General features: G+C 45.0%; 1 protein-coding gene across 1 annotated transcript; it reads right to left on the reverse strand.

The window, feature by feature from the left end:
• Positions 1–27145: 27145 nt before the first annotated feature.
• IRX1 (iroquois homeobox 1) lies at positions 27146–33524 on the reverse strand. The gene is made up of 4 exons (XM_083623569.1): positions 32752–33524; positions 28898–29903; positions 27919–27991; positions 27146–27578 (listed from the first exon to the last, which is right to left on the reverse strand). Exons 1-4 carry the CDS (start codon positions 33034–33036, stop codon positions 27548–27550), a joined length of 1395 nt encoding a protein of 464 aa, XP_083479695.1. The 5' UTR covers positions 33037–33524; the 3' UTR covers positions 27146–27547.
• Positions 33525–72089: the final 38565 nt, after the last annotated feature.

Below are 72089 nucleotides of genomic sequence, written 5' to 3' on the forward strand. Positions count from 1 at the left end.
TGAGCCCTTCTGCATGCAAAGCAGATGCTGTTCCCCTGAGCTAGGGCTCTTCGGGTTATTAAAGGCCACCTGGCAAGTTCATGACGGAAGCAAAATTTGAACCTGGGTCCTCCTCAGTTTTTTTACATTGATGATGGTCCCTCTGGATGGAGATTCTGCAGGATCAGAGGCACAAAGCTGCTTAGCGCAAACAAAATGGCAAGAAATACAAAGAAAAGTTGGGAAAATAGCAAATCACTATAAGGAACTATAGAAGAGAAAACTGGGAAGGGGAGGTGAATAATAATAACGCTCTTCAGATATCTCAGATGTTGCTGTAAAAAAGGACAGAGGACATTTGTTTTCTCTTAGCTCTGCGGATAGGAAATTGGATGCTGAAGTTGCAGTATGGAAAATATTAGGTGGGGGGGGAATTTGGCCAAAGTTAAATAATTTCAAGTCTTACTGATTTCAGTGGCAAAGTTAAGCATGTGTTGCAATCCCTTCCATTGAAATCAAAAGGATTAGGAATGGATTGACATTCAATGGGTCTATAAAACCCTGGCCAATTGGCCAATCAAACAGTGGTCAAATATGAAATCATAACCCATTATTGAAAGCATTTGTTTATCTAAAGCTGGAAAAAAATATTGCTAAAGCAGCATTCTAAAAGATTCCAAAGGGTTTGTCCCAGCCTCTCTCCACCTAGTGCCCTTCCAGAGCATAGAATTGTAGAGTTGTAAGGGACCCTGATGGTCATCTAGTCCAACCCCAAATGTTATGCAGGACTCCAGCATCCATCAGGCCCAGCTTGCCTGGCCAATGGTCAGGGATGATGGGACATGTAGTCCAGCAACATCTGCAGGGCACTGGGTTGGGAAATGCTGGTCTATTATCTTGTGGGGGGGATACACAGTGCTGTGCCCAGTTGCACAGACCCCTCTTCTCCCTCCAGGAATGTCGTGGGCTTGGCAGTAGCCTTCTACTGTGTTCTTTTTATGATAGCTTGTGGGTATTTTTTTTGCTTGCCTCCTGTGCCACTTGCTAGATGCCTGATATTACAGCACATGTCCAGCAGGAGACATTTTCAGGGCTTCTCCATATTAGAACTTAATTCCAGTTAATTGGAATTTCATCCATCTGATAAGGGAAGAAAATCTAGTATAAAACTAAATTAGGAATATAGTGGTACCTCAGGTTAAGAACTTAATTCGTTCTGGAGGTCTGTTCTTAACCTGAAACTGTTCTTAACCTGAGGTACCACTTTAGCTAATGGGGCCTCCCGCTGCCGCCATGCGATTTCTGTTCTCATCCTGAAGCAAAGTTCTTAACCTGAGTTACTATTTCTGGGTTAGTGGAGTCTGTAACCTGAAGCGTCTGTAACCCGAGGTACCACTGTAGTCCATTTTGCGTAGTAAAGAGTTGTGTCAGTTGGTCCTCAAGTTCCCTTTGGGCTCTTTTGCTTCTCTTGTGATTTCTTTATATGCTACATTTTCACCAACAGCAATACAAACAACAGCAACAAATTCAACCATCTAAGTTCCCCAGACCTACCAGGACATTTTTCAAAGGCCCATTAGTTTCCCAGCTTCAGTTTCCCAGGATATCGTTCATCTGGAAGCTTCCAGGTAGCCTTTCCACTATCTTCTGAGTCTTAAAAACGGGACAAGGCTCCGTTGAGGGATAACGGTCTCCGACTCCACCAGCCAATCTCTCAAGGAAGAACTTGGGTGTATCCTCTCTCTCTCTCTCTCTCTCTCTCTCTCTCTCTCTCTCTCTCTCTCTGTGTGTGTGTGTGTGTGTGTGTGTGTGTAGAGAAGTAACAAAGAAGTTGTTCTGATTCTGTAGTGACCTGAGTTTAGCACCCGACATTAAAACAGAGACATGGAAATTTTAGCTGAGAGATAAAAAGCCAACCCAGAGAAAACCGGACCACATGCCGAATGATATTAGTGGCAGATGGGATCGTCAGAAGTGTGATGGCATTTCCTCTGAATGTGCGAGTGTGTGCCTCAACTTTGATGTGAGCTTGATTAGCAAGGAAAGTATGCTTTGTTCCCTTGCCTTCACATGGTCTCAATATCGGCAGTTATCGCTAACTTGTATTTTCAAAAAATAAAATATTGTTCTCTTTCCAGCTCATGTGTAGATTCATCGCACAATGGGGCTTGTTCGTGTCGAATCTTTCTGTCCCCCCCCTCCTTTTTTCACAACTCAAAATAGTCAACCAATGGGCTGAATGTAGAGCTTGGAGTGCTAAAAATAATTGGCCCTTCCTCCTGCTCTCCTCCTTTCTTCTTCTTAATCCAGACCTTTACATTTTCTCTGGTTTTCTTCTGTAAATCTTAATACCACTGTTTCTCATAAGTTACTTAACATCAGTCCTGTTACTGCCCCCAGACACCCATGAAATGACTGCAAATGCCACTTTATTGCAAAATGACTGCAGCTTTATTAAGCAGCGGGATTTACAGGCAATAACATAATCAATATAACATTAATATATCACATTATTACATAAAGCTCCTAAAAGGCCTGCCTGTGGCCTGAAATACACACAGAATCATTGTTTCCACTGACAGAATTTACGCAGAAATGAATGTAAATGGCTCAAAACATTTTTCTCCTCTCTCCCTGTCAAAATCCTTCCAGGTGTTCCCCCCACTCCATGAATTTTGAAGGCAGGGCCCCCTCCCCATATTGCATACATTGGCTGTCCTCCCACTCTCAGCAACTGATTTTGTGTTTTGTTATTTTTCAGTGATAAGGGATTTTGCAGTGAAATGAAGTTACTGGAAGTGATTGGCTGAGCTGCCCTAATGTCACAGAGAGGAGGAGCAGAAAAAAGTTTCCTTGTGGTTTTGGTCCGATGGCTCAGATCCTAAAAGCGTAGGGCAGACAGGAGGCCTAATGTTGGTGAGAAAGGTCTAGAATAGTGGTTCTTCAAGGATATACAATCAGAAACAATATCCACACTATACTTCTGCAGTTCCCCATGACATATTGCTGTGAGCAGGGATTTTAAACTCTGACAAATGTGAGAGTCCAGAAAAGAGAAAGGCTTCTATGTGCTGATGAGGAGATGAGAGTTTGTTTGTCTCAAATTAGACCTAATATAAATTATATCCCCTGGCCAAACCAGGCTCACACCTCTCATAGAGTTTGTATACATACCTAAACTACATATGTAAGAGGCTCATTTATAATTACAGTGGTACCTCAGGTTACATATGCTTCAGGTTACATATGCTTCAGATTACAGACTCCGCTAACCCAGAAATAGTACCTCGGGTTAAGAACTTTGCTTCAGGATGAGAACAGAAGTCGTGCAGTGGTGGCGCAGCGGCAGCAGGAGGCCCCATTAGCTAAAGTGGTCTTCAGGTTAAGAACAGTTTCAGGTTAAGAATGGACCTCCGGAACAAATTAAGTTCCTACGTAAGGATTTGCGTTCTTACGTAGTTGGATGGTTTTATACTTTCTCAATGTCCCGTGATCGTATTATAGTTGTGTTCTATGTTATTAATCAAGCATGCTAGGAGTTGCTACTTTTTGCTTTCCGATGTATTTCTTATCAATAGAACATATCAGTGTGGAGCAAGCACATTTTCATTCTGAAAGTATGGCCCAGAGAGAAAAGTTTGAGAACCATTGGTTTATAAAAAGGAACTGCCCTGTCACCTAGGAAGACAGCAGTTCCAGGAAAGCAGGAAAGCCAAGAAGGGTAAGTGGGAAGAGGAAGAAAACCAGAAGATAGAAAAGGGAGGGCAGAGACAAGGGAGAGATGCACAGGTTAGGGAGCTGTGGAGGTAAAGAAGATTGGCGATTGCATGTGAACTTGAGCTAGTCATATTTTGTAGGGCAAGGGTGGCCAGCACAATGCCATGCACATTTGTTGGGTTCCAGCTCCCATCATTCTTTGCTTATACAAGCTGAAGCTAATGGAATCTGGTGTTTAAATCAATTGAAAGGTCCTATGTTGACCTTCCACCAACATAGGAGAATGGCCTGTATAATGTGACCCTCTGTCTCTGGGACCATTCAACTAGTTATGTAGTTATTGGTCTCAGTCCACTTCTCAGTTTTTGCATTTTAAGTAAAGCCAGCCAACCTAGCTTTTGTGTCAATGACTTTTGTATCATAGCCCTGCCTCCCTTCGTCCAGACAACCAAGGTTGTATATCTGTCTGTCTGACCTGAGGGGCTTATAGTGCACATTTCAAGACTATTACCAGGGCAGCTTACACAAATTAAAAGCATAATAAAACAAAGGTAAAGTACACAGATTTAGTATGCAAAAGAAAATACAAGTTCAGCATACAGAAATATGATGTAGGATCTTTCCTATGCACATTCTTGGAAGTGCGGCTGGGCCAAGCAGGCTTCTGAGAGACACACGCTGTTCAGTGGCGTAGCGTGGGGGGTGCAGGGGTGGCCGACCGCACCAGGCGCAACATCTGGGTTAGGGGTTAGGGTTAGGGGGCGCAAATCCATGGGCTAGGGGGCACAAATTACTTGCCTTGCCCCGGGTGCTGACAACCCACGCTACGCCACTGACGCTGTTGCAATACTCTCTCTCTTATTTTCCTTAAGTTTAAAGGGGCAAGAAAAAATGCCCCTTGACTATCTTGTAAAGTTATGATAGGGAAGGGGGTAAGGTTCTCCCACCTCTGATCTTTAGGCCATCTTCATTTCACCCCCTCTCCCAAATGAATGGCCCAAACAAGCGGGGGGGGGGGGAGTTAATCCCAGCCTTTGTTTAACAGCCTTGGAATAACAGGCTCAACCCACCTGGAAATTCCTATTTATAAGCTCCAGTGAATCCTCCACAGGGCTTTCTCAGGATGAGTTTCCAGTGGATTGTGCCTGGTCTAAGTAAGCCATCAGAACCACCCAGCCACCACCTCGTTCTGCATTTCATTCGCATGGTAATTGTGCAGTGCAATTTTTAACAATCAATTATTAATAGTGATGTCATTAGATTAATGAGTTTGCATTAAGTTGATTTGCCTGGAGTCAAAGCTGGTGTATAGAAAAAGGAAGATGAATGGCAATTTAATAAGGAAGCAGAGGATGGTTAGGTTTCTTGGGCACTGTGAAGAGAGGTTTTACTAACCTTGGGACTTTTCCAAATGGAATCAATGGAGGTGGGCCAGTGACATAGGATGGGTTGCCAGTGCCCGGGGCAAGGCAGATGACGTGCAAACCCCAGCACCCCTAACCTATCATAACCTAAGTTCCTGAATCCTTGCCTTGCTCTGAGCATGTGAAGAACACCTTCCCCACCAGAGGCTGGAGGTTCTAGGACCAATTCTTTCCCCACCCCCTGACTGTTTACAGTGCAACCCTAACCCAGGCCGGGCCCACTTCCTCAGGAGCAAGCTCTGCAGCACTGCCTATTGCGTGCCAGGCACACCCTGGGACCAGCAACTGGGAAGTGGGTGCAGATCTGTCATAGCTCTGTCATGGAACAACCCCACTGAAGAAGATAACAGTGGTTACCAGCAGCGTAGCTAGCTGCTCAGGTGCCCGGGGCGGCGCAAAAGCCCTGCACCCGGGGGCAGGGCAAACTGTACATGGGGCAGGGCAAACTGGGGCAGAGCATGCTATGTAGAACCTCCATGGAGTCTGCAAGCCCCAGGTTGCCATTTCAGGCAGCGTGGAGCCTGCAGGTGCCCGAGCCATCGTGTCACTCCCCGGGAGAGACATGTGGCTCAGGTGCACTGCAGGCCGGGCCCCGTGGTCACCCCCTTCAGGGATTACACCCGGGGCAACCCACACCCACCGCACCCCCCTTCCTACGCCACTGGTGGTTACCCAGACCTCATTGCTGATTGAGAAGGGCCCCAGAAGTATAGATAGGAGCCAAACCAATGACTTCTAGTTACAAGAAAGGAGATTCTAACTCAACACCAGGAAGAACTTTCTGACAGTGAGAGATGTTCAACTGTGGAACCTCGGGAGGTTGTGGACTCTCCTTGATTGGAGGTTTTTAAGCAGAGGTTGGACGGCCATCTGTCAGGGATACTTTAATTGAGAGTCCTGCACTGCAGCGGGTTGGATTAGATGATCCTCGGAGTCCTTTCCAAGTCTACAATTCTACGATTTATGTCACCAGTTCAGGCACCATACATTCGTCTGTAATAATTGGGTAAGTACTCAGATAAAAGGAAACTTGGGTGACAGGCACACACATGTGGGTTAGTCACAGCTGATTTTGTGAATTAACTCACTTGAAAAGCATTATGCTTGAAAATCCTTTCTGTGAAGTTCTTTCTATCGGTGCCTGTCGTTCTCTTGTTCAGCTTCCATGGGGCCTGCACACGATCACTTCCAGGTGGGTTGTATCCAGTGCTTTTTTCTCTGGGGGGGACACATACCCCTAAGCATTTTGTGAATCTAAGTTTGGCCTCACTGAGGAGCAGTGTTTCAATATGAATAGGAAAATGAGAGTATCCCTAAATATTATTAATTTTTTGTAGAAAAAAAGCACTGGTTGTATCCTTGGAAATCTTGCTCTTCTAAGGGCATGTTGCTGCTGCAGACTCGTGTCTTTAAATGGGGGTCTGCCCCATTTTTGTGTAAAGGGCGGCTGCAGTTTAAAGCACACCCACAACTTCTGTTTAGCTGCTTTTCTCCAAGAGGGGCCCACTTCTGGGACTGAAGCCAAGCTCAGGAGGAAATTCCCTTGGGTAGAAGGAAGGGCAGCAGTTGTGAAGACATTTTAGAACTCCTTCCTTTTTTAATGCCATTGTTTGTTTGTTTGTTTGTTTGTTTGCTTATATACTGCTTGATGTGGAAACTGGACTCTGAGGGGTTTACAAAGTAAACACACACACAAGCACCACATGGACAAATATGGTTCCAAGAACACTCTTAAGATGCACCGCTGTTCCTTCAGATAAAGTGCAATCCATCTAGAAGGGGCAAAGGCCCCGACTCTTGAACCTGAGAATCACTTGCCCACGGTGTCTGTCCCAGCAAGATGTAGGTTCTGTATACTGGCCTTTATCCAGCCCACCATTGCATCCAGTCACTGGTTCAACTTTTGCACAGCCTCTTCTGACTCAGTACGCAAACGTATTTGTAGCCAGTGCTTTTTTATGGGGTACTCAACGGTAGGCAGTAGCGGCAACTATTTTTGTTGCTGTTAAAAAGTGTGACGCTTGCTGTAACATCTTCATGGTGAGTACTGGCTCCTCTTTTTTGGAGGGGTTAAAAAGTGTGACACTTCCTGTAGCAACTTCATGATGAATACCGACACCTATTTTTCTAGGGGGGAAACACTGTTTTATAGCAGGGGTGGCCAACAGGTAGATCGTGGTCTCCCAGTAGATCACAGGGTGTCCGTGGTAGATCTTGGTAGATCGCGGGACCCCCACCCCACCCCCTTTGATTTCCCTAACTTAGATGTCCCCTGAAAGCTCAACAGCTTTGACTTCCCCCAAAAAAGCTCAGTGACTTTGGTCTAGGCAGTGGGTAGATCACAGCCAGTTTTTTTATAGTGGGAGCAGATCGCAGTCTCTTGGAAGTTGGAAAAGCCTGTTTTATAGCTATACAGATTGTCATTGCTTCTGTTCTTTGCAGCAGCATATAGCTTTGGCTGTTACTTGGACAAGCGGGGTCTTGTTTTCAGTGGCACCCTATAGACTGAAAAGTAATGCTAACATCCTTGTGTTAGCCGTCTCTTCTTCTTTTTTAAGCAAACTGCTGCACTGAAGCAATGTCAGAAAGAACACTACCCCAGAGCAAAACATCTGGAAGAAATCTGCATTAAAGCAGTGCTTTTCCTTGTGGGATGATGATGAGATGGGGTTGTATCAAGTCCCTAAGAGGCAAATACAAAGTCCCAGCCAGCGAAAGACTGTTTGGCTGATAGAGCCAAGGGCTTTTAAGGAGGCTTCCCAATTCAAAATGGCAACCTACAGTTTATAGTCTTTGTAAACCACTTTGAGTTTTGTTTTTATCAAGCAGTGTATAAATTTTATTCAATTTTATTCAATCGTATTCAATGAGAAGCTGCTGCCCATTGCTTACAAAGCAATCAGGAATAATAAAAATCTGCACATTTCCCCTTATGTAACAAAAGGACAACAGTCTTTCCTCCACCCCTTGCCTTCCATTCCTTTAAATGGAAATGGGACATTCAGGGAAAAGGACATGATGAAGTTACCATACTAACCAGTTATATTAGATCAGAGTATAATACCAAACAGGTCTTATTTTCTGCTAGGACTGGCTTATCAGGGTTCACCCCCTGGCACCCATTTTTGATGTGAAGACTCAGCCCTCAAACTTAGGAAGTAAGACCTGGTTCAAGTGCTCCTGAGCAGATGCAGAGTGCATTTCCTCACCACTGGGTAACATCCATGAACTTTCAGGTAACATTTCCAGGTAGACTTGAATCCTGACGTCTCTTTTTCTTAGATGCCAGGTGAGAACAGTAAATATAGAGAGGGAGAAGCAGGCCTGGTGTGGCGATCACTGGAATAAAAACTATAGCGCTGAGTTACAACCTCAATTGGTATTGTTATTATTTGCTAAAACACATAGTTTTGAAAGGATTTGGGGGGTTTTCCATTAAAAAACATGAAATCGGGGAAGAAGAGTCGAATATAGCTGAGAGGAGCCAGGCCTTGCAAACTCCCTCCATCTTTCCACAAGCACCCAGACTCTGAACCCACCCTTGACTTCGTTGAGCACTTGCTAGAGTTGCAACCGAGGTGAGAATCCCAGCAGCTTGGTGATAATTCACCCATCACAGCCTGCCTGGCTTGCTAACATCTGCCAGGGAGGGGGCCAAGAAACTGTCAGAAAGCAAACATCGCCAATCCGAGGAGTTGATTAAGGTGGCTTCTCCCGATTCTTTGCTTACGGTTGCGAAAGCAGGAATCTTTTCAGCGTTACTGTTTCCAAAAGATTAATAAAGATGTTCAGGAGGCTGAAGTGCTGGGAGATTTGTTTAATTATTCCCCACAGTCCTGCCCCAGCAATCTGCTGACATTTCGCCCCGACCTTGCAAATCCTCAGCAAATATTAATATATCAACTCAAACAGGGGCTCTTGTTTTATTGGTTCACGGAGCTCAGGAAGATTCGCCACAGCAGTGAAAAAATAATGTGCTGAACGGAGGGGGAACGGCTCCTTTGATATCACCTTCTGCTGCACACATGTGCTAGGAGCATCAACAAAATGGAAATGCCGCTCTTTTGCCACAGCTGTGGAGTGACACTTCAGATGCCTCGGCTTTCCTTTGTACAACCCGCTGGAACAGGCCCAAAAACCATGGTGGCAAGAGATTAGAAAACATATACACACAGAGAGACAGGAAGAAATTACATTTGATTATCTGACACGGTAGGGAATTTTTTACAATGGGGAAGTTTCTCTCCGTGCAGCTTAAAGGTCCAGAAAAGGTGGAAGAATGAAAAGCAGGAATGTACTGTTACTACTGTTCTTAGTTATTGCATTTATATCCCACCTGTTTCTCCAAGGTTGTGGAGTTCTCCCTCCTCGTTTAATCCCCACAACAATCTTGTGAGGTAAGTTAGGCAGTGACTCAGCAATGGTGGTACCCAACAAACTTCATGGCTGAGTGTGGATCAGAACCGGTGTTTCCAAATCTGACCCTCTAAGCACTAAATTCCTCACTTGTGGAGCACACACTATCAAGGGATGACTTCCAAGTGCGCGTGAGCCACTACAGATTAATTGCCACAGACAGTATTGTTTTCATTTCACACGGCATCAATGCAAATGAATGGCGGATGTCATCTCCTTGTCAGCCCCCATGTTGACTCAAACACAGAGTGTTTCCCGGGGGGCTTTTCACATGTTCATCTGAAATCAAACCACTTGCCACCTGCATGTTCTAACTCATTGGCTGTAACTACAAGAATCGGCTTTTGTGTGCAAATGAGCCAATGCAGATTAAGAAGCAACAATTGCTATCATGGGTCAGAACCAAGCAAGGCTGCTTGTCTCCAGCATCTGGAGCTCATAAAAGCTTAGAGTTGGAAGAATGCTCAAAGTCCATCTAGTCCAGCGGTTCTCAACCCGTGGGTCCCCAGATGTTGTTGGACTACAACTCCCTGAGTGCCAGCACCGTCCGTTAAGAGTTTGGGTGTAATCTTTGACACCTCCCTTTCCATGGAGGCGCAGACTGCAGCTATAACAAAGGTGGCATTTTTTCATCTCCGCCAAGCTAAGCAGTTGGCTCCTTACCTCTCTCGCCCTGATCTAGCCACTGTGATCCATGCGACGGTCACCTCCAGACTGGATTATTGTTACTCACTCTATGTGGGGCTGCCCTTGAGACTGACCCAGAAACTCCAGCGGGTGCAGAATGCCGTGGCAAGACTCCTTACGGGGTCCTTGCTGCGAGATCACATTCACCTGGTGCTATACCAGCTGCACTGGCTCCCGGTGGAGTACAGGATCAGGTTTAAGGTGCTGGTTTTAACCTTTAAAGTCCTATACAGCTTAGGACCCTCGTACCTATGGGACCGCCTCTCCTGGTATGTCCCACGGAGGACCTTACGGTCTTCAAACAAAAACACCTTGGAGGTCCCGAGCCACAGAGAGGTTAGGCTGGCCTCAACTAGAGCCAGGGCTTTTTCGGCTGTGGCTCTGATCTGGTGGAACGCTCTGTCACAAGGGACTAGGGCCCTGCGGGACTTGACATCTTTCCGCAGGGCCTGCAAGACAGAGCTGTTCCACCAGGCCTTTGGCCAGGGCACAGCCTGACTCCCTCCCTTGGCAATCTTCACAGAACTCTAGCCCAATGGTTGCCATCAATTTGATTTGAATTAATTTTATAATGAAATGATTTTAGAATGTTGTACTATTTTATTGTTGTTAGCCGCCCTGAGCCCAGCTTTGGCTGGGGAGGGCGGGATATAAATAAATTTTATTATTATTATTATTATTATTATTATTATTATTATTATTATTAGTTCAATAACATCTGGGGACCCACAGGTTGAGAAAGGCTGATCTAGTCAATACTTGCATTGCAGGGACCAGATGATGCTCAAGGTTCATTCCAACCCCACAATGCTATGATTCTGTAGAACGCTAGGATGGCCATCTCGCTTCTGCTTAAAAATGAAGCTGTCTGTCCCACTGCCAAACATTTTGTATCATCAAGAAGTTGTTCCTTGGGTTTATGCCAAATCCCCTTTCCTGTAGTTTGAACCCATCGGTTTGGATCCTAAATACAGAAAACAAATTTGCTCTATGATCTGTGTGACTATTCCAAAATACACTGCCTCTGGTAACATGGTTAGATAATGGCTGTTGGTAGACCTCTTTCTATGAAAACTAATAAATCACAGCAATTGTGACAGTCGCCCTTCTTAGCCCAAATACAATGTGTTTCATTGGAGGAAGCCCGCAAAATCAGATGTTGGTTATCAAAGGCTTGTCCACACTTGCATGGGTATCATTTAACAACTTAGTGAATGCAGGAAGTAAAAGAATAAGAAGAGCTTTCCTGGATCAGACCCAAGGCTTTCTGTTCTCACAGTGGTCAACCAGGTGATTTATTTATTTTTTAAATTATTTAGTTATAACATTTATATACTACCTTTTCTCCCAAGGAGCTCAAGGTTGTGTACATGGCTCTCCTCCCCGTTTAATCCTCACAGCAACCCTGTGAAGTAGATTAGGCTAAGAGATGGTGGCTGGCCCAAGGTCACTCAGTGAGCTTCATAGCTGTGTGACAATTCGAACCCGGCTCTCCCAGAGCATGATAGCACTCTGCTGCTCCTGTTCCTCAGCAGTTGGCATTCAGAGGCATGCTACCTGCCTCGGATCATGGAGGTAATGCATGCTTCATGACTAGCAGCCATTGATCTAATAAGATCTATAAAAGACATTTGGCTGACAGGTGCCTGGGACGGGGCCTTTTCCGTGGCTGCTCCACATTTACAGAATTTTCTTCCTGCAAAACATGAGTGACACCACCCTACACACACATGATCATTGGAAACTTCTAAGAAAACCCCCCAAAACATTTTTATTTCAATCTGCTTTTTATTAATGGTCACTGGTGTTTTGACTGCTGTTGTTCTGTTTCAAAGGATATACCGTATTTTTTGCTCTATAAGACACACCAGACCACAAGACGCACCTAGTTTTTGGAGGAGGAAAACAAGAAAAAATATATTCTGAATCTCAGAAGCCAGAACAACAAGAGGGATCGCTGCGCAGCGAAAGCAGCGATCCCTCTTGCTGTTCTGGCTTCTGGGATAGCTGCGCAGCCTGCATTCGCTCCAGAAGACGCACACACATTTCCCCTTACTTTTTAGGAGGGAAAAAGTGAGTCTTATAGAGCAAAAAATACGGTAATGTGGCTTTTGTGGATGGTGTTTGCTCGTGTATGGTCTTCTTAATATATGGTGCCCTAAAATGGCAGTATAAAAATCAGGAAGTGAATAAAATAAAATAAACAAAGGGAGCGATTTGGTTTGGTGTAAAGCACTATGGAAATTGTTATCTTACAGAGTTAGATTTGTAGTTGTCCCATTCACACATGCAAGTCACCACTTGGCACACGCCATCCTGGGCTGGTTCCCAGATGTGTATTCATCGCTCAATGTCTGCAGATGATGAGACAGACAGAATTTTTGAATCGTCCCATGAAACACCATGTTTTCCTAGAGTTCTCTTCAGCTGCTTTCTCCCCCCTTTTGGCATTGACTCCTCTGGCATATTTTAGGTGTCTATTGAAGTACAAACAGAAAGAGAGAGAGAGAATAAAAACCCTGTTTGTGCATTTTGCCGACTTTCACTCCGTCCAGTTTCAATCTAATCACTACCCCAACCCCAAACTGTGCTGCCGAGAAAGAGATTTGGGGCTGGAGGAGGGAATGCTGCCTTCCTGCCATTTTTGGCATTTGGTTTCACTGAGCTATGGAGTTAATGTGTGATTAATTTGATTCATAAACATGTTAATCACTTCATTGTGTGAACTGGTTAGCATTCCCCGCAGTCAGTACAGTGGTACCTCGGGTTACAGACGCTTCAGGTTACAGACTCTGCTAACCCAGAAATAGTACCTCGGGTTATTAACTTTGCTTCAGGATGAGAACAGAAATTGTGTGGTGGCGGCACGACGGCAGTGGGAGGCCCCATTAGCCAAAGTGGTACCTCAGGTTAAGAACAATTTCAGGTTAGGAACGGACCTCCAGAACGAATTAAGTTCTTAACCCAAGGTACCACTGTAAAGGTAAAGGTAAAGGGACCCCTGACCATTAGGTCCAGTTGTGGCGGACTCTGGGGTTGCGGCACTCATCTCGCTTTATTGGCTGAGGGAGACGGAGTACAGCTTCCGGGTCATGTGGCCAGCATGACTAAGCCGCTTCTGGAGAACCAGAGCAGCGCACGGAAACTTCCCGCTGGAGCGGTACCTATTTATCTACTTGCACTTTGACGTGCATTCGAACTGCTAGGTTGGCAGGAGCAGGGACCGAGCAACAGGAGCTCATCCTATCGCAGGGATTCGAACTGCCAACCTTCTGATCGGCAAGCCCAAGAGGCTCAGTGGTTTAACCCACAGTGCCACCCGCGTCCCACAAGGTACCACTGTACCTTTCTTTAAACCTCTCTGTCTCTCTCTCTCTCTCTCTCTCTCTCTCTCTCTCTCTCTCATATTTAACATTTTCACATCTTTTTTCCTCTAACTTGATCTTCAACCAGGACTTCAATTGTTCGAATCCCCACTGAGTCAGGATGCACACTGGGTGACCTTGGGCCAGACACTGTCTCTCAGCCTAACTTATTCTGTATGGCTTATGTGAGAATAGGTTGAGCAATATCCAATGTAAGCTTCATTAACTTGTAACCCTGAAATTTTGGATCCCCTCCAAACTGATGTCAACTTTTTGTGCTCATTTTGTGTCACAAAGCCCATGTTTTGCATCTCTCCACAAACTGAGTAATTGATACTCAAACTGGGGGCCATAAGTATCCCCCTACTTACCCAAATTTGTCTGATTCACTCCAAACCGGTAGCAATTTGAAATAGCTTAAACATGGGTTTTGCAACACAAAATGAACCCAAATTGTTGGCATGAGTTTGGAGGGGATCAGGCAATGTTGGAGTTGGGAGTGTTGACTTGGAACCCCAGTTTGCGGTATCAATTACTCACTTTGGGGGGTGGCACAAAACATGGGATATATATCTATATATCTATATATCTATATATCTATATATCTATATATCTATATATCTATATATCTATATATCTATATATCTATCTATATATATATCTATATATCTATATATCTGTGGGTTAGACCACAGAGCCTAGGACTTGCCAATCAGAAGGTCAGTGGTTGAAATCCCTGTAACAGGGTGAGCTCCCGTTGCTTGGCCCCTGCTCCTGCCAACCTAGCAGTTCGAAAGCACGTCAAAGTTTAAGTAGATAAATAGGTACCACTCCGGCGGGAAGGTAAACGGCGTTTCCGTGTGCTGCTCTGGTTCGCCAGAAGTGGCTTAGTCATGCTGGCCACAAGACCCGGAAGCTGTACGCCAGTTCCCTTGGCCAATAAAGCGAGATGAGTATATATATATATATATATATATATATATATATATATATATAATGCCTATCCCAAAAGGAGCTTACATGCCAACAATTAAAGTGGGTGTAGGATTGCATCCTAAGACTTAAGATGCTAGTGATACAATTCAGCCACTTAATAATGTATTTGTTTCTATTTTTAGGCTGCCCTTCACCACCAGGTGGTACCCGGGCTGATTTTTTAAAAAAATGACAACAGTACTAGGTATAATTAAGATCATTAAATATAAACCACAACATAGAGTGAGTCCCACTGATTTCAGGGACTTGCTTAAGCTACCCATTGAAATCAGTGAGGGATGTGCATGGGGTTTATTTTGTCTCAATGGTGCCCTAAATTTGGAGAGTGGGCACAGGAAAAGGAGGGGGAAGCACAGCAAACAGGACGAGGGGGTGGGCTGGAAGGGTAAGTGGTGAACGTTCCCAAATATATGTCCAATTGGTATTTGCCCATCTCATCATCAATAGTAGCAATGAGTCAGAGCCATTAAACTCTTGATACTTCTTAAATCCACAAAGCCTTTATTTAATTTACAGGGATGGAGGGTTGAGCCTAGTTTTACACTGCAGGAGTCTTTACTTCAGAATGGTGATTCCTGGTGTTTTCTGTCTCTGGTGGTGATTTTGGCCATCAGGGCAGATTTTTCTGGAGTACCTGGAAGGAATCCAGAGTGAGCTGGGACAGGCTCTGAAATACTGGACACCTACTTCAGATGAAATGGGATGCACACAGTAGTGTTGCTTTTGTTCAGTCCAAATTATAATGAATCCAACAAAATAACATCACCTCTTGATGAAATCTCCCTTAGTAAAGAGGATTCAAAACACCAATTTAGCCACAGTACTGCTATTGAAAACTGAGGAGGGAAGTCTGCCCTCTCTTCAATGAGAGCTCTTGAAATCTGTTGAGAAGAAATTAACCTGTGTGTAAACCAGTGTCGAGTCTGCTGCCCTGAGAGGTGAAATCACACACCCCTTTTACGTTGCTTTTAATTAATCTGGAATAACCACTAACCCTTCTCTCTATAAATCCAGGTCACTGACATCCATTAGAATCACCAGTTCACACATAGACATGCAGTGAAATACTGTGCTGGCTGGGGAATTATTTTTATTCTCTTATTGTATCTCTCTCACTCACACCCCCACACCCCCACACCCCCACACCCTTCCCTACCTGTGTGTTTTCAAAAAAGGTGGTTAGTATGTGAGCCAGTGGGATGTAACTAGTCTGTGGGAGCAAGTCTGTGTGGGAGCAAGTCTTGTTGAATCCAGTCAGACTTAATTACTTCTGAATAAACATGCATTGGGTCCAGCTGCACATAAATTTATATGGGGAGGGAGAGAAAAAGTGATCTTTGTGTATTATTGTATATCTGTTCTATGGAATATGAATAAGAAGATAGATTGTGGGTCTTGGATGGCTATAGACAGATGCCAGTTGAGTTGGCTAGATCACTCTTTGCTGTATAGCTCAGTCCTACTGTATAAGTTTACTCAGAAGTAAGTGCAAAGTGGCTTACTGCCACCATGTTGGTGGGATTATGTACATTAACTTGGAAGTAAAAGCCACTGAAGAAAACAGAACTTAATTCTAAATAAGCATGCAATAGGCTTGGACAGTTAAAAATTGCCTACCCACAAAATCCAGATTGCATGAGAAGACCCATATATACATTAACGGAAATATAAGCAATTCTCAGAATGATTAGGGAAGGGAACAAAGGCTCGAACACCCTTCACCCCAATCCTAGCAGTAGGGCATATATATTGTGCTTAAAGTAAACAAAGCACTTCAGAGAAATTGAGAGACTTGTTTCCTCATAAATTAACCCCACTGATTTCTATGGGACTGACTTCAAAGTAGAAATAAATAATAATAATACAGTGGTACCTCAGGTTACATACACTTCGGGTTACATACGCTTCAGGTTACAGACTCCGCTAACCCAGAAATAGTGCTTCAGGTTAAGAGCTTTGCTTCAGGATGAGAACAGAAATCATGCTCTGGCGGCACGGCAGCAGCAGGAGGCCCCATTAGCTAAAGTGGTGCTTCAGGTTAAGAACAGCTTCAGGTTAAGAACGGACCTCCGGAATGAATTAAGTACTTAACCCGAGGTACCACTGTAATAAATAATTAAATAATAATAATAATAATAATAATAATAATAATAATAATAATAATTTATTTATATATTTATACCCCACCCATCTGGGTGGGTTTCCCCAGCCATTCTGGGCAGCTCCCAATAGACTATTAAAAACACGATAAAACACTAAACATTAAAAACTTCCCTAAACAGGGCTGCCTTCAGATGTTTTCTAAAAGTCAGATAGTTGTTCATTTCCTTGACATCTGATGGGAGGGCGTTCCACAGGGCGGGTACCAATACCAAAAAGGCACTCTGCTTGGTTCCCTGTAACCTCACTTCTTGCAGTGAGGGAACCACCAGAAGGCCCTCAGCGCTGGACCTCGGTTTCCAGGCTGAACGATCGGGGTGGAGACGCTCCTTCAGGTGCGCTAAGCCCCCAGACCAAAGATGGGTCAAACAAACAACAGCCTCAAAACAAACTTGAGGCCTACTGAAGCCGATTTTGTGGTGTATGTATGTGTGATACACACATCAGGGGCAGACTTTGGTAATATGGAGCCCTTTGTGAGGCCCAAATTTGATTTCTGCCCCCTGCCCCCCCCCAGCCCTCATGCAGCCTTCCCAAAGTCAGCTAAGCTAGGCACTGGGCTTTGGGGGAAAGGTGTGAGGTTTTGTCAAAGTCCTAGAGCTCTCCCACTTTCTCCCCCAAGCTGCGCAAGTATTAACTTGGCTTTGGGAGTTGTGCTGCCCAAATCTGCCTCTGCAGAGAAAGTTGGCTTTCTCAATATTTCTGTCATTTCCCGTTCACCTAACACAATTAAACGGTTGAAAATCGAGACCCCAGTGTAGTAACTGGTTAAAATGGATAAGATATGCCAGAATAGCCTCCTGGCTCAGCTGTGGAGATGCTCAGTGTGGATCCTCAGGATCTAACCCTTGCTCATCCCTGTGGATCAGACTGCTCCCAAAGGGGTCTTCCTTTCACCCTCACCCTTAAAAACATCCCCAGCAGACAGAACTTCCATGCCACCTCCGAGTCAAGTGAGGTAAACAGTTCAGTGATGTTTCATCTGAGATGATGCTGTAGGGAGGAAAAAGAAAGTGGAAAATGGGAGGAGAACCAAAGATCTTCACCATGTTGGGCATACACAAGCTGGAGAGGAGGTCACCAGACTGCAACACTCTTCATCCCTAACCACTGGTCATGCTGACCGGGGCTGATGGGAAACACAATGACATCTGGAGATCTGCAATTTCTCTAGGGTTGAATCTAAGATTTAAAATATAGAATCATAGAGTTGGAATAGACCACAAGGGCCATCGAGTCCAACCCCCTGCCAAGCAGGAAACACCATCAGAGCACTCCTGACATATGGTTGTCAAGCCTCTGCTTAAAGACCTCCAAAGAAGGAGACTCCACCACACTCCTTGGCAGCAAATTCCACTGTCAAACAGCTCTTACTGTCAGGAAGTTCTTCCTAATGTTTAGGTGGAATCTTCTTTCTTGTAGTTTGGAACCATTGCTCCGTGTCCGCTTCTCTGGAGCAGCAGAAAACAACCTTTCTCCCTCCTCTATGTGACAGCCTTTTATATATTTGAACATGGCTATCATATCACCCCTTAACCTCCTCTTCTCCAGGCTAAACATGCCCAGCTCCCTTAGCCGTTCCTCATAAGGCATCGTTTCCAGGCCTTTGAACATTTTGGTTGCCCTCCTCTGGACACGTTCCAGTTTGTCAGTGTCCTTCTTGAACTGTGGTGCCCAGAACTGGACCCAGTACTCCAGGTGAGGTCTGACCAGAGCAGAATACAGTGGCACTATTACTTCCCTTGATCTAGATGCTATACTCCTATTGATGCAGCCCAGAATTGCATTGGCTTTTTTGGCTGCCGCGTCACACTGTTGGCTCATGTCAAGTTTGTGGTCAACCAAGACTCCTAGATCCTTTTCACATGTACTGCTCTCAAGCCAGGTGTCACCCATCTTGTATTTGTGCCTCTCATTTTTTTTGCCCAAGTGCAATACTTTACATTTATCCCTGTTAAAGTTCATCTTGTTTGTTTAAAATATCCATTACCAGATTTCTTTAACCAGCCAACCCCATTCAAATGCACCCAGAAGCAAGTAAAACTTGCATGCCTGTCTGATTTTCAGGATTGGGAACTAGGGCTTAAAGAAGAGCAAGGAATCATAGAACTGTAGAGCTGGAAGGGACCACGAGGGTCATATAGTCCAACCCCCTGCAGTGCAGGAATTGTTTGCCCTACCACCAGCCTGAGATTAAGAGTCTCCTGCTCCATGACTGAGCTATCCCAGCATGAGTTCATTTGCACTCCATCGTTTTCAACTGGGTACACACTCTGAGGTGCATTCGGATACACACTTGCATTCACATTTGATAGTGTTTCATAAAAATGTTAATGGTGTGTGGTGAACAGGGGTGGGGGGTGGGGCATGAAGTAAAGGTAAAGGTAAAGGTAAAGGGATCCCTGACCATTAGGTCCAGTCATGGACGACTCTGGGGTTGTGGTGCTCATCTCGCTTTATTGGCCGAGGGAGCCGGAGTACAGCTCATGTGGCCAGCATGAGTAAGTCACTTCTGGCGAACCAGAGCAGCACATGGAAACGCCATTTACCTTCCTGCCAGAGCAGTACCTATTTATCTACTTGCACTTTGACATGCTTTCAAACTGCTAGGTTGGCAGGAGCAGGGACCGAGCAACGGGAGCTCACCCCGTCGCGGGGATTTAACCTTCTGATCAGCAAATCCTAGGCTCTGTGGTTTAACTCACAGCACCACCCGCGTCTGTTTGCCCAAATCAAATTGGGGTGGGTGGTGAGGAACACAACACATCCTTTGATGACAGCCACTGGCTTTTAAAGCTTTCAAAGATGGTTAAGATGAATTCACAGAGTGAAGGAGCTCTGCTCTTGTCTGTGAGCCACAATAGCTAGATAGAACTATAATGTTTAGAAACAGTCTGCCAACAAAGAGCAATTGCTGGTGGAGGTGGTCAAACACTGGGGGAGGGGGAGCTGTATTTGGTTGGACGATGAGGAGGATAGAAGTCTAGACCAGATCGATATGGACCTGTTCTTGTGCAAAATCTTGCTCAATGAGTTGCCTCTTCCCCTCCTTTGGGCTCCTCTCATTTTAAGAGTGGAAGCACTACAGTAAAGGGCCTGGTTCTCTCTCTCTCTCTCTCTCTCTCCCCCTCTCTCCTACACTTTCTTTGTAAGAGTCTCTCATCCAACAAGGACGATAGAAACTTTATAGCGCATGATTCATAGGCCGGATCTGTTCTCGGAGCCAGGGGGGCGCATATTACATTAATCAGTGTCAGGCTACTCAAAGAGGGACGTGCATATGAATTCTCCATCTTCCATGGCACAAGGGGGAGATAAATGGGTTAGGGAGCCAATGGATTGGGCGGGCGGAGGCTTGGGGGGGGGGAGAGCGAATATGGTCGAAACGCGCACACAAAATCGACCAGGGGTCCTTCGAGCAGGTTTGCGAGGCTGCAATCCCCATGACCTTTACCTGGGAGTAATCCCGTTTAAGTCGGAGGATTTACTGCCTGGGAGGAAACCAACGCAAGACCGAGACGCGTGTGGGTGTGCGCTTTCCTCCCCTAGCAGAAGAAATCAGGGTGAGGCGAGGGACGCGTCGATGCCTCGCGCAATTCTCTCGCTCCAGCGAAAGATGCACAGACCGGGCCAAAAGTGAAAAACGGAGCTGTAGGGCCGACTGACAAGGGGTTAATTCGGATCGGCGGCCGCGGCACGCCTGGCCCCCTTTTCCGAAGTCGCCTGAGTGCTCCCAGCAGAGAGTAATAAATAAGGGAAAGGGAACAGCTGCTCGGTCTGCCAATGTAAACGCTAAGCAGACATTTCGCTTTTTAATCTGGAAAACTCCTCGATCTTCTCCTGCCGCCGCGCCCCCCCCCTCCTACCCCAAATCTCCTTTCCTGGGGAGCAGCAAGGATCCGACGCGCGACTTTCTCTCTTCTAGTGGTTTGTCATAGAACTGGGCTCTCATTTAAAGCAATTTTAACAGGCGGTCGACATAACACTGTTCTCTCTCCCCCGTTTCCCAGTTCTTCTGGATTCATTTGGGTTTCAGACTTTTGGCACCCGTTGCTAAGCACATCTGTTTGAAAGGAAACCGGAGGATCTGGCGCTTCGGTGCCTCTTCCCCCGCCCCCCATCGCAGCGTTTGTTTTATAGGACGTCTCCCCACAGCCTAGATGCAGGTTTGTATGTTCCTGGGGAGCAGAGACCTTTTCCTTTGGTGCGTTTGGTATTCTGCAAAGCACCACGAACTGACAGTGCAGGACGAGATCTGCCGCTGCTACTAATGAGAATGAGAATATACAAATCCCGTTATATTATCGTATAAATGGCGTGCAGTTTTACGCAGGCTTATCTGTTCCGCACCGAGACTTATTTCGGAGTAACGTCATGTTAGCGGATCGGACTCAGTATTGTCAGTGACGGACAGTGGGTCTCCAGGGGGCCAGCCAGAACAGAGTCCTTCCCAGCCCTACCTCGACATGTCAGGATTTGACCCAGGAAACTTTTGCCTGCAAGGCGCGCGCTCTACAACGGAGCTACAGTCTTCTCCCAAACTTGCGTCCAAGAAAATTAGGACTCATCCATACTGCTGTTTAGTATCAGTTACAGATAGGTAGCCGTGTTGGTCTGCCATAGTCAAAACAAAAAAAAAATATTTTCCTTCCAGTAGCACCTTAAAGACCAACTAAGTTAGTTCTTGGTATGAGCTTTCGTGTGCATGTTTTTGGTATCTGAAGAAGTGTGCATGCACACGAAAGCTCATACCAAGAACTAACTTAGTTGGTCTTTAAGGTGCTACTGGAAGGAAAAAACATTTTTTGTTTTGACTATGGCAGACCAACACGGCTACCTATCTGTAACTGGAACAATGGAAGGCACCACATTGAGCCGCATGAAATGGAAGTCCATCAACCTCACCAAGAAACTTGCACAGGTACAGACTGATATCTTCTTTCTTAGGTATCTGAAGAAGTGTGCATGCACACGAAAGCTCATACCAAGAACTAACTTAGTTGGTCTTTAAGGTGCTACTGGAAGGAAAAAAAATGTTTTGTTGTTTAGTATGCAAGCTTCCTCTGCTATCCAGTAATTCTCCCTGGTCCGGAGGACACTCTCCTCCAAATCGCTGCCTCCCCAAACTTCCCTCGATCCGAATTTTCTCAGGCCGTCTCCTTTTAGCTGGCATGAGAAACTCCGGATCAAGGGAGGGGAAAGGTTGGGAAGGCAGCAATTTGGAGGAGAGCGCCCTATGCAGGAACCTTGCCAACCCTATTAAACAGCAGATCAGTACATGGAATGGCACTCCGTCGAATTTGCTTTTGATTAAACCTATTTAGAATCGGACTCTAAAGTCCCGGCCCGTTTGCTGTAGGATTCTAAGGTCCGGTCTGGCCAGGGGGTCAAGGATGTGGCGAGTTCGAATCCTCACAACATCCGGAGCGCCACTCTCGATCTAGGTACATGGGGGAGAGTTCTCTCCCTTTGCCACGCAAACCAGTCGAGATTAAAAAAAAAATAAAAATAAAGGAAATGCCTAATAAAAAGAATAGAGGCGTTTACGGGAGAGGGTTCCTGCAAAGAAGGCGAGGTGGAGACTGAATTTATTAAAACGTGGAGAAAAAAATGTTTATTGTGCTGCTGCCTCTGGGTTTACAAGAGGAAGTGTTTGGGGCGCTTGTGAATGGCTTTTTTCTTTTTTAAGGGACTGAAGTAGGCAGTCCGTCCTCGGAGGAGATGAATGGAAGTTTTGTTTTTTCGCTAGAGTAAGAATTCAAACGGTTGCCAAAAAACAAGCAGGTTAATCTAGTCCGATGTTCCCATTTCCTCAATGACAGAAAACTTCCAGCATTTAGCAGCACAGATCCATGCATGTTTGCTGCCTGTTGCCATATGTATATATGGAAGGGGGAATAATTGCACTAGGTTTTTCCAGGCCGAAATTGTGACAAGAATGTGGTCTGGAGAGACCTGGATAAACCCAATCGCTGGGAGCCCGGCCCAATGCAAGTTTATTCGGGAAAATATCTCACTCATTTTAATGGGATTTACTCGCCAAGTAAATATGCCTAGGGCTCTAGCTTGCAAACTTCAATGGAGGCTATTGTGGGGGAGGGGTATTGTTTTGTTTTTAACAGAAGATTTTTCACCTACTTCGACGGAACTATTCCTTAAGGTTTGATGGATAACGACAAATATTCTTCCTTTAAATCCAGCACGTGCGGAACAGCGAAATATTCAGATTAACATATGTTTACTGTTCTGCAGATGCTGGGTTAAGACAAAATGACATTAAAACAACAACAACAAACAACAAGAACAACACATAATCATCTCCCTAGATTCCCAAGTCAATGGAAAAGTCGCCCAACGTCGTTTAGACAAGCTGATCTCTCACGCTCAGTATTAGGGCTGCCTATATTGGCCTACCTTGCAAGTCTGTTGGAACGACTGCTGCGTTATGCATTACCACTGACAGCATTTACAAAAAAGAACTTTCTAAATACCCCAGGATTTTTGTTGCACTCATTGGTTCAGGTGCTGGAGAGGTGGTCGTTCTAATAAAATAATAATAATAATAATAATAATAATAATAATAATAATAATAATAATAATAGTAATAATAATAATAATAAATCAATCCTGCATAGGAGTCATGCGGCGGATTTCCCCCATTCAAATCAATGGGGCGATTTCAGAAGCGCCTCGCTCTGTTTGGATCACCACGTTCCCTGCTCCTCTTGCCCGCAAACCCCCAAGTTCAGGCTGAACGAAGGCCCCTGAACAGACCTGTTGCATGGATTCCGCACCGATTTGCGCAAAGCGCCGCAGTTAAATGCACCCAGGCTGAGAGTTAATTCTAAACAGGACTGCAAATACCAGCGCTTTCTCTGCATCTCATTATTGCACTAAGGTTGTCGGGTCCCCCGCAATCGGCACCGCGGAAGAGGTTAGAGAAAAATAAATAACTGGAGAGGTTGCTTTCGTGTGTTTTTTGTGTGTTTTTTTCGGGACTGAGGAGGGAACCATTCCGCCTCGAGCCTACAGAGGGCGCTGAGAGCCTTGCCAAAGGAGAGGAAGAACGGCGAGTTCGGCGCGACCGCTTCTTCTAATGCACAGCCCCCCACCCCAATAAAAAAAAACCCCAGACATAGACGCGCAACTCCAAGGACGCCGAAAGCCCCCCGCCCCCCTTTTGCTTTCAATTGGGAAGCGAAGCTCATGCGGGACCGTGTTCTCTGCCTGCACAAGATCCCCTTCCCGGACCCTGGAAACATAAGCCGTTCACTTATCGGAGCTAGTGGGGTGCCAGATTTTGGAGAGCTTGCCAAGAGAAAGCCCTACCCGTGCCCTGCCTTGAAAATCAGCCCCGAGCCCCAGGTGGGAAAGGGCTCGTTCGCTAGGCTTCCTCGCCACCGTGCGCGTAAGTCCGGGAGACGTTGGGTCTTCCGATCTCCCCTGCGCTTTTATTTGTTTCCCTTTCACAGAATCACAAAACCGTAATGTTGGAAAAGGACCGCGAGGTCGAGGGTCATTTAGTCCAACCCCGCTGTAATGCAGCAATCTCAACACTCGGGTCTCCCACCCGATTTGAATCCGGACCGCTTCTCAAATTTGCGAGAGGTTTATTGCTGCGCAAATGCGAAAACTTTCCTCCTCCCCAACATCCATTTGCAGGAGGTTTTTGAGAAGAGAGATTTTTAAAGTTTGCAAAAATAAAAACGAAATCACTTTCCGGAAGAAGCAATGCAACAACAAAGCATATTGTTCAGAGGTAAATCCCGCTGCGCTCAATGAGACTCATTGTCAGGTTTGGGTGTGCGCACTTAGGGCGCGATCCTCATCGGGCGCCTAGAAATGGAGATCATTGCGACTTAACTCCGAGGTTGACAGGCCTAATAGGGAAGCCTGGTGTCACCGTTTCCCGGGGACAGTCCCCGGATTTACAAATCAGCTCCCTGACAAATTCCATCTATTTAGCAGGAAGTTGAAAAGTGTCCCCGGATTCATTTGGGGGGGGGGGGAAATCTGGTAACGTTTAATGCCCTCTGTTTCCATGACCTTAGAGCTGGATCCTAAAGCATGAATACTGAAAAAGCAAATCCATTCGGTTCCCGCGGTGTTTTCGCCCAAGTAAGGACGCCTCACAGTTCAACTTAAAGCACACCTCAAGCTGCAATCGGAAGCTACCCGCTTCCTAGGGAGCAAGTCTCCCCTAGAACCGAGCTGGGCTTCCTTCTGAGTAAATATGTTTAGGATCGCGATACGCCTCTGCATTGGGTTGCGCCCCCGCTTCATAATTTAAAAGGTGCCTGAGCCTCTTCCGCACTTCAACTGCGATTCTAGGCCGGCTTCACCTGAGAAAAATTCATGCAGGACGCCATCGGACTTACTCTGAGTAAACGGTTACTCGGCAAGAAGCCCGACTGAACTCAGCGGGACTTTCTCCCTTCTAAAGGCGCAGGGGATGGATTTGCGTGGCGCTTAACAGCGTCTAAAGGTGTTGAAGAGCTGGGAACACGAACACACACACCCAAAATCCTGACCTATTTACAAAGGACTGGAACCAGCCTGGTTCTTTTGGCCCTGCCTGGGTTTCACCCGCAGGGGCGGAAAGTTCCTCGCAGGAACAGCCGGCCGCTCGCTGTTCCATAAAAAAAGAAATCCACAACCGCGGCAAATTGACTGGGGGGGGGAGAGAAAGAGAGAGAGAGAGAGAGAGAGAATAAGGAGGAGGAGGAGGAGGAGGAGGAGGAGGAGGAGGAGGAGGGAGAAAGAAAGAAAGAAAGAAAGAAAGAAAGAAAGAAAGAAAGAAAGAAAGAAAGACACCCTCTTCAGCGTTCAGTGCTATTGCAGTTAAAGAAAAGGGAGTGGAGGAGAAAGAGAGAAAGAAAAAGGTGGGGGGGGACACACCAGATCAATATTGTCACCCTTGATGGGGAATTTATTAATATTTGATTTCAAATCTCGTCCTGGTTTCCGACAAGTCCTGCTCCGAGGATGGCGCAGTTCGGATAGGCTGTCTCCAGCATGATTTTTTAATGACTTCCCCAGCTGCTTCTTTCCATTTTCCACCGTCAACAACCATCTGGTATCTGATTAGCACCTCAATGCTCATTTAGCATTCTCATTTAGGAAAGGGAGGAAAGTCCGGGGGGGGGGCCTGAAAGAGAGAGGTGCGTGTAGAAGCCACTCGAAAAATATTGCAACTTTTCTCAAGGGCTGCTCTTGGAGAGATTAGCCGAGCTTTGAGAAGCTCTCGTCTCCTTTTTTCCTCCTGAAGCAGAGGGATGGAGACCATAGCGCTCCTCCTCTCTTCTTGCCGGACAGGCTGGTGACTTAAAAAAAAAAATCTCTTTTTTCTCCTCTTGCTACAAGGATCTCGACCGAAACTCCACATAAAGAGGGGAGGGGGAGATCCCAACCGCCCGGCTCGAGATAGAAACTCAATCCCTGCAGCCCCAGTTTATTTGCTGGATCTCAGTTTTTCCGCCTCACAACCAGAGAGAAAACACCTACCCACCTACCTACCTACCTACCTACCTACCTACCTACCTACCTACCTTCCTACCTTCCTTCCTTCCTTCCTTCCTTCCTTCCTTCCTTCCTTCCTTCCTTCCTTCCGTACCTATCGCAATATTTCCGAGTGGAGATTTACTTCCTAGTTGGGAATACACAGACCAGTTGAACACCAGGCCTGTTTTGGGAAAGTATTGCGCTGCAATCTGTCCCATCCTCCCCTTCAGAGAGGGAAAACAACAATCTTTCTCCTCAGAGGAAGAGTTAATTCCCAGCTAGCAAAATAGCAAGAAATTTGCAGGCAGCCAAACTGGTGTGGGCATTGTTCATAATGTTAATAATAAATATAATATAAAAATACAGATTGGAGTGAGCTCGATATGAGACAGGATATTTCCCTCCCAGGATCAAGGCAAAAAATTAATAAAAGTGCAAATAAATAAGGTGCAATTCACTGGAAATTTTCATAAGCATTTCAAGAATTTTTAGCCCCTTTATCATCTGCCTTTTTAAACAATTGATTCAATGATTCAGAGATATCTGCATGTTCCTGAATTTTCAGAACAAATATATTTTTGAAATAACTTGGCATTTTTATACATGAAAAGCTATCATTCTGTGCTGGAAGGAAATCTCTCTAGATTATTCTTTCTCGTTCCTTTCTATCACAGCAGCACATTAGAATCAAAGCGCTCTCAAAAAAAAGCAAGAATTCACTCATAGGCCCAATGATTTCAAATCAGGCCCAGCCACTTCTCCCAGGATTAATCAGCCAAAGGTTTAGTTGATTAACCTACCAACCTAAATCAATTAATACTTGCAGTCCTATGAACATTGAAAGCCTTGTCAAGAAGCATTTTGAGCAACACCAAGACTCATTTGTCCAGGGAGAGGTCATAATTTCATTTTGTTTATTAGACAAAAATATACGATTTAGACAAGTTTTTGCTGTGGCATTATTTACAATTCGAAATCACTTTATATACAGAAAAAAAAAATAACACAAACACATGAGAAATCTTTACCAAAACCAATAATCCAATCGTGGTTAGAATTACACGCTCTGAAAATGGAATAAAGGAAAAGGGGAAAGTCCAGGTTGAGGAGTTGGGATATATATATTTTTGAAATGGGATTGATACCACCTTATTGCAAAAATGAGATTGGTGGGAGTCATTTAGATAATTTCCACTTTTTTTGTTTTGTCCTTTAGACCAGTCTGTGAAATTTTCTTTTCCACCAAAAAAGGGGGGGAAAGAACACGCCATTTAATCAAGCAGAAGGGAGAGCTGTTAAAATTCACGATGTTCCCTCTTGCTGAGTCAAAGAGCTGTTGGAAAGAAAAGACAGAACCATCTATCAGTGAAAGCTCAGCTACGCTCGCCCATCTGCATTAGGGAACAGACTAGGAATATATATTTTTACACAATAGAAATGCAACGGTGACATTGGGGGCGGCGGGTGGGGTGGGGATTCAGTTTCTTTTTAAAAAGCACACCCCAAACTTTCAAGCTAAAGTATATGGTCTGTAAGTTTATGCCACTTTGAAAAGCTTTACAAAATTGCTTGATTGTTGCTTTGATTTATGATAATGAGGGTGTGCTTGGATTAGTCTGTGTTATCCAAGCGCTTTCTTTCCTTTAAGTAAATTTCAGTGAACAAGAACTCACTTGTCCCGGACAGGCTGAAAGGGAGATTTTAACTGCTGAGGTGGAGAGTCGGTTCTTGGTACGTTTTCTCTTTCTGATGAGGAAAGAAAAGAAGAAAGGGGGAGGGGAGGAAATGTCTTAGCAAAGTTTGCTTATACAGAGAGAAACATGCAATAAAATTACCCTGCCATATCTGCAAGTTTCATGTCATGTTCCTTCCTTCTCTCCCCTCACCTCATGGTGTAATGCCGTGGCTGAGTGACTGAGCTGTGAACCAGAAAGCCCCCTGTTCAGATCTGGCCTCTGCCATGAACTCAAGGTGGCCTTAGGCAAAACAGTCAGCTTCCCCTGCTCTCCATCAGCACTATAGCCCAGACCTACCTTACAGGGTTGTTGTACGGATTGTTAAGGAAATGAACTTTGAGCCATCCAAAAGTGTAACATAAATGTTAAGTCATTACTTCTTCTTTGTTTTACTTTGTATCACCCGCTATTGATAAAAGTTGAATAAAATGAGGGGGGAAGACAGGTTGGGATCCTAAGGAATTTCATGATTGTTTTGTTTCTCCCCAAGGGAAAAGTAGAGGAAGTCCCACTGAACTCACAGAATCTTACTCCTGGGTCAACATGCATCGTCTGGACTGATGTCTCTGCCCTGCCATCCTCTTTACAGAAGTCAAAATAAATAAGGAAACCGGAAAACTGTTGCAAAACTATGAGTAGCTCAAGGTATCAAGAGTCTTCTTGGAAGAGTCTTATATTTTATACACTAGGGACTGTGTCTCCATCACCACCCTTAGAAAGAGCAGGAGGGTTTCAAAAGCTACCTGACCATCAATAAGCTATAGCTCCAGTCAAGGCCTACAAAAGGCTTTTTGGGACCCCTCCCAATCTGGATCAGGCTAACCGAGTTAAGTACCAACTCCGTGGGACTTACCTTCAAGTACACAACAAACAGCCCGCCCACCAAGTATCCTTCTCCCTCCATTGTTCACATTACCTATGTGTTTAGGGCTCGTCCTCTCTGAAGACTTTTCAGTGCTAAGAGCTGTTAACACCGAGGGGGGCTGCTGCTGGACCTGAAGGTGGTGGTTATGGTGGGCAGCGTGGTGGTGATTAACTCCCAAAAAGGACCTCACGTTTAACAAGGAACTCTGGGTCAGAAACGCCCCGTTTGTCCAGTTGTGAAATTTGCCAATCTGGCAGGTGTACAGTCCATGGCTGGGGAGGAAAGCCGGGTGCTGGAGCTGGGAAGAGGTGTGATTAACCTGGGCAGGGGGTGAAGGAGGAGTTGGCTTGCTGAGGGCCCCATCTGGGCTGGTGGCCGTCTCTGCCAAAGACCAGATCTTGGGCTTGTTGTGAAGTGGGCCTTGTAGAGTATTTTGCCTACTGGGGCTCAGGATTCGGGTGGGATTGTCCGAGGCCTCCTTCACCAGGGACAGGGCCTCTTTGGGTTTAAGTCCTTCAGGGCCTGACAGCGTCAAGGCCTTCTCCTTCTCCAAATGCTCTTCCTCGCTGCTTTGTCGTAGAAGCTCTACCTTCTCTTCCTCCTCCTCATTGCTCTGTTCCCCATCGTTCTCGTCAATCTTGTCTATGTCAATACTCTCCAGGTCAATCTCTTCATCATCTTCATTCTTCTCAGGGTCCCCCTCGTTGTCACTCCCAAAGAGGTTCCCGTCATCTTGGTCCTTGCTCCGCGATCCCCAAGTGACCTTGTTCTCCTTCTTGAGCCTCCTCCTGGCGTTGGCAAACCAGGTGGAGACCTGTGTGAGGGTCATCTTGGTGATGATGGCCAGCATGATCTTCTCGCCTTTGGTGGGGTAGGGGTTCTTGCGGTGCTCATTCAGCCAGGCCTTTAAGGTGCTGGTGCTCTCCCGGGTTGCATTCTTGGGCCTCCCTGGGTCCCCATACTGGAACTGTCCATATGGATAATAACCAGGGGTGGTATGAGCAGCAAAAGTCGCAGGATGGACCCCAGGGTTGTCCTTCAGTTCATACTGGGAGCCCTGCAACACATTCAGAGAAGGCAAAAAAGAAACAGAGTGAGGTCAGGTCCTCCCTTTGCACAAGCCATGCCTTTCTGTTTTAAATCGGGAGCTTTCCCAAATGGTTTTCCAGAGGGTGGGTAGGGAGGGAGAGAGGTCTCTTTGCACCAAGCTAAAAGAACAATCAAAAAGTGCCCTCACTCCCTGATCCAGCCTCATTTTCCAAGCCTGCATCCAAGAGCCAATATTTATTGTGCTGTTAAAAATAAGCAGGCACCCTTAAAGGAGCACTGACCCACATCGAGAAAGATAATATCAGTGCATCACAGGCTTCTGGGGCATGTCTGGTGCAACAGACAGCAGGGCAGATTCCTGCCCAGCCCCAGCAGCACTTTAAAGAGGGGCTTCACAAAAGAGAAATGATGGGAACGAGAGAGGGATTGCGCTCTGAATCCCCTCTTAACACTGTACAGGCAGCGACAAGGCGCAAGCCAAGCCAAGCCAGAGTTAAGCACATTAAAGCTCACTTATTTCAGGAGGGAAGAGGCACCACACACTTCCTTCTCTCCCGTTGGAAACAGAGGGACTTTCAAATGCTAAACTTTAGTTGGCTTTTGTCCATATAGTTGAGAGTCTCATGGTGCTCTTGGTAGCATGAGAGAGAGAGAGAGAGAGAGAGAGAGAGAGAGAGAGAGAGAGAGCGCTTTCTATTTGGGATATGTGTATTCCTGCCTTCCTCAATAATCCTTTCATCCTCGGAGGACAAAACACCTTTTCCCCTCCTTTTTGCAAGCCTTTAGCAGAGGTGATTTATTTTCAATCAATATACTTTTTATCATCAGCAGTAAAACACAGTGAAGTCAAATTAGCCCATCAGGTGTTTTGGTAAATAACATTTTATCTTTCTAACAACCTCATTAGGCCTCATTATTACTGCAAATTACACACACACACACACACACACACACACTTTTATGACTCCATTCCTCAAACTTCCTCAAAGTCTAGGCACCTTTTTAGAACTGAGCCCTGCTTTCTAGGAACTGCTGATGGGAGCAAAGGTTGTAAAGTGACCTATGAGTAGCATTTTTTCCCCTCCTCTCAGTCAAAAGAATTTCCTGCTTTTCATCTTATTGGTGGCCAGTCATTTAATCTGTCCTATTTTAAAGATAGATTTAATTTTTTTTTTCTGGTGACCTGCAAGGTTTTGTTTGCTTGCTTTAAATGTGTGTGTACAAAAAGCCCATTTGAGTGAAAAAGCCTGATACACTTTTGCAAAGAACTGGATTTATTTGGAGCAAGCTCACAAGAGAAAATGTAAGAGAAAAAACAATGTATATACACCATCTGGAAAGGGCAAAATGTAATATTTAATAATAACTCTATCCGGGCATGCTTGTTACACTCCCTTTATATCGTTGAGCGATTTTTGTTCTTGTGGCTGAAATGATAAATTTTGTATTCCCCTGTTGGGAATTCTTTTGAAGTAGCTACTTGAAAATCATTACTGCTTCTACTCTTCATTTACTGGCATAGAATAAGTGAGAATGGAGAGAGCTCATTTTCAGCCTCTCATTTTTCCTATATTATTCCAATCATTCCATATACCTTAGCATATGATTTATTTTTATAATTTCAACTGGCAAAAAAAAAAGTCCTATTTTTTAAAAAACAACAACGGATAAATAAACAAAAAACGACAACTAACCCCAACATATATATTTTGTAGGGAAGTAGGGCATATCCTTACCAAATAAATTTACTTATTCTGAATAATCTTACCACAATCTGCACAAACCACAAAGAAAAACACTCCTATGTAAAACACAAGCATGGTTTAAAAAACAAAACCATAACAGGACAAGTTTCTTGCCTTGCCTTAATTTTGATAAGGTATTTGTTTGTTATTGTTGCTGCTATGATAGCAAAATCCCCCCCCCCCCGGGAATCCTGCTGAAATTACTTCTTGGAAAATCGTTACTGATTCTCTTAGCATTTACATCCCGAACAGAAAAATGTAAAACGAAACAAATAAGTTAACCAAGTCTGCGTAAAATGCCCTTAAAATATTTCCACCACAAAAACCGAAACGACAGCAATACTAATACCCTGCTTGTTGAATTTAAAACAATATATCCCAGGAAACATTTCCATAGTTTATCAGTATGCCGTTCTGAAAGCGGGGAGAATCCGGAGGGATTTGCAATCATGGATAAATATTGCGGGGGAGGTGAAGGGGGGGGAGGGAGCTCAAAGAAGCAACTCCGCTTTTCCGCTCAAGTTCGTGGGATCGAAAGAAAAATAACCCGCGAACCGTTTCCAACCCGCTAAGAAAAGAAATCTGGGACCAAGGGAGGGAAAACGCGCTCCTGTTTTGTTTGGAGATTTTTTTTGCGGGGGAAGCCTCGCCGCTGTTCCGCGCCTCCTCTCTTAACCGCGCTTTAATTGCTGCAAATTAATTAAAACCTTGGAAACTTCCCGCGGCAAGCGGCTCCGGCGGCGGGTCGGCGAGGCGAAGGCGCCTCCAAGCCGGAGGCTGCAACTGTAGAAGGAGCGCGCGAGAGAAATAACCGGCGGTCGGAGTCACCGGTGGAGCCGCGGGCTTGTTTCGTCTCTGGATGGGGTTGGAAGCAAATAATAATGGACGGGTGGGGGGGTGAGCTCGCTGCGGCCCCTAAGGAGACGAGAAAAGCCTGCACAGCCTTTCGCCCTGGGAGCGCTCGGAAGAAAAGCTCCCGGCGCGTCGCGCTCCAGCGGGCCACGAGGCAGCTCCTCCGGCCCTCCCAATCCTGCGCCGAGCAGCCGAGGGCCCGTTTTCCCCGGGGCGCCCTTTCCCTCCCGCGGCCCGCCCCGTCGGATGCGAACTCACCATCTGCGAGAAGAGGCTGAGGTCTGCGCTGTAGGGCAGGAAGGCGCTGTAGTTGGGCGCGCTGTAAGGCCCGGCCGCGGCGGCAGCGGCGTACATGCCCAGCACCGAGGTGACGGCGGCGGTGGAGCCGCTGCTGAGCTCCGCGCCCCCTGGACGGCCCGAAGCGGCGGCGGCGGCAGCGGCGGCAGCGGCGGCGGCCGCCAGCACCCCGGGCCGGTCGCTGCCGCCGTACACGGCCTGGCTGGCGCTGAGGTACTGCGGGTAGCCCAGCTGCGGGAAGGACATCCCGGGCGTGCAGGCGAGGAGGAGCGAGACGCACCGCCGACGGGGCGACACGGAGCCAGAAGTCGAAGCGGACGGGGCAGCGGCGCTCGGCGGGCGGGCAAGCCGGGTCTGGGACGGCGCGGGAGAGCCCGGGATGGCTGGCTGGCTGGCTCGCTAGCTAGCTGTCGACTGCGCTCCCCTGCCTGCCTGCCTTCTCTCCTTCTCCAGCTGCCGGGCGGAGAGAGGAGCCCCCGTCTGGGTATTTTTTCTTTCCCGGCTCTGCTTTCTTTTCTCGCCTTCTCGGCTCGCTCTCTCAGACGGATCTTGTCATCTGCATGTGGAAGAGGAGGAGGAGGAGGAAGGAGGAGGAGGAGGAGACAGCGGCAGCGCGTGTGGATGGACTCGGTGGGGCGTCTTCCCTCAACTCTCCGCTCGCCTGTGCTCCTAAATCCCTTAGATGTGATCTGATCAACAATTGAGCTCCGACTGATGCGCCTGCCCTAAGGTCCTCGGCTGATCTTTCAGATACAATTTGAAGTTGATGCTTTGATTGGCACCCACTTGAGCGCCAAGCCCCGCCCACCCCCGTCCCGTCCTAACCCCCCTTCGGAGGAGCACGTGGTTAAGCAATCCTGCCCGGGCCACTTTGCCTTGATATGTGTGTGTGTGTTGTGTGTGTGTACGTCTACTGTGTTGTGTGTGTGTGTGTGTGTATTTAATGTTTAGCAATGGGCTACTTTCAGGGAAAAAAACCCCGCTGCTGTATGACAACCTGTCTACACGATTTTACAGCTGTCCAACATTGGGGTTTTGCTGTTTTGCAGCCTCGGTGTGCCCCCTTCATAAAAAAAGAAAGGAAAATCAAGGGGATTGGTCTTTTCCCACCATTAGCACGGGATCCTCCTCAGCTCGGGGACTATTTGGAGAGCGAGTGGCCCAGCCAGCGAATGGGACTTTCCCCCTTTTCTTTCCTTTATCCTCTGTTTTGTAGAGGATGGACCTAGTCTGCTTTCAACTTCCCAGTAATTTTCCCCATGTGCATGTGTGTGTGTGTGTGTATTTGTGTGTTCTTTAATTACAGCAACCTGCACAGACACCACACACGCTCGGAACCACTCCAGATCTCGCTCCACCATCCCTTTGTGTCAGCGTAGGCTTCACAAATAGACGCATATTAAGAAATATTCACAATATATGCACACCCCTCTAAGACAATTAAGGTCTCCCTTCCGAGTTCTCATCAAATAAAACTTTTAAAAGTCCTTTTCATCTTCCCAAGTGGGGGGGGGGAGTGGAAGATTCTGTTCGTAGCCCCCATGCTTGCTTTTTTGTTTTAGTTTTAGTTTTAAGTGGGGGCGATTATAAGGCAATTCTTGTCCTGGATTTTGCTGTGGCTCTTTGTAAAGGAGCGCAGGGAAATGCGCCCATATTTAGACGATCCTCTGGGGGTTATAAAGCAATATCTCTGAAAATACAACGGAGTTTTGAAACACACCCTGAGATGTTGATTTCGGATGAGCAGGTCAGGCCATTTGCTTCGTCTCAGGGCGCGCTGCTGCCGCTTGTCCGGCCACGGCGTGAACTTGCTACGGCTCAGCTCCGGTTTGAAGGCTCCCTTGATTCCCCTTTCTCTGGCGGTCGCCAGGCGTGCCTTCCAGCACAGTTCCTCCTGGTCTTCTTGCCGCTCTTTCTCCGACGGTTGGAGCCTAACCGGCACGGCTGGCCGCGCACGCTGCGCTTGGAGAGGCTTCCTTGCGCCTCCCGGGTTAGGGTGAAAGGAGACCCCGCGAGGCGCCGCCCACCCTTCGCCGGCAGGTCGTCTAACCAACGTCTAGTTGTTCAAAAAGCACAATAACCACCCCAGCCCATCAAGTAGCAGAGGAAGAACTACGGCCCACGTTTGCTCGGACGTAATTCCCCTTCAATTCGCCAGACTTGCAATTCTTTTGTGCGTCGGTTTTCCAGCCATCGAGAAGTAGCAAGAAAGCACGCTCGCTCACTTCTTTTAGATTTTAAATGCCGTGAAGCTGAACGAACGCTGCACCCATGATTTATTTGTGACTCTATGCTCCGCCTTTCAGACCTCTGAGGGGCTCCCAAGGCGGCTTACATCCATAAAAGCACGCCGATATAAATTCAAAATATAAAATGACAACACAGAGCAGCCTTCTCTGCGCGTCAGATTTACTTCTGGTGATGAAACTGGTTTCATTACCCTCCCTAAACAAACAAACAAAAAGTGTTAACAATATACTGGGATATTGACAATTGTTTTGTCTTCTTGGGTAATTTAATTAATATTTCAGATGCTGTGCTTTCTTCCTCACCACCCTCTTTTGCCATCCTATATGTATTCCAAACACCAGCCATTCTTTTGTGGGCAATTCTTGGCCTCTCAGGTCCTGTTTAGACGTTACCTAACCCCGCCCCCCCCAGCCAGTTTACATTGTACACCTAACAATGCAAAATGTGGATGCAACAAACGGGTGTAGCGAAACACGTGGATCATACGGGTATATTGTCAGAAAGCAGGATAGACTGTTTGCCATGACACGGGGGCTTCTCGACGCTCACAAGAACAAAACCAAGCGCAGCGCATTTTCTTAGTCCTGCTGTCCTCCATTCTCACGACCTCCCCCCCCCCTCACGAATTTGCTGAAACCTCCCCCCGCCCCACCTCCTTCATCCAGGGACCCTGATCTCTCAAGTGTCAGAATCCATTGGGAGAAAGAAAGAAAAGTCTGGAGGCAGCCACCGCGAAACTCTTCCCGGTCTCGCTCATTTCAGTGGATTGCTCAACTTCCTCTCAAGGAAATAAATGCGAATTAAACGTGGCTGGATCATTGGCATTATTATTATTATTATTATTATTATTATTATTATTATTATTATTATTATTGACAAGAAAACCAGCAAATTCCCAATGGAGATGAAACACTCCAATGGGGAGATGGACGCATATGCTGAACTCCCATTAAATTCAATGGAGCTTTTAAAAAGTTCCAAGAAGCATCCGGAGCCGTTGTAAGCGTGTCATTAAGGTACCCTGGATTTGCCAACCGAAGATTTTTAGCTCTTGATGCGGAGTGAATCCAGTTTGGACATACAAATCGTTTCTTAACCCCCCCCCCAAACTCCGCGCACATAGACACACTCCCCTACTGCAAAGATGGCCCGATCCCCCGGGTACAATTTGGCCACGCTCCCGTGACGTGCTAGTATAAAACGAGACTGTAGCGGGGGCGGCACACCTGGATGGGGGAGCCCCGAGAAAATAAAAGGAAGTTTCAAGGTTCGAGAGAGGGAGGGAGGGGACTATATTTCTCCCACCCGGAAAATTCTCTCCGGGTAACGGATGAGAGAGGTGAGGAGGCGGCGGCGAGCGAGTAGGGGGCTCGATCCAGGCCAAGGGGCGAGCGGAGCAGCCGGATCCTGGGCGCGCGGATTCGGGAGGGTGGGTGCTAAGTCCAGCGGGGTTCGCTCTTTTGGCGAGCGCCCGCTTCTGTCTGTGTCCCCCATCGAAATGAATGGGGATTTTTTTCAGCTTTTCACCGGAGCTCCTCTCAAAACCACTACCCGGGCATCTCCCTCAAATTAAGAAATCTCGAATTCTGAGAATGGAGAGGTAGCCATGACGCACAGAAAGAAAAGATGGTTCTGCTGTGGACTTAAGGGACCTGTCCAATTATTTGGTTCAACCCCCGGGGTTCAGACAGCTTGCCACCAACAAATAACTAAAACAAAACGAATTAAGAAATGTATTTCCGGCAAGGGTTCGATAAACCATGTAAATCCAGGCCTAGGGGTCGCTGCTTGGTCGAATTTTACCTAAGCAGGGGGAGTCCTAGGAAGGACTAGAAGGTGTCTGGCGGGACTGATGTGCGCAGAGGATTGTTTTATAACACCCATTTTGCTAAATTAAAAAATATAATAAAATCCACGCGGCGATTCTGATCTTCTCCAGATGTTTTGCAGAGCGGCTGCTCCACCGCAGGGAGCCCGGCTTGCCGAGGACGGCGGAAGACGCCAGCCAAGATTGAGCTGGCAGTTGTGATAACCTGCTGCCGGCGTGCAGGGCTGGAGGTGGCAGTGATAAACCGCTGGGAAAGGGAGGGGTTTGTGAAGGCTTGCAAAGGCGGGTGGCGATGAGGTGGTGTCTAGCAGCGATGGCGAAAGGGACACCATCCCCAGCAGGGACTGGGATGCGAGAGGAAAAGGAAGCGCGCCTGCCTTGCCATTCCCAATCCGCCGCCGCCCCCCCCGCCCTATTTTCACGCCAGGCAACACGTGGGTGATTTGTGGGCTGAGCACTTCCAGGCTGGAACTAAGTCTGGCTCGTGAAAACCTAAAGCACCATCCAGCCTAATGGAAGTCAGTATTGGTTTCAGTAGCAGAGTTAAGCCCATGCGCCTTCTCCGCACTGCTAAAACCAATGGGAGCCAGAAGCGCCTCTGGTATTGACTTTTCGCTTTTGGGCCTGGGGACCCCGCGCGCGGTATTTTTTTCTAGATATATTTTCCTCCTGATTTTATATTATTATTATTATTATTATTATTATTATTATTATTATTATTATTATTCCATGGAGGTGACGATTTTGCGAAATTCGCCCCACCCCTCCAGAAAGTCTCTGAGTCTAGTTAAGTCTAATTTATTTGTTAAAGAAAGGAACACACTCATTTGCAAAGTGTCCTTAGAATTCCAGTAATTTTTATATGGTGTGGGAGGCTAGGTGTATACACATGTACTTTTTACGTTTTTACATTTTTACATTCACCTTAGTACACCCACAACTTTTTTTATTATTATAAACAAACGCAGAAACTAATTCTCTCTTTCCCCACCCCCACCCCGAAAATAAGGGTTTAAGTTTTATCAGCGGAAGCCTGATCCAATGCACGTTCAGGATCATCTCCTTCAACAAAAATCCTTCCAAAGTTCAGTCGAAGAGATATAAACCTGGCCTCAATTCACTCTGGATCATGCCCCAAATTTGGGCACTACAGGGAACAGCAGAGAGACTGGCTGGTTCTCCAGTTTTATTGGAAACTGAGTGTATTCAATAGGGGTGTGTGGTGCTTCTAAGGAAACGTCGTTAGGAGTGGCATCTCTTTGGATCAGAATTCTTGTGTGGGATTTGTGGTTAGATTTAAATATCCCTTAAGGATGCTGTTGTTATCATCATCATCATCATCATCATCATCATCATCATGATAACAGGAAGGGATGCATAATGACTGATCCGCCAAAAGCATTCTTAGGTCTCCATCCCGCGCGTGTGTCTACGCAGAACAACAGGCAATTTACTAGCATTTGCCCGCAGGTAAGTGTGGAGAGAAGGCTGTGGCCTTACTCTGCAAACAAAGCGCTTAACCTTCTGCCAGCTGAGTGCCCGAGGAAGAAATAAGCCTCTCTCTCCCACCGGTCTCAGCGGGGCTTTCCAAGTGTGGGTCTATTGGGCAGAATCGTGCCCGAATATGCTCGAAGAACCCGAGCGCTCCAACTTCACTGGGGCGGTGGATCGGGCCGGGTTTATCTTCCATTTTTTTTAAATGGCTCCCCGCCCTCCGTCCCGTCCCCCGCCATTGCTGGAGATGGAGGAGGCAGAGGGAGGGGGGCGGTGGCTTCCTTTTGCGTCCGCGCCCGAGCTGAGCGGAGGGCGCTTCTCATCACGCTCGGATTTATGAGGCTTGTTAAAGGCGCATTATTACTTAACACTTTCTCTCTCTCTTCCCTACCCCCACCCGACCCCAAGAAAGGGGCTGACCGCCCCACCCCCGCACACTCACCCTTGCAGACAACACAAGGCGTGTGTCAAACAATCCCAGGCAGACATCTCCGCCGCTATCACCCACACCCGTTTTTAATTCCCCGCGCGGGTCTCTTTCAAGCCAAACAAGGCCTTTTCTGCAAAACTTCAAGGGGTCCGATTCCTGCGCTCCAGACTACGCCCGCCTCAAGGAGCTCCAACCAAGCTTGGGGGGGGCGGTGTTGGGAGAAGTTTTTTCCAACAGAGGGACACAGCGCGGGGAGGTGGGCGCCCGCGGAGTTTCTACATTGGGAAATATTTTTATATCAGTAACAGGATTTTAACCCCCCCCCTCCTCTGCGCACCACGATAGCCTGTAGTTCACAACCAGGAAATCTGAGAGAGGCAGAGAGAAAATAAATGTGTGTGTATATGTACACACACACAAAACACTCTGTCTCTTCGACCCACCTTAATATTTCACAGAGAGTATTTTTAATCTAGTTTTATCTATCTATCCATCTATCTCCTTGGCTAAAATGTATTCAAATTTGAGGTCACGATCCAGCTCGTTAGGGACTTTCCCACCCACCCTTTCTAGCAGGAGAGTTCAAAATAACGCGTTTTCTCTTCATCTCACATTTAAATAAACATACTTTAGAAAAGGGTATCTAACTTTGCATGGGTGGCGAAGAAATAAATATTAATCCACAGGCTGGGGATTCGAAAGGACTAGAGTTGAAACGTAAGTTTCTGTACTACTATTATTATAAATTGCCTTTTTGTCCCAAGGTGAATCGGTATTCTATTTCTAAGCGGCGGTATTTCGCCCCATGCTCCAAAGTAAATAATAATTATTTTCACAGCGTTAAAGACGCACCAGAACTCCAGATATATCTATCTATTTTCATCTATCTAGATCCATCTATCCGTCCTCTCCAGCCAGCGATGTTTATAGATCCAGCCTTAATTAACCAAATGATTTCCATTTTGTCTCCCAGCAGACGATCCCGGCTCTTTTTCCGAGGCGACTTTGGAGATGCACTCGCCGCTCGCGTCTCTCTCCCACCCCAACCAACCTGGGTTGTGTGTCTTTGGAGAGGTGGGGGAGAGGGAGGAGGGGAAAGAGACCCCCCCCCCATTAGCTGTGCCAGCTGCAGTTGTCTTTATTTGTTCTGCCGCCTTGTTCCTGCGGGGCTGCATTATGCCTGTGTCTGTGTGTGTGTAATTATTAGTATTATTTTAATTAGGCTGCGTTTACTTGCGCGGGCGCGGGCGTCCCGGAGCAAGGCGGCGTAGATTCCTGCGGCACAGGTGTCGCTGCTGCAGCCGCAGCCCCGCCTAGCCCTAAGCCAAGGAAAGCTGTGTGCGCCGTCGCGCAACCTGCGCGCGGGCCGCTGCCGAGACTTCGCGCAACCGTCGCCTTGGGAAGAGCCGGCAGGAGGCGAGGAGGCGGCGGAGAGAAACCGAGAACAGCGGCGGAGACGGAGCAGGAAAAGGAACCACGTGGAGAAGCAGACGGAGGAGACTAGCTTCCGTGAGCACGCCAAGGAGGGAAAGCTCTCTTTTTCTTTCTCTTCCTTCCTTCCTTCCTTCCTTCCTTTCTTCCTTTCGGCTCGCCAGCTTTTTCTCCTTGTTTCCTCTCTCGCCTCTGTTCTGGAATGAGATTGTAAGCTCCTCGGGGCGGGCGTTTGCGAATTTTGTTTGCGTCTGCCTTATTTATTTATTTGACCCCCTACTCTTTAGTCGAAAAGGGTGGCTTACAATCGATTAAAGCAAGACCGTCTTACAAGCTTAAAAACAACAACAAGCCACTCAATGGAGGAAGGGACAGGGAGGAAAGCGGAGGAGAACCAAACTCCGGTACCAATTCTTTAAACAGTTTTTCTTATAGTGACCAACGGGGCAACTGCTCCCTAGGTGTACACCGATGGTTCTCTCTCTCTGTGTGTGTGGGTGTATATAGTTCTTTTTCCTTTCTCTGGGTATAAAAAGAAATGTTTTGGTGCCTTTGCCGAAAGTTCACTTGCTGCTCCACAAAGAGCTCACGGTTTATATTTTAGTATTTATTCATTTCATACAATTGAAACACCACTCGATTGTAAAAAGGAAAACTCCAAGCGGTTTACAATCTCATGCAGACAACGAAATTGTCAGTGAAAACCATAACAGCAGCTCTTTAAACATCTGAAAGATAAAATCAGCAGTAAACCAGAAACAGACTAAAGCACACATCTGCATTCTACAGGTCTGGCGGGGCCTTTCTAAACAAAACTGTTTCTAGCTGGCACCAAAAAGAGTATAGTGAAGCAATTTAATAATAGATTTGTATCCCACTCTTCCCTCCACCCAGGGGTGGCAGTTTAGGAGGGATGGTGAAGGGATATAGAAGGCCAATATTTCAAGTATACATTGTATATATTTATTATTATAACTTTGTGGATCACTATTTGCCTTTCCAAACTGGTTTGCAAAAGTATGTGTGTGCCTGTGTGTGCACACAGTAACCAAATATTTTATTTCACATTAAACACAGTAGAAGATGCTACTAAAAGCATGATGAAGTAATATACAAATATCAAATCTTGACATTTACTCTTTATATTTATTGAATGCCATGGCATACAACTATAAGTAAAGAACATGTATCATATCTTGGGGCAGAGATCCTTCAGTAGCTCTTCAGCATGGCAGCTAAAAGGAACAACCAGCTTCAGAGGCAGAACACTTCTGAATACGAGCTGCTGAGAACCAGCCGATGGAGCCATTGCCTCCACTTGTTGGGTCCTCAAAGCATTTTGCTGACCACTAGTGGAAACAGGAGAAAACCCTCGAGCCCATCCAGTCTGACTTTATATTTTATGGCATTTGCAATAATGCCGCTACCATTTTCATGGAACCTCAAACTCTGCCACTTGATGCAAGCCGATGAAACCCTCTTCCAATAGTATTTTGCAGTCTTATTAATTTAGAACATATTTATCTACTTCCTGCAATGTAAAATATCCAGGCAGCATGCATGATAAAAAAGGCCATATACAGCACATTAAGAATGAATATGACATAAGCAGAAGCCCAAAACTTAAAACGACTGGCCATTAAACACTGAGTGGGCCTGCAAAGCAGCAACAAGGGAGGGACTTGAACAAGTCTGAATACTGAATTTCCATCATTTCTAAATTCTGATGGCTACTCTAGCATTGGACATACTTTAAAGGAAATTGTTAATTAGTCGTGCATATATAGGTAGGTTTTGTGCATGCTCACGACATCTGAACCCTCACAATATTTCAAATTCTTTGCATCACGCTATCTGCATTCTCATATTTCATTGTCCTATTCCCCCACCACAATTTTGCAAATAAAGCACACATACATGAGAATGCCAGGTTTCTGTGTCTGTGAAACTATGCAACCCATGATGCAGTGTGTCTGCAAGTCCAACTTGCTTAATGCAAAACAACAACAACAACAAACTATTCTCTAAGGCCATTACTTAAAAGCGAGGAACTGAAAAAAGTTGAACTGGCATGCAACCAGAATATTCCGCATTTCAAGCTGACTGCCAGAATCTCTCACCTAAAACTCCCTGATCTTCAACATCATGGTCTGAGGCTGGAACTTAACCTACCTGAGCCTGACAGATCTTCAGCTGCCGAAGGGTATAGGGATGTGAAATTTCAGCCCTTGTGACTGACAGGAGCTACGCATCCTCTTGACCGAAATCCACCTTCCAGGTCTGGATGTAAGTATGGTTGCCTTCAGTCTCATCACATCTGACACATTTGTTTCTTCTTCTCCAACCAGGATATTTAGTCCAGATACCAGAGCTTCAGCTTCAGCTCAATTACATTTCCTACTGTCTGCCAAAGAGCTGCTTGGAGTACTGGGGGTGGCAAGTAGGAAGTACTACGGTGGTGGGGATCCTGGGGAATCAGAGATGGAAGGTCCCACTCAGAACTGGCTCCACCCATGTCCACCAGAATGCAGTCCCCATTCACCTACTCACTGCTGTATGTGCTCCACCAGCACAAAAAAGTATCCCATCCTTGCTCCAGAACCCCTCAACCACAGGATATGTTCCCATAGACAGTCACACCCAGTGATAACTTATCAGAGTCTGTGGCCAAAGTTGTTGAGTGGCTGGATAGCTCATTTGGCCTAACACATTGGAATGCCTTTTATTTATTTATTTCAGGCATCTCAGACAAAAATCTCCGAGGCTCAAGTGCTCTGTTCTGTGGTTCAGGACATGAAGGTCTTCAACCGGTCCGTTCAATTCCGATCATTTTCAACAGGGATGCTGACTCCTTTGCTGCTGTAGAACGTCGCCAGTTTCCTCTTCTGCAATGACACAGGGGCTTGGGGAGCATCGCGGCACAAAGCTGGGGCCTGCTACTAATTGTATATTCCATCCTAGGTGCTCTTCTGCGTGGAAGGCAAGTTACCTGTCTGCTCAGATATCTGATAAGGAGATCCTGGTGTGGTAGGTAGAGAGATTTACTTGATGACACATTCTTCTTCTGTCACCCAACAGAGAGAGCTATGAATTGATGGGCAATGGTGATCCTCGTGGCATGGGTATCTTTTCAAAAGACTATGTTTTCCTGCCAGTTTCTGGGCTGTTTTACCACATATTGCCACTCCTGGTCACACTTCTCCAATGTCATATCACCACTGACCTGGTTTTCTGGCACTGTGTTGCATCTTAAGATCCTTTAGTGCTACATGACAACCAGGTTGTTATCATGCTTCTTCTGGTTCTGTTCTGTGTTCTACTGGATCTCAGCATTGCATTTAATTGCATGATACAGATTTTATGTTTCAAAATTGGTTTAAATTGCTTAATTGTTCACTGCCCAGGGAATCAGGATTATGAGGCGACTAGCAGACATTACAGGCAAACGTGCCTAGAGGATTTTATTGAGGCTGAACCTGGAAATGTTGCTGTTTGCGTGCCCTTTCCAAACACAGACAATTGGATTAAAAATAAAATAAAATCGGAGATGACAGTCTTACAGTGTATATGTTCTCCGAAGCCCCACTGAGTCCAGTGCAGTTTCCTTCCAGGTATGTGTACCTTAACTGATTGAAATCAGTATATTAAGAATTTTAAACATGTAATAATGCAGCTGTGTGCTGGTGGTTTAATTAGCAAGTGCCAACAATTTGTTTGGGGGAACTATGGTTTAAAAGCACACTTGTTTTTGTGTGGGGACTAGTTTGGCATTCACAATAATAGGGAATGGGGAAAAAAATTTCACGACGCTCTTTTTGTCTCTAAAAATGTCCTTATATCAAACTTTTGGCTATCTTTCCATTCTTAGGGTGAACTGTACTTGGAAGTATGTTCAATGAATTTACTTCCAAGTAAATGTGGATTAGATTATGACTATAAATTAGTTAAAATTTCTTTTCTTTTCAAACCTGTTAACAGTTATGATTTGGGTTTTTTCATTATTAATGCTAATTCATCAGTAGCCATTTCTGGAAGAAACAATGATAAAATATCCCACTGACTTGTGGTTTTGTACATCAGATGGTACTGCAACTTTCCTTTTTCTCGAAACATCATCATCATCATCATTCAAATGATACTAGCCAGATATTTTTTATATGCACAAACATACACACATTTATTAACAGAAAGACTTTTTCATCCATGGAACCAGTCCTTGCACCCTCTGTGATGTCATCACAAAGTCACATCTGATTGGTCACGTAGGATAGTGGCACAATGCTATCTGCTATTTGCATGATCCCCTGTTTGGTGAGATTACTGATATGCTTAATCCAAAAGCTGGAAAAAAAGAAACAGCCAGAGAAAACACGGTGCTGAAGAAACAACATCTGGGTGAAATACCTGTTCTAGGCAGAATTGGGGGAGGAAAAGGTGAATACCGTATTTTTTGCTCTATACGACTCACTTTTCCCTTCTAAAAAGTAAGGGGAAATGTGTGTGCGTCTTATGGAGCGAATGCAGGCTGCGCAGCTATCCCAGAAGCCAGAACAGCAAGAGGGATTGCTGCTTTCACTGTGTAGCGATCCCTCTTGCTGTTCTGGCTTCTGAGATTCAGAATATTTTTTTCTCTTGTTTTCCTCCTCCAAAAACTAGGTGCGTCTTGTGGTCTGGTGTGTCTTATAGAGTGAAAAATACGGTATTTGATCTTAAGTATTTTTCATCACAGAAAACTTCCATCACAGCAAACCATACATTTCAATCTGAAAATAAGAGTAGATAAACTTGAGCAGCTAGTCTCACCTTGCGCCATACACTGCCTCTCAACCTAATCTACCTCTTAGGCTTGTTGTGGGGATTAAATGGAGAGGGGGAGCTCCTTGTATAAAAGGTGGGATTAAAATGCAATAAAGAAATAAACTGATCCTCCACATGGCATAAATTAAGCTGGTAAAATGGCTGGTGCAACTCCAACACTATTTTAAAGGTTTGTTTCCCCTCTCCCAGGCTTAGGGTGGTTCAGCCAGTAACACTGAATGGAGTTTGGGTCTCATGAAACTTTATACCAGCTTAATTTACACTGGCTTGCTTTACGCTAGCTTCTTGTGTATAGGATCGCTCGCATAGTCTACTTCTGCAGAATCCATATGGTCCATCAAATGCATTTTGAAATGGCCAAGCAAGGGAGTGTATAACTAACCCCTTTTAAATGACCCTATTCTCTCTTTTTTATCAGAACGTAAGTTGCTAGTCCTGTATCCATCTATTCCAGTATTCTCCAGAGAAATCTGAAACAACAGGTCCACTGATAGACTGTCATCTGTTTTTTTAGGCTACAGTACTATTATTGCCTTGTCTTCATGATTTCAGAAGGGTGGTGAATTGGGAGGTTTGATAGAACAGTGGGCTTGCTGTTGAAGAACACATAGTCCAAGAATTAGTTCATGGTCCAAACTGCCGCACTAAAGCACCAATTCCCCAATGAGATTAGGGTATGTTTGACTTGCTCTGACTTGTGCTATCAATTTCAGTACATAATTTTATCTGTGGTTTTTTTTTATGAATAATTTTTTAGTCAAGTTTCTACAGAACATTCAAGGCAGTAAGCAATAGAAAATAAACACCTGATCTTAATAGACATAAAAGAGAGAGGAGGCTTTTCTCTAGCCGACCTAAAACTTTACTACGAGGCAGCCTGTTTCACCTGGCTAAAAGATTGGTGCACGTTGCAGGATCCGGACCTCCTGGACCTGGAATGTTTTGACAACCGTTGGGGATGGCACGCCTACCTGATATATGGAAAAACGAAAATTCACAAATTTTTTACCAACCATATAATAAGAAAGTCACTCTTTGCTGTATGGGAAAAATATAAAGACCTGATGGAGCCTAAAGTCCCGTGGTGGACATCTCCAATAGAAGCCATAGCAGTAAAATGGAAAAATACACAGGAAAGCTGGCCAACATACAAAACACTTCTAAAAAATGAAGACAACCAACTCAAATTAAAAAACTTTGTGGAAATAAGAGAACACTTCAGACTGGTTCCAATATCATCAGTTATTTGAAAAATTTAAATCTGACGAGCAAAAGGGGTTCTCAACAGAAATTTCCCGATTCGAATCTGATCTTATAAATTCTAAAAGAAAAACTCTTTCCAAAACTTATCAACTCCTCCTTGACTGGACAAGTCTCCTGGAAATAACAGATTTGGATATTCTGCAAAAGAGGAAGAGTATCTTTTTATATGCGACGGTGGCAGCAAGAGTTCTGATCGCGGCAAAATGGAAGAGTAATGAAATCCCCTCTATACAAGATTGGATCCAAAAGCTGATAGAATATGCCGAATTAGACGGTCTATCAGAAAAAATAAAGAATAAATCAAAACAGGAATTTGTTTCAAAATGGGAGGTTTTCAAAGAATATTTGAAAAATATAGTTGTTTAAATTCTGTTGCAGCATTTGAGGAACTTCAGTAATAGTTGCAAGGTAGATATAAGAAATTAGATATATTAAGAAAAAGTTTAATTATGATAAAAGTGTGTATTGGCAATAAGAAATATGAAATCGCAATATGGAATAGACGGGAGGTTGGGTCTTTAGTGTTAAGACCAATATATGTTTTATTGTTAAGAAAATTATGTGTCTATGGTTATTACTGTGTGTAATTTGGTATTTGTGTTTTTTTCTTTTTTCTTGCTGTATCAATAAAAATTTATAAATAATAATAATAAAAAAATCCTCCTTAAAAAAAGAAAGAAAAAAGAAAGAAAATAAACACCAGTGGTGCAGCCCAACTGGCTGTTTTCCTGAGTGAGTCTCATTGACGTGATGGGAGCTTATCAGCACAAACCATTGGGGTTCATGGTGAAGAATCGCCTGGTGGATCGCTCCATAAGATTTTAATGTCTAGTGATTCTGTTCCTCAAAATGGTAGCGTGAACTGCATGCCACAGAAAGCCTCTGTTTCTCCCTAGCTGGGCTCCAACTTTTAATTGCCATAATCAGTAGATTAATAAACCAAAGCTTTAGCTGATCAATCGCTGGGGGAGGCGGAGATTTTAATTGGTGAAGCTGAATGAAGGGTTAATTTGTTTATTGGTTTTTTAAAAACTATTTTAAGGAATCTTGATGTGACTGAAGAAGTAGTGTAGTGATTTCCCCCCCAAATTCCTTCTTCCTCTTGGAGTCTTCCATGTGCCCATGAAAAACTGCTCCAGAGGGTTGAGAGACCATCCAAAAACAGCTGGGTGTCAGCTCATTCTGTGAATGGAAGCAGCCCTTTGTACATATGCAATCTTGACTGGATACAATCTATAATCACATAAGGATTATTTTAGGAGACTGCTTGATCAATACATTTGCTTAACTAATGGGAGTGCGTGACACACACACACAAATGGAAGGAACTGAAACCGGTATTGAGCTCAATATCTAGGTGTCTTTTTTATATATATATATAAATGAAACAATTGAGGTTTCCTTCCCAATCCATTGGTTCCAGTTCAGAAACAGGATCAGGTAAATTGAGGCTTCCAAATTTGGATCAGGAGAATTTCAGTAGCATATCTAATTTTGGTCGCAGTGTGTCGTTATAATAACAAGCACAAAGGAACTATGAAAAATGGCCACTCTTCTTAACAACCGGGGGGGTGGGGGCAGGTATAGCCGGGAACTTTGTTCAGTATCTCAAAAAAAAAAAAAAGGTCACCTACTGAGGTTTTCTTAAGATGCGTGTTTCTAAAAATGTAATCAATCAATTCACCTAATAATCTGTTAAAGCCAGATGACTACTCATCTAAGAAAAACCCTGTGACTATTTTGTAGACCTCATTTTAAGTAACAACATAATTTTCATTCTGTGTCTAAAATTATCTCTGCTATGTTTGGAACATTTTAAAAATATTTTTTGCTTGGCTTTAAAAATAAAATAAAAATGTATCTGCTGTCCCCAACAGCTTTCTTTCTCTCTGGGCCAGAGGCACACAATTGCTATACCAGCTGGGCTAGGCTTGTTGTTTTTTTGTAATATTTGTTTTGCTCCATCATTCTGATCGGGCTTCCTAATGCACTTTTTAAAATTAGTTTGCATTGCCTTGGCGGCCATCACAGATCAATGCCATCCTGGAGCAATGTGACATAAATTCCTGCAGTACAGGTGTAGCTCCTAGCAAGCTGCCAAACACTAGGGGACTCGTGTCTTACACATGGAAGGGGCGAATGCCATTCAGCCAAACTGTCACTTTGAAACAGCCGAGAGGAAGGAGATCAAAGCCCAGAGCTGGAACTTCTCCTCTCCAGATTAAAGTCTTTATGGTTTGAACTCCTAATGCTATTAAAGGGAACCAGGACATAGAGCACAGCACAGGCTACAAAGTTCTTCTAATTTCACTCAAGTCCTGCTGCATTTTGGCCAGTGTAAGCCTTCCAAGCATTTGAAGATGTGCGTTTTCCTCTGAGGCCTAGCTGGCTACTCCCTGGAAATTACGCAGAACTAATACCTTCAGAGATACATTTCTGTTTGCGCGCATATTTATATAACTTATCGCCTCTGGAGAGATAATTTTGATTCCCTCCTAGGTTCCACAAAGTCTTTTAATAGAACTCCAAGCAATAAAACCTGAAATTCTAGTATCTCCAGACATGAAAAGTCTCTTTATGTTGCGTTTGGTGTCTCTCCTTTCTTGCGGTGACCTCTGCACGATGGTGTATAAATCTATTATTCCAGTCACTGGGGAATTCTTTTAAAGCTTTCTTTCTCTCTCTTTCTTTCTCTCTCTCTCTCTCTTTTTTGTCAGGAATAAGAGATCGTTCATCTTTAACTAGGCCACATAGAAATTATGATTCCACTGCAGTGTATATTTAATTAGAGTAATCTCACTTGAATTTAATTACCTAATGAATTATTTGTTTAAAAGGTAAAAAGGCTTGTTTGCCAAGTACAGTGCAACACGCTGATAAGAACTTCTATCGTAGGAATGTTATTGTTCAAAAAATATCATTTTATGGTTTTATATATTTTTTAACTCTTTGGTTATCTTAGGCTGCAATCCTATACCCACCTCTCTGGGCATAAGCACCCATTAAATTTAATGGGCCTTCCTTCTGAGTAGACATGGGTGGAACTGCACTGTTAACCATATACAAACATATAAGATCCACAGTCATTTAGAGCTAAATTCTTTCAACCTTTCCTTTTTTGTACTTGAGCCTTAGTCAATAGAAACACATGCATGCTATCTCCCCATCCCCATTTTTTTTTTAAAGAAAGCAACATGGTGGAAATTGGGCTTCTCTTGGAATTAAGACTCTTTGTAAAGGTAAAATGGTAAAGGTAAAGGACCCCTGGATGGTTAAGTCCAGTCAAAGGCGACTATGGGGTTGCGGTGCTCATTTCGCTTTCAGACTGAGGGAGCCAGCATTTGTCCACAGACAGCTTTTTGGGTCATGTGGCCAGCATGACTAAACCACTTCTGGTGCAGTGGAACACAGTGATGGTAACCAGAGTGCACGGAAATGCCGTTTACCTTCCCGCTGCAGCGGTACCTATTTATCTACTTGTGCTGGCATGCTTTCAGAGTGCTAGGTTGGCAGGAGCTGGGACAAAGCAACGGGAGCTCACCCCGTCGCAGGGATTTGAACCGCCAACCTTCTGATTGGCAAGCCCAAGAGGCTCAGTGATTTAGACCACAGCGTCACCCACATCCCCCCCTTTTTTTACTCTGTAAAACTTGTATGTTACAGAATGGCCACACCATGCCTTTAAAGCACTCTGATTTTACTTCAACAGTCACGCTTCATCCCTTGGAACTGTACAGTGGTACCTCGGGTTAAGTACTTAATTCGTTCCAGAGGTCCGTTCTTAACCTGAAACTGTTCATAACCTGAAGCACCACTTTAGCTAATGGGGCCTCCTGCTGCTGCCGTGCCACCGGAGCACGATTTCTGTTCTCATCCTGAAGCAAAGTTCTTAACCTGAAGCACTATTTCTGGGTTAGCAGAGTCTGTAACCTGAAGCGTATGTAACCTGAGGTACCACTGTAGTTTGTTAAGAGTGCTGAGAGCTGTTAGGAGACCCCCATTCGTCTCACAGAACTACAATTCCCACAAAGAGGGATTGATAGTTAAACTACACTGAAACTTGTAGCCCCATGAAGAGGTTGGCTATGGGTTTCCTAGCAACTCTCAGTACCTTTAACAAACTGCTGTTCCCAGGATTCTCTGGGGGAAGCAAAGACTGGTAATGTGGTAACACAGTGCTTTAAATGGAAAGTGCGGATGTGGCCTATGTCAACTTTCCCCAACCTTGAAGGTGTTGGACTACAACCCCAACCATTGGCTAAGCTGGTTTGGGCTGATGGAACTTGGGAATCTGAAACCTTTATTGAAGAGGATGTGCCTGGATGTGGGAAATCAGAAGAGGGTTGGCTTCAAATTTGGGATCATGGCCAATGTGCTGTGGTGTACACATGCTCATTTGTGCGTAACAAGGGAAGAGCAGAAAGGCACCAGGCCTTTTGAGTGTGTGGCTGGAACACACAAAGAGAGATTCTGCTCTGAATGTTGTATTTAAACCCTGTTTCAGATTGAATGGACAGGCCTTCTAAAGCCTGCTTCAGAATCTAGTTAAGCCGGGTTTAAGCCAAATACAGTGGTACCTCAGGTTACAGACACTTCAGGTAACAGACACTTCAGGTTACAGACTCTTCAGGTTAAGAACTTTGCTTCAGGATGAGAACAGAAATCGTGCTCCGGCGGCGCGGCAGCAGCAGGAGGCCCCATTAGCTAAAGCGGTGCTTCAGGTTAAGAACAGTTTCAGGTTAAGAACGGACCTCCGGAATGAATTACCGTATTTTTTGCTCTATAAGACTCACTTTTTCCCTCCTAAAAAGTAAGGGGAAATGTGTGTGCATCTTATGGAGTGAATGCAGGCTGCGCAGCTATCACAGAAGCCAGAACAGCAAGAGGGATTGCTACTTTCGCTGCGCAGCTATCCCTCTTGCTGTTCTGGCTTCTGAGATTCAGAGTTTTTTTCTTCTTGTTTTCCTCCTCCAAAAACTAGGTGCGTCTTATGGTCTGGTGCGTCTTATAGAGCGAAAAATACGGTAAGTACTTAACCCGAGGTACCACTGTACAGATAAAACTGATTGGACATATTTTCCAATGAACATGTTAGGGTGTCAGTCAGTCTGTTTGTAAGCTTCTTTCTCGGGAAACTGGTCTCAAGCCAAGGTCTTGTGTTTTGTTGGGTTGTCCCACATCACACTGTCAACCATGCTTTATAGAGTGGCAGTGCTAGCCATGAGTCAGTCTTTCTCACTTACTTTGAAGGCCATAGGAGTAAAAACAAAAGATGACCAGCACCTGACCTTGACCCTTTGTAACACTCTGCCCAGTACTGCTCCTTTTATCTCCAAGACACAAAGCGGATGGTTCTCTGGGCTGCTGTGTTTCCAAGGGACACTTGCAATGGGGCTATTGTGGGTGCAATCCGCATCTACTGAAATCAATGGGGACTTTTGCTATTAACTTGGGAGACATGTGCATTTTATTCTCACTGGCCCTTGACAACTGGCTGGTTCTGCTTGACGCAAGCAACACCTGCCGCTTTGTAGTGGACGTATGTATTTTATGTATTTGTTTATTGCTTTCTTCCTTAGATCACTTGATAGGGTTCATCTGTCTTCTGAGGCTGGGCATAAACCCAGCAAGGAGGACACTTGGCTGGGGTGGGATGGGGGAGGCTCTTTGAGGGAGATGCAGTAGAAGGGAAAGAGTAAAACACCCATTCCAGATACTTAAACCTACCATACAAATACTCACTCCCAAATACTTTAGCCCAGGGGTCAGCAAACCTTTTCAGCAGGGGGCCGGTCCACTGTCCCTCAGACCTTGTGGTGGACCGGACTATATATATATATATATATTGCCCCACAAATAACCGAGAGATGCATTTTAAATAAAAGCACACATTCTACTCATGTAAAAACACCGGGCAGGCTCCTCAAATAACCCAGAGATGCATTTTAAATAAAAGGACACATTCTACTCATGTAAAAACAGGCTGATTCCTGGATCGTCCATGGGCTGGATAGAGAAAGCAATTGGGCCGGATCCAGCCCCCGGGCCTTAGTTTGCCTACCCATACTTTAGCCAATACAGGTTTGGGTAGCTGTGTTGGCCAGAACAATTTGCTGTTAGGTGCTGCATACTTTAGGGTAAAGTATGACTGGGGTAGCTCAGTTGGTACAGTGTGAGTCTCTTAATCTCTGGGTCATGGGTTTGATCCCTATATGGGGCAAAAGAGCCCCACATCGCAAATATTCCTGCATTGCAGGGGGTTGGACTAGATAACCCTTGGGGTCCCTTCAAAACTCTGATTCTAGGAGTACCACTTAATAATACCATCCCTTCCTATCATGAACAGCAAGGGTGTGAAGAGAAGGTTTCTCAGTGGCTACCTCCCATGGATGGATTCCTTCCGACCGCAGACTCAGCAGACCAAGGTGCTGCAAGACCAACCTTTGCAAAGCGTGCAGTTCAGAAATTCAACCCAGTTCACGTTTGGAGGCAAACGTGCCGAATTAGCACTTTCCAAAATAGTCCAAGAACCAAAACACAACCAGTTTCGAAATTCACATGCCTCTGAATTTTGCAATTCTAGTTCTACAGCAAGTAAGAGAAAAACAATGCAAATAGTAGGCTGAACTGTGCATATAAATGCATATATTAGTGAATGAAACATACCAAAATCAGGGAACTTTCTTTTTGAAAAATATGCAAGTTAGGCAAAGCTGCCTGCAAAAAGAGACATGAAATGTTCACACTAAAATGTTCATACATTTTCATGAGACTATTTTTTTTTAAAAAAAAACCCACAAACTGATATGGAAATGTGGGGAACTGAACATAAGGTTGGAAGAAACTAGAGGGAAACCAAAGCTGATGTATTTCCTCATCCCAAACCACAACTTTGTTTAAACTAATAAGAATGTCCTCCCTTCAGGGGGCTGTGGGAGCAGTTGTCTTGTGAGAAGGGATTCTTAACTAAGAAACCCTCCATGCATCTATCATTCCCAGGATTTATTGAAGAGAAGTTTTGGCAGTTCAACTGGGTGGTTTTTTTTTTGGAGGGGGGCATTTGTAGTGTAGGTATGTCATTCTTTTTATTTGTCTTTCTTCCATTCTTTCTCTGCTTCACTCCCTCTCTTCTCCCCAATTTTCTCTCTTTCTTTTATAAGAAGTATATAAAAAAAGGATAGTTGCACTGCTATGTTGATTACAAACCACCGGTAGAACATCTATGGTCCAATGTGACTCACATGGTGTTTTTGCCCCATCAAATCTGTTGTCCTTCACAATTAACTTGGCCCATATTCTTGTGGGATTCCCCAGTTTCCCTTAGTTTCGTAAAATTTATACATCGCTTGAGCACCAACACTTTGAATTGTGCTTGGAAACGTACCGGGATCCAATGTAGGTCTTTCAGGACCGGTGTTATATGGTATCAGCAGCTGCTCCCAGTCACCAGTCTAGCTGCGGCATTCTGGATTAGTTGTAGTTTCTGAGTCACTGTCAGGAGTGCATGCAGGAGCTGGGCCCTGTGACCAGTAGGGCTTCGCAGGACTGGGGCCTTCCTAAGTTTGTTCTGGAGAGGCAAGGCACGGCCGCACAGGTGAGGCCAATTGGTAACCTGGTGGCTAGAGCCGGGAAGGGATATAAGGTCAGCATTTCCCTTCAGTTCTTTGCCACAGCAACATGTTTCCTGCCTTGCTGTGTTTGGCTTCTTGCTTCCTGATCCTCGGACCTCAGCTTCTTGACTCCTTGCTTCTTGAACCTCAGACCCTTGACTTCATGACACCTTGCTTCTTGACCCTCAGACCCTTGACTTCGTGACTCCCTGCTTCCTGACCCTCGGACCCCTGGCTTCTGGACTCTCGTTCCTGCTCCCACCCCGCCATCTTGCCCCCGGTCCTGACGTCCTCAGCTGGGACTTTGATCGCCCGTAGACCAGACTGTGACAGTCACCTTCAAAGGTAGCCCCACATAAAGTGCATTGCAGTAGTCCAATCGGGAGATAACTAGAGTATGCACCACTCTGGTGAGACAGTCTGTCAGCAATCATGCTGCAGCATTCTGCACTAACTACAGCCTCAAGTGCGAGGGAAGCCCCACATAAGAGTGCGTTGCAGCAACCCAGCCTTAAAGTAACAAACACTGTGGCAAGTTTGCTTCCTAATCCTCTTCAGTCAAATATAAAGCAGCTTGCCTGGGACTTAATTACATCACAGTGCAGCTGTGCTCCCCTCACATCACCACCACTACTAAAGCTGTTGTAGTTTAAACCAAATGAGCCCTTTCAAATCATAAAGTTAATGTTTCACCATGTGGGGTGTTTTAGTAATTTGCTAGGCAGAGGAGAGGAAATGAATGATACGAGATGTGTGCTGTCTAAGACATGGGCCTGTTCCAATGTGGCCCATTTCCTCCACAGACCATGGAGAAATAGAGATGGAAAAAATTATGTCAGAATGGAAAAGCCAAGTGGAGTTTGCTGGAAAGACCTAGCAGTGAAAGAAGGGAGAATCAAGTTTCCTGTTATAAAGACATCGTTTCTGTTATTAAGTCACAAAAAATGGGAATCATATTTAAACATGCCATTTTCATGTTCCAGTGCAGGCCTGAACAACTTTTGATCCACCAAGCCAAGCAAAGTCTGTCAGCCATGTTTTTTACTTTTTGTATGTGGGTCTGTCCTGTGCCTGAAAAGCCATTTAGTTTTGAAGTCCCAAAAGGAAGTTTACTTTCCCCTGTGTAATGTCTTTGGGAATCCTGTCATGACGGTGAAGGTGTTGATGTTTGTTGTTATGTTCACTGAATTCCTCAGGACTACTCCTCATAGTTAATGGGATGCGGGTGGTGCTGTGGGTTAAACCACAGAGCCTAGGACTTGCCGATCAGAAGTTCAGCGGTTCGAATCCCCGCGACGGGGTGAGCTCCCATTGCTTGGTCCCAGCCCCTGCCAACCTAGCTGTTTGAAAGCATGTCAAAGTGCAGGTAGATAAATAGGTACCGCTCCGGCGGGAAGGTAAAACGGTGTTTCCGTGCGCTGCTCTGGTTTGCCAGAAGCAGCTTAGTCATGCTGGCCACATGACTTGGAAGCTGTACGCCGGCTCCCTCGGCCAGTAAAGCAAGATGAGCGCCGCAACCGCAGAGTCGGTCACGACTGGACCTAATGGTCAGGGGTCTCTTTACCTTTACCTTTACTACTCATAGTTGCTGGTAAGGTGCCTTCAGCTTGCAGAAAGCCAGAAGTTATCCAGGCCCATTGCTGGGATATTCTCTCAGAAGTGGGGGGGGGACTGGAATCTTTTTCCTTAGGTCTTCGGATTTCCTCAGAGCATATTGCTATCTCAAGATTGCGTTATCATCAGTGGCTCATGTTAAAAATACAATTTCCCCGACATGATATGGTGTTATTTATTAGGCCACAGGACAATCTAGGAGTTTACCTTATTTTGAGTTGGTTGCTCAGGCTTTAGTCCTAATCCCACTTGCTCGGGAATAATACCCCTTAAATTCAATAGGAACTGATGTGGTTGATTTGGTGTGAGAATTTCTCCTGTGAGGTAGAAAGCCCCAATTCTAACTCCAAGGTTTCCAGAAGGACAAAATAATTTTTAAGTCAAAAGTGGCTAAAGGAAGGGTGAAGGAGATCCAAAAACAGCCCAGTGGGTGGGTAGATGGAATAGAAGAGGTTGCCGTACATTGGGTCAGACCGAGGGCCAAACAGGGGTGGAGCAGGAGGGCGTTTGGCCCAGTGACTCAAACAAAAGGGGCCTCTTTTGGTTTTTTTAAAAAATATATAAGTTCTGCAACTTTTTTTTATAGCGCATCAGGTCAGTTGTAAGACACTCTTTCAACTTGGAGCTGCGAATGTAAGCAAATAAGAGATGTGATTTGGTAAAAGACAAAGCCTTTTTTTTGTTAACTGCTACAGATTTTATCGCCTGCTTAACATCGGCTGTGATATTGCATGAAAGCAAGATTTAACCCTCAAGATTTGCACAGAAAAAGCATTTGTTAAATAAAAAAATATTCAAATTATGCTCCACTCATCTTTTGTGTGTGTGTGTGTGCGCGCGCCTGATTTTATTATCATGTTACATCGTTTTTCATGGCTGCATTTATTATGGTTTGGGCAGTGGCGTAGCGTGGGGGGTGCAGGGCGGGGCCGGCCGCACCGGGCGCAACATCTGGGGTTAGGGCAAATCCACGGGTTAGGGGGCGCAAATCCACGGGTTAGGGGGCGCAAATCCACGGGTTAGGGGGCGCAAATTACTTGCCTTGCCCCGGGTGCTGACAACCCACGCTACGCCACTGGGTTTGGGGTTTCAAAAGCCAGAAGTGGCTTAGGCATGCCCAGGCACCTGAGAGGCCCTGGTCACACCCACTGGTTCATCTGCTTCAATATTATCGCCACTGACTGGCTGTGCATAGCCAGGGTTTCCAACGGGGAATCTTTCCCAGCCCTAATTGGAAATACTGGGGACCGAACCTGCGACCTTCAGCATGCAAACCAGATGTTCTACCACTGAGCTACAGAGAGAGGGGGGCTGGCCTGGAGTTTCCTGAACTCCACACTACATTCTTTTGCAGGTCCTGTATTACAACTGAGGGGTCATCCACTCTTTTGTTTGTGCCATGATTTCTAGGCACAGGTCTGTATTTTGTAATAATAATAATAATAATAATAATAATAATAATAATAATAATTTTATACCCAAGGCCGGGCTCAGGGTGGCTAACAAGCAATAATAAAAGCAAGTTGAATGAATACAACTTAAAAACAGGATTAAAATACAACATTAAAATATTGAAACATTAGAATATTAAAATGCAGCCGCATCACAGGAGAAGAAAGGAAAAAGAAGGGGGGGGGAATCAAATTGGCTCCGAGCCAAAGGCCAGGCAGAACAATTCTGTCTTACAGGCCCTGCGGAAAGAAATCAGATCCTGCAGGGCCCTGGTCTCATGAGGCAGAGCGTTCCACCAGGCCGGGGCCAGAGTTGAAAAGGCCCTGGCTCTGGTTGAAGCTAATCTAACTTCCTTAGGGCCCAGGACCTCTAGGGTGTTGCTATTTATGGACCTTGAGGCTCTCCGTGGGGCATACCGGGAGAGGCGGTCCCGGAGGTACGAGGGTCCTAGGCCGTGAAGGGCTTTAGAAGTCAAAACCAGCACCTTAAACCTGACCCTGTACTCCACCAGGAGCCAGTGCAGCACTGGGTGAATACGCTCCCACGGCAGAGACCCCGTGAGGAGCCTCGCTGCTGCATTCTGCACCCGCTGGAGTTTCTGGGTCAGCTTCAAGGGCAGCTCCGCGTAGAGCGAATTACAGTAGTCAAGCCTGGAGGTGACCATCACATGGATCACTGTGGCCAGGTCGGGGTATGGGTAGGGTGGGTCCAAACGGAATTTCACTTCCCCTTTTTGGTCCCACCGTTTCCCCCAGGAAAACCCACTGTTCACCACTGAATCAGAACAAACAGCTATTGGACTTTCATCAGATTCATATATGTTTCAATTCAGTGGGTTCCCCCAGGGAAAGTGGTGGGGGGGAAAGGAAAGGCACTCAGTCCCGTGCCTACAAATCATGGATCTGTTCCTAGAAATCTAGGCACAAATGGAAATGCGCAGGAGCCGGACATTGAGAAGACAGTGGTGTGTGACTCCATACAGAACTCAGAAAATATCTTGTCTTTGCTGAAAACTGGTGGCAGCCGTTCTGGAGAGATTTTTGCAACTCACAGATATACCATATGTACTGATGTCTCTAGAGTGAGTGGGTGCAGATTTTGCAGCTAAGATCTTGGCTCAGGAATTGACCTGTTGGAAGCAGAAGTTTGAGCTCTATATAGGTCTGGCCATGCCTAAGGAAAGAAAAAATTGGGAAAGTGAAACTTTTATTTTACCTTATTGGGGAGCAAAGCAGAAAGCTGTGAACTAGCCTGAAGCTCACCACCGGTTGTCAGCACTGACTGCTCTTCTGGCAGCTTTATAGGCCTACTGTTATCCAAAACGCAATGAGAGATAAATTCTTTGAAAGAAATCAGCAGGAAAGAGAAGGATTAGATAGCTGTGTGACACTGCTGTGAACTTTAGTGAGCACGTGTACATTTGGAGAGCTAGAAGATTCTGTGATCAGGGACAAAATTGTGAATGGCAAACTAGATCCCCAGTTGCATGGACACCTGCTTTGAGAGAGTGATCTTACCTTGGGCAAAATGCCTGGATATAGCTTGGGCTGCAGAGGCCTTCAAAACCAGGCAAAAATGTCTAGAAGTTCAGGAAACACGCCTTGCTGCACATGTAGTCAGAAAAAAGCCAGCCCAATCAGGCCAATGGACTAGACGGTCCAGTTGTATAAGGGGATTGGGATATGGAGTCAACCAAGGCGTCCCATTCAAAACAACCAAGCTATAGGAAACTAAGGAGGCTACAGAACAGGATGCACAGCTTCAATGGGTCAAGCAAACTATTCTGGATGGATGGCCTGCAAACAAAAACCAAGTTCCTGTAGGAGCAGAAGCAGATTTTTAGTTTAAAGAAGAGCTCGTTGCCCAAGGTGGTCTCATATATTGTGACCAGACCCAGGCCATTGCAGCCTCTTCGTGCAAGAGAGTCATTGAAAAGATTCATGCCTCACCTATGGGGGTTGACAGTGGCCTGTGACAGGCTAGCAAGTGTGTATACTGGCCTGGAATGAGGCCACAGCTGAAGGCATATATGGAACGGTGTGAGACCTACTTCTGACAACCATCAACAGGAAGAGACCTTACTGCTTCAAGAATTCACCACTCGACCATGAGGGTGTAGAGATCTTTAAAGGAAAGTTATACCTCACAACAGTAGATTACTACTCCAACTTCTGGGTGGTTGAAAGTCTACCAGATGCAGGACACAGAGAGCATTGTTGTTGTTTAGTCGTTTAGTCGTGTCTAACTCTTCGTGACCCCATGGACCAGAGCACGCCAGGCACTCCTGTCTTCCACTGCCTCCCGCAGTTTGGTCAGACTCATGCTGGTAGCTTCGAGAACACTGTCCAACCATCTCGTCCTCAGTCATCCCCTTCTCCTTGTGCCCTCCATCTTTCCCAACCTCAGGGTCTTTTCCAGGGAGTCTTCTCTTCTCATGAGGTGGCCAAAGTATTGGAGCCTCAGCTTCAGGATCTGTCCTTCCAGTGAGCACTCAGGGCTGATTTCCTTAAGAATGGAGAGATTTGATCTTCTTGCAGTCCATGGGACTCTCAAGAGTCTCCTCCAGCACCATAATTCAAAAGCATCAATTCTTCGGCGATCAGGCTTCTTTATGGTCCAGCTCTCACTTCCATACATCACTACTGGAAAAACCATAGCTTTAACTATACGGACCTTTGTTGGCAAGGTGATGTCTCTACTTTTCAAGATGCTGTCTAGGTTTGTCATTGCTTTTTTCCCAAGAAGCAGGCGTCTTTTAATTTTGTGGCTGCTGTCACCATCTGCAGTGATCATGGAGCCCAAGAAAGTAAAATCTCTCACTGCCTCCATTTCTTCCCCTTCTATTTGCCAGGAGGTGATGGGACCAGTGGCCATGATCTTCGTTTTTTTGATGTTGAGCTTCAGACCATATTTTGCGCTCTCCTCTTTCACCCTCATTAAAAGATTCTTTAATTCCTCCTCACTTTCTGCCATCAAGGTTGTGTCATCTGCATATCTGAGGTTGTTGATATTTCTTCTGGCAATCTGAATTCCAGCTAGGGATTCATCCAGCCCAGCCTTTCGCATGATGACTTCTGCATATAAGTGTTCACATGTGAAGAGTTCAGGGTAGTTGCACAGCATTAGTGAATTTGATCAGCTTACCTACTCCAGAGTATATCTACAGAGCAGTGGAACCTGTTGTTAAAACAACAAAGCTGTAACCTCAGAATTTGACCCCTACTGGTCACCCCTGGCCCATAAAAATACCCCATCAAAGGGTCAAGTCCAGCCCAGGCACTAATGGAGCACAGAACCAAAACTCCAAGGTGAGATCTTCTAGTTCTTGAACTAGTAGGAAATCACAGAGATACGATGGTATGGGGCCTTCCTTCATATGAGCTTACCCATGTGCTGTGGCCTTCAGAGGAGGCCAGGATTCACGCCCCACATCCAACAGAAGTGTATTGGGTGCAAGGCTGGCCCACCCATGAGGCAAGGTGAGATGTTTAACTCATACCCCCACTACTTTTGCTTGAAGCACTCTGCTTCAAGGCCACCACCAGGCTGAAGCTATGCAGGTCTGTGATCCTCCTTGGGCTCCGTGGAGAAAGAAAGGTGGGATATAAAGGTAAGGAAATAATTGCATCTTGTTATTGTGTTAGGTTCAATTATGCACTCACACATAAGGATCAGAGGGAGAGTGTGCATGCACACATGTATTGGTTTATAGAGAAACAATCTAAATCCAAGTATTTTTCCTTAACTGGATTAAGGATCCCATGCTCACATTTCCAAAGCCCTCTGGGCATCGGCAAGAGCAGCACCCTTTATAAAAATCTACATCAGCCTAAACAGGAGCTATATTGTTACTTGCGTCGACTAAACCCTAATTATAGGGTGGGAAAGAATGATTCGTAATTGAAATAATTAGCCGGAAATGTTACTATTTAAATAACAAAAATTGCTGCTTTTTCTTTTATTCTGTTTTGACATCTCAGTCATCATCTTTGCACATTTTTAAGAGGTGGAAGAGAGTCGTGAGAGGAGCAACACACACCCCCCCCCCCGCCGCCTCTACACACACACACACACTTGTGTTTCAAAAATGCTTTTGTTTGTCTCCGGTTTTCAATAGGAACCCAAAACATAGTTAATCTGATCAAGGGGGGGGATCAATAGAAAAAGTGAGTGAAGATTCACATTTCTTTGAAGCCAGTAAAAGCTAAGGACTAATCCTCCTAAACAATGAGGCCCTTTAAAGCAAAGTCTTCAACACTGAAAGGCATTGTGAAGTAGGATTTGCAATGTTTTGGTTTTAATTTCAACTGTACAAGCAGGTGTAGTAATGGGAGGTGAATCACTCATTACACTTTTGTTACTTAACATAACAACAAAATAAACAGATTTCTTTTTTCTTTTTCTTTTTTAAAACCAGCTTTTATTTTTTTTTAACAGAGAAGCAGAGTCATGGCTCTCTCTGTTTATTCCTATTTCACATCTCTTATATATGCTTGGCTCCATCCACTTTCTGTTGAGACACTAGGCTGAATTTCTGAGTTTTAAAGGTGCTGTTCAGCTCTGTGCAAAGCAGACACTTGAACTGGGTGTGGAGAGAGTTTGAGTAGTTGCAAGGTGTGTCTATTACTTAGGAGCTTATCTGCTGCCCTTTTAAAGCAAATGTTTTCTCAAGAGAGGCTTACAATTAAAACCAATCACTAAAAGCAATTAAACTTAGTACGACTGTGTTAATCAACTTACAATCAGACCAATAAAAAAATTACAATTTATATTTGTATCGAGTGCATTTTTTTGTTCTATGCTAATATTTGCAATATATAGAAAATCCAATCCAATATCTTTTTTAAAAAATACAATTTTTTAAAAAAGAGAGCGATGGCAGAATTTTTAAGTGCCACCTCTCTCCATTTTAAATTGTAATATTTAGCTTATAATTTCAAAATTTAGTTGTCAAAGGTCTTCAAAGTCTGCTTCAAAGCAAACAGGGATGGAGCAAGACATTATTTCTTTGGGAGTTGTTATTGTTGTTTAGTCGTTTAGTCGTGTCCGACTCTTTGTGACCCCATGGACCAGAGTACTCCAGGCACTCCTGTCTTCCACAGCTTGGTCAAACTCATGCTGGTAGCTTCCAGACACTGTCCAACCATCTCGTCCTCTGTCATCCCCTTCTCCTTGTGCCCTCCATCTTTCCCAACATCAGGGTCTTTTCCAGGGAGTCTTCTCTTCTCATGAGGTGGCCAAAGTATTGGAGCCTCAGCTTCACGATCTGTCCTTCCAGTGAGCACTCAGGGCTGATTTCCTTAAGAATGGAGAGATTTGATCTTCTTGCAGTCCATGGGACTCTCAAGAGTCTCTTCCAGCACCATAATTCAAAAGCATCAATTCTTCGGCGATCAGCCTGACTTTAAAGACCTTTGACATCTCTCCCTCCTCTCTCTCTCTCTCTCTCTCTCTCTCTCTCTCTCTCTCGTCACCACTGATCTTAGGGATGAGCAGGGCCTCTTTGGCCCATCTTAAGGCTTGAGCAGGCTCATGAGGGTGAAGGCGCTCCATCAAGTAACCTCATCCCAGATTGTTCAAATGTCTCAAAAACTTTATGCTGCCATTTTTAATTGAGGCTCAAAGTGAATCAGTTCCCAGTAGTTGGCATCCATCTGTCTCAGGAGACAATGGAAGAATGTGCCTTCAGGGGAAAAAGTCAAACTGCTGAAGAGTTACAGTGCCTGCTGTGGCTGTAGAGACCGATACAGGAGAGACATGTTTCATTGCAGGTGGGACAGATGAAGGCATCTGGTTTTGCTGCTACAGGTGCACTATTGCATTTCTTCTCTCTGTGCTTCTCCCAGAGGTCATTCTTCCTCTGGTCACTGCTATGGGTACATGACCTGACTATCTCCAAATACTGTGATCATCTGCAAGGGATTTCCATACAGCAGGGTTGATGTTGCTATCCTTCATGTCATGTTTGCAACCTAAAGCTAGTCTGCCAACAGGCCAAGTGTGTGAAGCCAGCTCCCTATAGAAGATCCTGTCATCTTCTGTTCTGTGTACATGCAGTAGAAGAATGCAATCAGGGATTTGAACAAATCTCAAATTTCTTGGTGTGCTCAAGTCATTAGGGAAGGCTGTGCTCTGGGTTCCACTGCCTTCAAAGGGTAGGTGGTTGACCATGAAATGGCAGAGCCTTTTTAACTTTGGCACCTTCCTACTGGCCCTTCCTAAATAAAACCGCTTGGCTCACTCAGTACTTCTCTGGGTTTAGGAGTTAGCCTTTCATTATTCAAAAAGCTTTCTAGAAGTATATTCTGGTTTTAAAAACTGGTTGTATTAGCGTGATCATTCACACACATTTTGTGCGTGTGTGTGCGTGTGTGTGACACAACCATGTGTATCCGATCAGGACTATAAAGTAGGCTCTAAATTTAAAATAAATGTTTGTTTATCTCTGTTCTGATCACGGTAAGCTGTTAATTGGGGATGAGGGTTGTGAGCCAGACCTGTGCAACTTGTGACCCACAAAGAAAACTCAGCTCAACAGATGTGGGCAAATTCTGGCTGGTGCTAGACAACTTCCTTGTTTTTGCAGCCCAGCAAAACGTGGTTTCTTCAACTTCTGATGATTTGTGTTTAGCTTGGTAGTAGGATGCAGATTGTACTGGCCTGCTTTGAGCAGCACACAGAAACACACAAGATCCTGGCAAAGTTAAGCACTTTAAGCTCTGTTTATTCTAAAGGAGAAATTAAGCAAGCGCTTAGTTATCTCCCCCTGAAATCAATAAGGCTTAAAGTGCTTACTACTGGCTAGACTGTGCTATATATTTTCAGGATGACCAAGAATTTTTAATAACAGAGCAATACCATACTGGCAAGTCTGTACATTGATATCTCTTCACTATCTGCTGGTAATAATAATAATAATAATAATAATAATAATAATAATAATAATGGATGAGAAAACAAGACTAACATTAGTAAGGTAAAATCTATAGCAGCCCAAAGCCCTTGAACACCATGTTTTTGAGATACGAGCAGGTTATAGATCTTGGGGATCTTGCAAAGAATTAAATAAACATATTGACCACTCAACGCAAGGAATGTATAGACAAGCACTCAATACCCACAAATTACTAAATAGTTGTTGGACACAGGGAATTCTATTGATTTCTGAAGTGTGCACTAATGGCTATTTTACTTGTTTGACTGAAGCAATAGCTGAGAATTAGGAAAGAATGTCTCACAACATCTGGCAATGTAATGTGAATCAAATGTCTTTCAGCATGAGCTCTGATTTAAACCAGTTATTACTTCACCAGACAAATAGCTGTGAGCTCATTGTGCCAAAGGAAAAAGGAAATCTCCCAAAATAGGATTCCCTACATTTCAGCATAAAACAATGAGGGTGGAACTAGTTGTCACAAAACAAAAAACAAAACGGGCCGCGACTGAAAACAGCACCCTAAAATCTACTTCCCCTTTCTCTCACCAATACTGTGTCATAGTGAAACTTTGACATGATGTCATCATGATGTCATGTGTTTTCCTGCCTCACTAGATGGCAGCCAATGGAGCAGAGGTGCCGGAGGTGCAGTGTGATGATGTCACGACATGAGTTTCTTACTACTTCTTAGAGAGGATGGGGTGCTAGACATGGGAACACTTTTCTTGATGACAGTCCCATAATGCTTACTTGGACCCCAAGAAGCAGGGCTTCCAATCAGGCATCAGAGAATGTATTGGAGATCCCAGCTTCCTAAATTTAGGGAGGAAAGGGCTTATACAATGCAAATGCCATACAAATGAAGAACAGCTCCAGCTGTTGCTTTGGTAGCAAATGTAACATAAAGAAAATCAAAATCCCGATGAAAATTCCAAGGACTTTAAATCACAAGCGTCTCAAAGGAGCACAAGGGAAATGGATTGTTTATTCTGCATCTGCTTTCAGTTCAGTTAAAAAACAACCACAGACAATAATACTCATAAAAATCATTTGATATTGTAGAATAATATTTATTTGTGGGCCCTAGAACACAAATCATTCTGGATCTTTAAACTTCTAATTGCCTCCACACTTGCTTGCAAGTGCTTTGATCTCAATTAATCCAGCTCCATTTCTAATGAAACTGATGTAAATCTAGACTGATGGCCTGGTAGGTGATGAAGGGATTACACCAGTGTAAACCTAGCATGAGAAGCTAATGAGACTCTGAAACTGTAAACAGATAGGATTCTTTGCAAGGTTCTGAAGGGCTGTGAAAACAATTAACTGTAAGAAGTAAACAGTCGTTTCCAGCTATTTTCACCCCACCCAACACACACACACACTTCAGATTAACTCCAGGAGTGCTAGATCTTTGCTTTTCATCTCACCAAGCTTTATAAGGTTGGGAGAAGTCATATCAGGGAGACAGTTTAACCAAAGCGGTCATTGTGATGTAGCCTAGGGCTCATTTGCAGGGATGCCCATATGTCCTAATTAGAAGAGATCAAATTGCCTCGGAGAAAATTGAAAAATAAATATGACCTCCCTTGTCTTCCCTTAATTTATCTTGATATGAAGCCACTCAGTATGGCAGGAAACCAAAGCAGAGTTCTGCCGTGCAGCTTGTAAAACTAAACGGCAGTACAGAAATGGGATGCCTGTTCTACAAACAACAGCATCAATCGCAAGCTTGTGAAGCAGATACTAAGGTAGGTGTGAAGAACCTTTGGCTCTCCTGATGTTGCTGAACCACAGTTCTCCTCATCCCAGCCATTGGCCATTCCTGCAGGGCCTCATTGGAGCTGTAGTTATGGAGGACCAAAGATTCCTCTCTCCTGACCTGAGGGCTTGATCACACATGTATGTCCTTTACTTGATTTTTCTACACTTGGCTGCTGTACATCTTAAAAACCGGCTACACTGAAACATCATTGTGCTTTAGGAGGTATGAAATGAAAGCTCTACCTGCAGTATAAAATCCTGAAATTCCATTCGAATCATGTGCTAGTAATCACACTCCTTTCTTAGCAGCATCTACACTGGGTTGGTCATGTACACTTGAAGGCAGTGGAAGCCATAGCAGAACCTTCTCCAATGAGTTGAGCACACCAAGAGATTTGTAATTTGTTCAAATCCCTACTTACCGTATTTTTCGCCCTATAGGACGCACTTTTTCCCCTCCAAAAATGAAGGGGAAATGTGTGTGCGTCCTATGGGGCGAATGCAGGCTTTCACTGAAGCCTGGAGAGTGAGAGGGGTTGGTGCACACCGACCCCTCTCGCTCTCCAGGCTTCAGGAAGCTCTCCGCAAGCCTTGGGAGCCCGCGGGAGTTCCCATTGGGCTCCCTAGGCTTGCGGATAGCAGCCTGCATCTCAAAGCCGGGCTTCGGTTCCCCGACCTGGTTTGGAGGCTGGCGGCGGGGAGAAGCGCGCTTCTCCCCACCGCCAGCCCCACAAGCTCGGGGGACAGCGGGGAGATGGAGCGCCGCCATACCGCTGTTCCCCGACCTGGTTTGGGCTCCAGGCAGATACCCACAAGGCGCGGGAAGTTGCGCCGGTCTCCCAAGGCTTGCGGAGAGCTGCCTGTTCTGGGGGCTGGGGAAGCTCAGGCTTCCCCCGCCCCAGCCCCTTGCCTGGGGGGGAAATAATTTTTTCCCTTTATTTCCCCCCAAAAAAACTAGGTGCGTCCTATGGGCCGGTGCACCCTATGGGGCGAAAAATACGGTACCTTCTTCGACTGCATGCCCACACAATGGAACATGGCAGGATCCCCAAGGATGTGCTCTATTGGGAGTTGGCTTCAGGAGCCAGGACCATTGGTAAACCAACTCCTTGTCTGCAAACATGACATGAAGGTTGGCAACATCAACCCCACTGTGTGGGTATCCCTTGCAGATGACCACAGTGACTGGAGACAGTCAGGTCATGTATCTATAGCAGTGACCAGAGGAGAAATGGAGCACAAAGAGAAGAAACACCATGGAGCACCTGTAGCAGCAAAACTGGATGCCTTCATCTGCCCCAGCTGCTACAAAACAAGCATCTCCTGTATCGGTCTCTACAGCCACAGCAGGCGCTGTAACTCCAATGGTTTGGCTTTCCCCCAAAGGCCTACTTTTCCATTGCCTCGCAAGACAGATGGATGCCAACACAAATATTATTGTTGTATATGGCCTGGTCTTCTAAGCCCTCAATTCTTCTCCTTATATCCCTGCTGCTGAGATAGAGGTGGGGACCAATGCTCATCCATCCCACTGGTGGCACAAAGAACATTATTTTTCCAATGGCAGAGCAGCCCTCCATTATTTACCGGAGGCTTCTGTTGTCAGCAGGCAATCATTATATCTACGGTAATTATTTTGTAGTGATTTAGTTCCGCTGCTTCATGTGATGTTGATTTTATTAGCCCCCTCATCTTTTCAGCATGCTATACCAAAGGTTAAATATTGGGATATATATAGAAGCCAGTGCCTAGCAATCCATCACATTGGGAGCACCACATTCTAGTATGACTGTGGCATGATCTATATATGCAGCAGAAAGCGAAGGCAGAACAAAACTGCAGGTGGGTTTTTGTTATTGCTGCTGTTGCAATTTTTTTTAAAAAAAAATTTTTTTTATTGGTTTTTACACATATTTTCCAGCATATCATCCTTTTAAACATCATTTCAAAATCTTTGGCTATCGCAGCCTAAGACTTCCTTCAACCCCAACTGATGGTTTTCTAAAATCCTTTCTAATTATGCATTTTGTTACTACAGTTATTGCTATAAATTCAAATCTTACTACCTATTCTTAACTCTTTTCACCATAATTTATATATTACTCCTTACAAAACTTCTTTTAACCCTACAAGCGATGTCAATTGGTTACAGCTGCTTTCCAAATACGTCGAAAGCGTCTCCCATTCCTTTAGGAAAGTCTGGTCCTGCTGGTTCCGAATTTTCCCGGTTAATCTTGCCATCTCAGCATAGTTCATCAATTTCTCTTGCCACTCGCTGCTGTTGCAATTTTTCCATGTGTCTATGTGCCACAGTCATGATTTCTACAAAAGGGCCAAATGCCTGCCTTTGGCCCAGTCGCTGACAATAGCTATACGTATCTTGAGGAAGCGATGTCCCTCTTCCCCTTTCTGAAGGCAGCTCCAAGTTTTCAGGAATCATATACAACAACAACAATAATAATAATAATAATAATAATAATAATAATAATAATAATAATAAAAAAAAATAAAAAATAATTTATACCCCACCCATCTGGCTGGGTTTCCCCAGCCACTCTGGGCGGCTTCCAACAAAATATTAAAATACAGTGGTACCTTGGGTTACATACGCTTCAGGTTACATACGCTTCAGGTTACAACCTCCGCTAAACCAGAAATAGTGCTTCAGGTTAAGAACTTTGCTTCAGGATGAGAACAGAAATCGTGCTCTGGCAGCGCAGCAGCAGCAGGAGGCCCCATTAGCTAAAGTGGTGCTTCAGGTTAAGAACAGTTTCAGGTTAAGTACGGACCTCTGGAACGAATTAAGTGCTTAACCCGAGGTACCACTGTACAATAGTCTGTCAAACATTATATGCTTCTCTAAACAGGGTTGCCTTCAGATATCTTCTCAAAGTCTGGTAGTTGTTTTTCTCTTTGACATCTGGTGGGAGGGTGTTCCACAGGGCGGGTGCCACTACCGAGAAGGCCCTTTGCCTGGTTCCCTGTAACTTGGCTTCTTGCAGCAAGGGAAGCGCCAGAAGGCCCTTGGCGCTGGACCTCAGTGTCCGGGCTGGACGATGGGAGTGGAGACGCTTCTTCAGGTATACTGGATCGAAGCCATTTAGGGCTTTAAAGGTCAGCACAAACACTTTGAATTGTGCCCAGAAACGTACTGGGAGCCAATGTAGGTCCGGTGTTATGTGGTCTCGGCGCGAGGGAAGGGAGCCCAAGTGTCATCTAGTCCAACCACCTGCGATGCAGGTATCTCAACACGCAGTCCCCCATCCAATTTGAAACCATAGCAGACCCTGCTTAGCTTTGCAAATGTGCTTGCTGGTTTATTTCTGCACACTCCTCTTCCTCTCAAACCAGGAGCCTGATTCAAGAGGAAGGAGGCAGAAAGGACACAGTGTGGAATGCACAGTTGCATGCATTGTGCCCTTTAGGGATCCCTAGAATAGATTGACACTATGTGCCCTTGTGTGTGCATGCACACGCAGAGAGATAATGATGTGCATTTTGGCTCTAAGTTGAAATAAACAAAGCAAGTAAATATTGTGGCGATATTACCCATCTAGCCTAACAAGCTTTTGCATTGTATTCACACACACCCCTCTCCCCTTTCCTTTATGCTCCCTACTGAAATATTTCCTCTGGAAATGCAAAAGAACAATGGATTCTTGACTTGCTATGCTCTCTGTTGTGGAGGCAGAAATAAACCAGGGGAGCTCACCATGGGGGCATCAAACGCAGGCGCTGCACAGCCCCTGTCCCCATCATGTTTCAAATTCATAATGTATTTGCCGGCAGGGAAAGATCTCATTTGCCCAGGTATGTCTAACTCTTAAGGCAAAAAGTCTAGTCCCCCTCTAAATTGTGCCTTCCTAACGCTTGATCTCCTCCTCAGTCTTCTTCCCTCTTCACTTATCCGAGTTTAAATGTATTTTGTGACAGAAAGGCAATAACAGACAACTGTCTTTCTGTAAAATGTAGCGAGGTTATTCAGTACAAATGGAGCGAACCTCATTTTTTTCATTTCAGATCAAAGTAGGAATCTTTTGAAGTTTAGCTATTTGATAAAAAAAAGGCTTTATAACAAGCAGATATAGAAGTTAATAGGACATAGAGATATTTTATTAAACTGCAAACCATTATTAATATTGCAGTTCTAACTTGAAAGAAATATGTGAAATGACACCGGAAATTAATTAGATTATTTCATCATTCTTTTACATTATAAACTTTGATACAGTTGCATAGATATATAGGTACATTGATAAAGAGGCACAAAGACAAACAGAATTTTAATGAGTGGGGAGCTTTTATCTACTATCACTTTGTGACTTAATTTTTTCTGTTTATACTGCCTATTGATTCCAGTTGAAACCTGCTGTTTTAATGTTGTTATTGATATTCTCTCTGGGTTTTCTTCTAATTCTGGCATTGATATTACCTTGATCGGATTTAGTTTATTTGAATTGCCTGTAGGTTTCAGTCTCCGGAGTTTTCCCCTGCTTATAGACATGCAAAGATAAAACCTCTCTTTTTATCTGAAAATCCTTGAGAGACTCTGAAAGATACAGCCATTTTCTGAGAACATTAAAAAAGCAAGAGACAACAATCAAAAGGAATATACTTCTCACCCAGTTCTATTCAAGACATCATTTTTATATACCGTGCACATTCTTTGACACACACACACACAGAGAGAGACTTCTAATCCAGTCAGTACACTGAGGAAATGTGTGTGGAGAAATTGTTTTGTCATGAAATCACAAGCACTGTGAGTGCCATGTCATGGACTTTACCTTCAACAGAAGCCTGAGCTCCTCACTAATTTGGGCAGGGAAGCTGTAGAGCACATAACATCCAATATACACTCCTATTAAATCATGTGAGTGGTTGCTTAGGCATTGGTTCCAGACTACCTGAACCTGTTCAGGGAAGTTTTTAAATGTGTGACATCTTAGTGTATTTTTGGTCTTTGTGGAAGCTGCCCAGAGTGGCTGGGGAAACCCAGCCAGATGGGCGGGGTACAAATAAATTATTATTATTATTATTATTATTATTATTATTATTATTATTATTATTTATTGTGTCCTCCTTCTTTTCTTTGCTTGTGCTGCCGAAAAGCAAACAGCGCATTTGCTACAGCAGGGATCGCCAGCCTTCCTGGGCACATTTGGAATTTTATGAGAATGGCATAGGTTGTTTCCCTCGCCTGGGTTGCGTGTGAAGACCTCCAAAACCACCCCCAAATGAAACACAATAGACACAGATTTTAGTTTAAGGTTTTTGGCATTAAATTTTGGCCACAGCTTTATTGATTACAGCATGTGAGTGGTTGCTTAGGCATTGGTTCCAGACGACCTGAACCTGCATGGTGGCAGGAACAGGGCTGACACTGGGCACCACCATATGTCAGTAAGGGAAAGCATCCTGGGGGAGCGAGAACTCCTTCGATCTCACAGCTCACCCCAGATGCTCCCAGGGGCTCTGGCATGGCCCTAGCCCCTTGACAGGGTTCGGACAAAAGCAAGGCGAGCCCCTGGATTCCTTTAACGGAATTCCCTAGCAGCCGCAATGGAGAGGCAAGCACAGCCAACCACGTCCCCTCCCCAAAACGTTGAACCAAATGCCTAACCGCCAGCCTTACAAAGTTGTGACGATTTGCTACACGGTAGGCAAAAACCAAGTGGCATCAGCCAAATGGCAAAATTCCTACCAGGCCCCTGCTCCAAAACAGACGACCCCTAGACAGGCATAACAAGGCCAAAGAACAACCCTAAATATAGGGAGAGGAGGGTGGGTGATTCACTGCACGTGGCAAGAAAGTGAAACTCTCCAGCGACGTGCAGCAGCTTAAATAGCCCCTCAGCAGCCAATAGCCAACCCAACTGACTAAATTTCTGCCCCAGCAACAGAGGGGCAACCAATGGGGCGTTGTGGCCATCCAAATGGTCCCGCCCCACAACAGGGAGGCAGTTTCGGGTGATCTCACCGCAACACGTGCCCTCCATGATGGAGGACCTGACTTGCTTCTCCTCTTCAGCAAAGAAAACACCCATATATATTTGCTTTTTCTCAGTAAAAGCCAGATCCAGCAGGAATAAAACAAACACTCTTGATTTTGCAACACGGGCCCCTCAAAATATTACCACCACATTAAATTTCACAGTGGTAAATAGTAAAAACCACAAACCGGATGCTTACCAAAGCTGCAAAAATATTGACCCAAGCTATGGAGGCTCAGGAACAATAAGAAGACCATCAAGAAGTCAGAGAGATGGTGTTTGTAGGACATGTCTTGTAAAAATGATGAGGATCCATAAAGTTCTGTGCCTCAGATTTGTTTTTAAGTTGGGAAATGAGACATAATTAGTTAACCTTTTCTTTACATTGTTTTGATGTTTCCTTTACGTTGAAGTT

This window comes from Podarcis filfolensis (genome assembly GCF_964270895.1).
Source record: "Podarcis filfolensis genome assembly, chromosome: 7".
Lineage (NCBI taxonomy): Eukaryota > Metazoa > Chordata > Lepidosauria > Squamata > Lacertidae > Podarcis > Podarcis filfolensis.

What these genes read in the sequence shown, in the direction of transcription:
- IRX1 (XM_083623569.1), bottom strand. Translation starts at nt 33,036, where the DNA reads ATGTCCTTCCCGCAGCTGGGCTACCCGCAGTACCTCAGCGCCAGCCAG. An exon ending in GACGAGCCCTAAACACATAG is followed by an intron (nt 27,992 to 28,897) that starts GTAATGTGAACA and finishes TTTCCTCATCAG; the next exon opens with AAAGAGAAAACGTACCAAGA. An exon ending in TTTCAGCCTGTCCGGGACAA is followed by an intron (nt 27,579 to 27,918) that starts GTGAGTTCTTGT and finishes TCTTTCCAACAG; the next exon opens with CTCTTTGACTCAGCAAGAGG.